Here is a 72,089-nt window from a genome sequence, read left to right as displayed (position 1 = left end):
ATGTTGGTGGCACAAATTCTCTCAATTTTTCCCAGTGTAGAACAGTTTTCATAACACCTGTAGGGGGTGCTGAGGGCTAATAATGTGGCCCCGGTTGTACTCTGAAGCTCCTTTAGTCCCGCCAATGCAGTGGTACCTCACTAGTTGGTACGCCCAATGCTGGTCAATTAGAGGAAAGGACCTGGTGTTGGCCAGTTCCACAAAACAAATAAACAATAACTGACAGACTAATCCCAAAGACTGCGTGTTGAGGGAAGATGCCGCAGTGTAGCACATTTTGTTGGAGGGAGGTAAACTGGGCACTTTGGCCAGCAAAGACAGGAAGGCAACGGAGCACTGTGGTCAGGAGGAGCAGGTGGACTCTTCAGAGTGGCACAGTAAACCTGCCACTTTTATTGAGAAAATGGTGGCCAGGCCTGTTATAGGAATAGAGGTGCACAGGTTGCGGCCGCCATTAAAGAATCAATGGCAGTAATGGCGGTGAGCTTTGAGAGAATCCGTCTCTGTCACCATTAAGGAAGGACTTGCAGAGCACCCTGGCTCTGGGGAAACTGGGCCTGACAACGTGGGGACGGCTTCTGCTCCTAAAGTCACATGAAAATGCTGCCATCTTCATACGGACGGATATGGACTCATTCATTCAGTTCAGCATTCGCAGGACTGACGCACACTCAAGAACGCTTTTGATGGGTGACTGTTGTACACTAGATGAGCCCCATGTTGGGGAGCACGTTTCTTAGCCCTAAGCACCTCGTCAGGGAGGGATGTGTGGATTCCCAAAAGGGAATAGATTTATGATGGTAATGATGACGATAATTCCCACCTCTAATCTCGACCCCTGGTACCCCTGTGAACACTGGTGATTGGGTTGCCCTAACCTCAGATGAGCCATCCACCTCTGGCGTGACAGACCATTTGGGCCAGCCAATGTTCATCCCTTTTGGGTTCATCCACCCTAACTCACCTGACTGGTTTGTCCACGTTGGATAACGGCTTGCAGCAGAAAATGGGGGCTAAGAGCCTTCCATGTCCGGTAGACAGCATATGACGCCTGGCGTGGACCCAAAGTTGTCTGTGTTATTTTATGGTGGGCTGGGATGTCACAAAGGGTGCCAATAAGGCATTGCCCACATTTCATCACAGGCTCCTGAATACTTGTGGCCTGATCCTAAAGATTCTAGACCTGGCAGAGGGGGCTTGCGTCATGATCGGCCCCTGGGACCTGAGGAAATTTCAGGTTGGGCCTGGAGGGTCGTGGACAAGGCAAGAAAGGCTTGTCCTGCCTACCCAGGTCGGTGTATTCTCAATTCCCTTGGAGCACTTTCTGGTGGGGGGCTCGCAAACAGTATTTTCTCAACAATTGGTGTCTGGTGTTGACAGATCCCTGGGTGTTGGATACAGTACAGGATTATCACATACGGTTTCTGGCTTCCCCTTGTTAATCACGGCTGCCAATTCAGTTATGGTGCAATCACGACCAGCAATTTTCAGGCAGGATTGGAATATTACTTGAGAAAACTATGGCGTTCACACGAGTCCAACTTCCTCAGCAACATTTTTCTGGTATGAAAGAAAGATCGATTGTTTGACACAGTGTTTTTACTTACAGGTGTTAAATGCTTTTGTTTTTTACCACCACTTCAAGATGGAGATGATTGCATTGATAGGTGATGTGTTGAGACCATGTGCCTGGTTGGCACAGCTGGATCACAAGGATGCCTACATGACCAAACTGCATGGAAACACAGGTGTTTTCTCTGATTCAAATGGGATGGACGGTGGTTCCATTTTTCATCTTTGCCATATGCTTTGCAGCCGACACCTTGGTGTTTCACAAAGTTGCTGCAACCTGTGGTTAGTTTCCTGTATCTACGAGATGTTCGGTTACTCATAAATATCGATGATATTCTTCTTATCACCCATTCTCTGGGTCAACTAAAAGATCATCTTCGGCTGACTATTGAGCTTCTTTTGTCCCTGGGTTTCCTGATCACATGGACGAAAACCGAGGGACGTCCATTACAGCAGCGCTGGTACTTAGGCTTCATGATAGACTGTGTATCTGCCTTTCTGCGTTTGCCTATGGAGAAGGTTTGCAGATTCCAGAGGAAATTGGGTGAGCCATTTAGGCTTCCCAAGTGTCCATCCGACAGATAGACAGTATAGTGGGCCTATTGTCAAGTTCCATCCAGGTGATTTTTTCAGCCACGTTAGACTACATGGCCCTCCGACGTCTGAAGATTCAAAAGCTCTATGACAGCGCAAGTTATGCTGATTTGGTTCAACTTTCACCAGAGGCGCGCCAAGTTGCTTTGGAGGCTCCATAATGACCATAATGTCGACTCATGGCGATTTTCATTACATCTCCTTTCTTGTGTTCACATCCAATCCAAGCCTTGCCGACTGGGGTGCAAACTGTGAGGGCATTGCCACTGGAGTGATGTGGTCTAGGATGGAATCCCAGTGGTATATCAATAAATTAGAAATGCTTGCAGGGTCTTTTGCGGTCCAATGTTTCGCCCAAAACAAATGGTGGTGTTCAATCACCCTACTAATTGACCATCGTGCAGCAGTGCATTAGACCAATCATTTGGGAGGCCCTTGATCCAGGTGTCTTTCAAATCTGGCCAAGAACTATTGGGATTTCTGTCTCCCTCGACAGCTCAAGGTGCACGCAGAAGTTATCACTCTGGTAACCAACATGGTGGCAGATTTGTGGTCCCTCTGTTGGTGAGACCCGTCAGATTGGCGACTATCATCCAGAGGTCAGCTCAGTCTGTGGGCCCCTTGTGTATCCATCTCTTTGCATCTCGGTTCAATACAAAACCTCCCAGGTTCTTCAGCTGGATGCCCAAGCCACAGGCTCTGGCTGCAATGGCATTTTCCTAGCCCTGGGGCAAGGGCACAGCGTATGCTTTCCCACCATTCACACTGATGCCAAGGATACTGGTGCACGTGCAGATCCAGGGAGCATTGATGGTGTTGGTCCCACTTTGGCGGCTGTAGCAAGCCTGGGTCCATTCATTCTCCAGTTACTCATAATGGTACGCTGACATTTATCAACCTTCTCCTACATTCTACTAGGACGAGGGGAGTTGCATTCCACTCAGCCTAGAAGGATCCCTTCCAGCTGGAAGTGTACAGATGACTGAAGAAAAGCTACATTGAAAAAGTATTTACAATTTCTTGGAGCTACACATTTAAATAAAAGTATGGAGAGAACATGCATTTTGCCTACTGACAGTATTGGTTACATTTCTTAATTTTGATACCTTACAACATCTAAGCAAAACTAAAAATAATATAATTTACATGTTCCCTTTCAGTGGTGTCATATGGTTCTGCCATAAAAGCAAGCCGAACGGTTCCCTACTGCAAGAAAAAAATACAAACTGATGATGCCAATTGATAATTAAAATTGTAAAGGAGTTGTTATCCAACGATCCATTTCTAGAGACTTCAAGCATGTACATTAGTGAAATGCATGAATATTACAGTAACGAAGTAAAGTAAAACCCACATAACGGGAACGGCATGGCAGCGCACCCTAGATTGTGCCAGATAAAATGGATAACCGAGCAGATGTAATGGTATTGTCCTCATGAAACATGATGAACGCGCGGACAAGACTACATAACATATTATAATGAAATAAGGCATCCATGGCTATGATGTATTTTGATACACAAAGGTAAGAATTGAACTAATCAACATACGAACACTTTTTGCAATACAAACATCTATATATGTTTTGGTGACACACGAAAATCATAAGACGCAAATATGTAGTTTTATTCAAGAAGAGGAAGAGAGTTGGGGATTTGTGAAACTATTGAATATTGGGTAATCAAATGGGATGTCCACCAAAAATAGAAAAGTTGTCACCGAAATGCTAAAGAAATATATTGATCACATTCTATCTCAATCTCCTATATAACCAGGAAGATCAATACAAAATAAACATAATCATACACAGTGTCATACCTGTCGTTTGAACTGATGCTGTGCAAGATGAATACACCCGTTCCTCTTCTGTATCATAGCCATTGTAATAAAAAGGTACAAATAGCAATTCTTTGCTTAGAGTTTTTTTGTGTTGTAATATATTCTACTTTGAAGGCACAAAACTGCAAGTGAGGATTAGTTCAATTGACAGCAAATAATTTTAAATCAGTGAAAAAAGTAAAAGTATAGCTTCTGCCAATGAAGCCATATACACTTCTATAGACATAATTATTATTATATATAACACACTGACCCTGCCGCAGTCCTGAAGTAAAGCTAAGTCATACAGAATGGAGATCATAACTGACTCTGAGCCCATTAATGGTCTAAAACCTGATTGAAAAGGGTGTAACAGGTGATTAGCTTCAAGAAAACAAGAGAGTAAAATAACTTCCAACATTTTCATAAGAATAGGAATTAGGGATATTTTTGGGACAAAGCCCCAGGTAGGTTTGTGGGCTACTAGGAGTTTGCGGATTCAGAACTCATGGAAGGCCCATCAGCTTCCCCCCCAAAAGGAACGCAGGCCAAGGGAGACAGCAAGTTCAAACTGCGGTTTATTACAGCCAAAACTAACAGGGATCAGTACCAGGACAGAAGAAATCTGCGGACATCTCAGTGTTCCCTTTCTCGCAGGCTAGTTTTGTGGGCACATTGTGTCATGCTGATGTCACAACCTGGGCCCCTCTCCAGCAAACCTATTGTGCGACTGGATTGGGCGTTGAGGTGTAGTCCACCTATAGGGGACCCTATACATGTTAGACCACTGGCTCTCGCATGTCAGGTGGCTGGCCTGGCCCATCCTCAATTATCCAACTCTATTATCTAAATGAATGGAATGCCGTCCGTATCGAGTGGCCTTGGCAGCAGGCCCGGTCTCACACATTTCCTTCTCTGTGAAGCCTGAATTCAGCTCAGCTCAGGTTGCGCCGAAGGTCTGTGGCCTGCTGTAATTTCCTAACCATATAATGTCTTCAGTATGTTCGTACTATTCTATATCCTCCGTCTGTTAGTCGTACATGGCTCTGTCAAATCCCAGAGGTGCTCCTGCAGCTACATTGGGTTAATTGCGTATAAGCATCTGCAAGCTTGCTGAGGATCTCTTGCTTCTTGTTGTTTCCTCATTGCTACGTTTAAGCTAATGTCAAAATAATAAAGCAATGACAGTATGCAGGTGTGCTGTCCTCTAATTATAGAGCTGCGCATCCGTGTTCTTCGTGTAATCGAGTGTGTGTGTTTTTCATTGTGCGGATGGCATGAGTGCTTCCTGTCTAACGCTGCTAAGTTGTGGTGTCTCTAACGACGTCAGTGGCTTTGGCTTCTTGGCACTTTAGTCAATACTGTCAATTGAAGTCTCCTTAGTCGCCACCTGAGGGTGTTCATCCACTCTGGGTAGGGTTTGTACCACCCCTGGTCTGTACGTTTGGCTGAGTGGGTACTTCTCGACTTACTTGTCAATGATTGGAGCACTATGGATTGATGAGAAATAGTATGGACGTCCACAATATCTTTGGTTCCTCTTCTGCATCATATACTTCATTGGTGGGGGAAGAGGGGGTGATTTTGCCCATCCCTCTTCAATATGGGTCAATAGTTAGCTAAAATAGAAGGATTCACATTGGACCTTTTTAAGAGTGGGGTGACTACATCATGTTTTAGACGGGCTGCTATCTTACCATTAGTAAAAGAAAAATGAAGTACCACAGTGAAAAAAGAAATACTTTCCTGAGGGCAAGACTGAAGGAGATGAAGAGGAATAGGATCAAAGAGAGATGAGGATTTGAGTCTTTGAAGAGCAGAAGCGACAGTAATTGGTTCAAACCTGAAAGGATCCTGAATGCTGCCAACAGTTGGAATCCCCAAAAGCTGGATGGAGGTTGGAGATCTAAAACCAGTAGACACAATAGAATGACACATCTTTTGAATCTTCTCAACAAAGTAAGAGCTAATGGAGTCGCACAAGGATTGAGTGTAGGAAGGGTCAATCATCGGAGTTTGGGGAAAGGACAGTTCCTTGGTGACTCTAAAACGTTTGCATGAAGAACAAGATGCAGATGTGATACGATTGGCATAGTAATGGGATTTAGCTAATGTGATGGCTGTGTGACCACATTATAGAGCTTGCTTATAGTCCTCTTTGGAATCCAAATTATAGCGTGTGCCACATTTACATTCTGCACGCCATCATGCTTGCTTAAGTTTTCTATGGTCAGAGGAGAACCATGGGGAAGAAGGTTTAATGCGACTAGAGCCAATCTTGACTGGAGCAAGTGAATTGGCAACATGTGTCATGGCGGAATCCAAATGATCTTTGTCAGTGAAGCAAGACATGCTAGCCAGTAAATGATCTGCCACCAAAGCCGGGTGGCCCTTTATTGCAATAACGCACAGGGTGAAGGACCTTAGATATTGAATGAAGGGAACATGGAATAAAATAATGGGTCCTGCTGTGATTAATGGGAAACAGTGGATGGGGGATTAATATCTGTCTTTTTGGTAGCAAAGGGGTGGGGTGCTCACGATGGAAACCCCTTATTGAAGCGGGGGCACAACAGCTTGCACAGTACAGGAGACTATTTTATCCTACCCCGGGTGTGAGGAGTACCCTGCCTAGGTGATCATACTGTGGGTATTTCTAGAGAGAGCAAATGGGATTGATAATACGGTGGCTAAGTGATGCATAGGTGAGGGGAGGGAATGCATCAATTATGAAGGTATTCACTGTGTGCTTGATGTCGGTGATGGCATGATTTGTTTCTCAGATAAGAAGCAAAGCCTGGATAAAAGAGCCCAGTTTACATTTGCGGTATGTTTGCTGTAAAATTGGCACGTATTAGTTGGGTAAGAGGGACTGCTGGAGGCAGAGGATCGATCAGAGCTCTAGCTGGTGATGGACGGGATAGGGTGTTGTCCCGGGACAGGGGGAAATGGGGAGGTACATCCTCGTGTCTTGGCAATGGATTGTGGACTGCGACTGGGAGGCCCATACTTTGCTAGAGCCTATCTGCTGAAGTTGATTGTATGAGCGTCAGGCCATTCTAAAAAAAACATAGTAGGCACCTCTTAAAGGCCAGTGCACGGTGATTGAGATGGAGTGGAGATGAAAGGGAGTCACGGGGGCAAAGGGGGAAGGAGGAAGGAGGGACTATGGCTGAAGTAGAGATCACCTGATATCCTCTGATGCCTACCGGCACCTTCTAGTGGGCCATGATGGGAAGGCTCACCAACAGAAGTCTGCTTTTGTCCAGCCGTGGAAATTCCAGGGCCTGTACCACCAGTCGAAGGTCGGATTCTGGAATGCACTTTTTTGGTATGTTCTTCATTAGTCACAGCTGGCCGGCAATACTGAATTCATGATCAACTCAGTGGTCTTGAGACACAGGTACTGAACTGTGATCTAGAATCGCATGGAGGCTAGAGGATGTTTTTTTTATTAAAAGCAAGAGTAAAAAAAAGTGTCATTTATGATAAGGCCAGTGTGGCACAGCATCATTCCGATTTGCTGGTAACCTGACTTGCCAGTAGGCGACCCTTTAACCCCACTGCTTCTGGCTTCTTTTTGCAGGGGCATTTGGTCCTGGTTCACGGGACATTCCCTCCTCTACAGACTCTGTGTGGTGAATAATCTGTTTTCAAATGCACTGAAGTCCAATATAGCCCCTGACACACACCCCAAAATGCTTTCACTGAAGGTAAATTAACAAAAACAGTCAACGAATTTCTAATTCCTGAATTCCTAATGGAATGTTGTCATTATACAAATCATTCCTGTTATAAAACCCCAAAACACCTTTTTGCCAAACACGCTAGACAGGATACCATTCACTCCTCATATGTACATTAACAAAACCAGTCAACAAACAATTAGGTGGAGAATATAGTGGTGTCTTGGTAGACCCAGGCCAGGCACACAATGTTCCTTAGTGACGAACGAGAGGTATGAGACGTGTGGCACCGACCTACAACTCGCCACAATGAGCACATTCGCCTGGCGCTGGAACGTAGGAACATAATGCCCCCCCCCCCCCCCAGTTTGAGAGGATTCTTATCCCCCAACTTTCTGAATATGGGACTCCCAGCGTCCAAGGTAAACTAGATAAAGTGACATTTTCTAATTCGCCTTTTGAAATGCAACATCTGCTGCTCTGCCTCTCAACACACATTCATAGTTCTGTGAAAGGCCACGAGGGCGTGGGGCATAGGAAGGGCATTTTTGGAGCTACAAACAGGTCCTGCGGTAGGCATGGGCAGAAAGTGTGGTCACCCAGTGCCCTGTGCAGATGGAGGCCCTGAATGCACAAACACCTGTATACCTCAAGGGTACATTCTGGAGAGGGTGCGTTATGGCATGAGGCCATTCGTCCTCTCTGCGAGGCTGGGCCCCCTTTCCATTCCACCCTCCATTAGGTCCTGGAGACAAATCCTTCCCCCTCCTCCAACAGGAGACATTTGCCTGACAGGTCCAATTGGGGCCTTGCTAATGCTTAACTACTCAGCAGACTCTTGCTTATGGCAGTGAACCGGAACGGAAAGCTCTGCATTACTGATGGTTCCCCATTGTTTTTGACAAGACCTTAATAGGTTTTCATGTTTCAATGATACGAACTTATATAGGTGCATTTAACTTGGGAAAGCCCACACAAAGCTCCAGTTAGCTGCCAAAATGTGTACCTTCTTTCAAGACAATTAAAATGTTCGACACAAAAAAAATACATTTTTAAAGTTATCTCCCATATTTTCATGGTTGTCTGACACACAAAAAAGTATCTGTTTTTTGTGAAGTTCACATTGTATCTGAAGCCTTTCTGTTCCAAAAATGACTACAACCAGGTAACCTTATCACAATGTACCTTTGCTTGTGCTTCTTTAAGTCTTTCAAGTACATTTACAAATACAAAAGGCTACTTCGTAGCCTCATGCTGAATCACATTCTCGTATTTGTAGTCTTCCATTCAAGTTGGGGGGAAATAACATAAACAGTTTATTTTCCTTAACATATTTCTTTAAAGCAGGGAACTGCAACCTGTGGCTCTCTAGATGTTTTAGACTACTTCTCCCATCAGCCCATGCCACGTTAGTCAATGGTAGGGGATCATGGGAGTTGTAGTCGAAAACAACTGTACAGCCACAGATTGCACCTCCCTCCACCGCTAAAATGATATATGATGTTTATTTGTCAGATGGGTTTATTATGTCTTGTGAACTTTTCAAGTCATCTTTACAAAACAAAGTAAGTATTCTTGAAAGTCACACACATATTTTTGCCAAGCACTGCCAGAAAGATATTTGGTGAAGTGGCCAAGTTGTAGACTTGGTTAAAACCCTGGCTTCTCTTCTTAACTAAAGTGTCTGATTTTGGGGCAAATTAATTTATCTCACTTTGCCTTATCTGCCAAAATTGCAAGTCTCTAGAAGTGGTTCAATTCCCACTGTCGACTACTCAAAAAATCCACACCCATGGCATTGCTCCATATTTTTATTGATATTATTATTATTATTATATACTATATATTTCCACCCCTTCACACACCCCCCTCCAATCATCACCAGGGATCCTTGTCTCGTGTACAGTCACTGGGGTATTCACAACCACACCCCAACTGTTTATTCCTGTTTTCCCTGCCTTTTGTGCTCCTTCATGCCTGCGTCTAAACCGCGCTTCCCGACGACTGTTGTTCTCCCTGCAACAATGCTAGCCTTATCTAGCCTCCTTTGACTGACCTGTCCTATACCTTTAACGTTGCGCTCTGGAACTATCACACCCTCAACAATGAGGCCACCTCTGTTCTAGACCTTTTTTCTCATCTCTATCTACACTTCCTGTGCCTCACAGTAACCTCTCTGTCTCCTTCCAACACTGCTATTCCTGCTGCGCTTTCTCCTGCCCAGTTCTTCTTCTCAAATACCACCCACGCTTCTGGGCATGATGGTGGTGTTGGCATGCTCTCCTCTGTGTCTGCAGCTTCTTCTACCCTTCTCATGGACTCCCCTCACTTCTCATCCTTTGAACACCAGAACTTTTCCTTTTCTTGCCCCCTTTGACTTCCATTGCCATTTATCGTCCCGCTGGCTCTGGGTCCACTTTTGCAACAATCATGACCAGCGTCTTTCTACACTCCCGCCCTCTATTACCCCTCTCTTCCTCCTGGGTGACTTTAGTCTCCATCTCTCTAGTACCCATGCTACCTTACCATTCCTCTCCATTCTATATTCTTACTCACAAGTTCCCACTCCGCCTTCTCATATGTCAGAGTCCTCCCTTGACCTTATTTTCCTGACTATTCCTATCTCTGCTGCAGTTACTGCTCTCCCACTTGACTGCTCTGATCACTCACTTTTTTTATTCTCTTTTTGTCTCCCTTCTTCCCCCTCTCTATTCTCTCTATTCTCCTCTACTTTCCATCACCCCTTTGATATTCCCTTTTTCTATTCTGCTATTGTCTCTACTCTTCCCTCCCTTTCTACTTTTTCCTCTATGACTTCTCTTGACTCTGACACCATAACAGCATTGATTTTGCGTTTGCCCGTTGTAATAATTGCACGTCCACAGACGATGTGATTATGATGTCGTAGTTGCCAACCCCGTGCCTAATAACTATACACAATGAAAACAATTATTTGTTCAGCAAGCCTTCTGTCAAATGTGAGCCAGTGCAGTGCAAGAATCACATGAGTCATAAAGATTACAAATAAGGTCATTTTTGCTGTCTTGCATGTGATCTTCACGAACAACATTACACCCACACCCCTCTTCCTTACTTGCATTTCACCCTAAAACCCCCATAAAACAATTAATTGGCAACTTAACTAATATGATTAAACAAAATGTAACTATTCCATTTTGTTTTAAGATTTCAATGTACCATCCACATTTTAACAGTAGCTTCCTAATTGCTAGTAGAATGCAGCTGTATAAAAAAAATGGATAACATATACTTTTACTGTCATTCGCTTTTCAACATACAGCGGCTTTAGAGGCAAGTTCCCGGTGTTGCCAGGTTGCTGGAAGATAGGGGCGGGGCCACTGTGAAGGACCATCACTAATCAAGAGAAGCGCTCGCAACTGCCATTCCTCCTGCACAAGCTTGACAATGAGGGGACCCCACGTCAGAATGAGCGCAGTGGAAATGTACACCTGAACATTGGCTTTACATAGTTGAAAATCATGACCGAGTAAACCACCTTTCACACGAAACAATGTAGAACAAGTCATTATGTTTACTGTACTGTTGCTTTACTATTTGGTTTGCCCTCTTTTTAACATATCTATTCCAATATTATTGTCTCAAAGTGTTATCCCTTCAATTATAGTTTTACATTATAGACCATTGCCTGTAGTTGCAATACTTTCCTTTACATTCTTACCTGAAAAGACCAAAGATGAGTGTTTAAACCTCCATCATGGTACATAGAGTACTTTCCAAAATGGTTAAATGTTTTTAATAGTTTTGTGGAAATCCATGCACATTATAACTGTGATGCCTTCTCATATTGTTGAACATAAAGGACCCTTCAGGGGTATTTTGTTTTGTAGCAAACCAATGCTAGTGATAACTGAAAACATCCATTGATGCAGACAAGGGAAGCACCAATACAACTAATTGTAACACAAAAAAACACCATGTGCACAGGTTGGGACACTAGAATTGTGATTGATCCTAGGATAAGATGGACAGAGGCTAATATTATGCACACTCTCTTTTCTTGCTGCTCTAGCTAGAGATAAGTATTGTGTCTGGACTGCATGGAGGTTGTCGCACGTTTTTTGTGTTCACATCCGCATGGCATCATGTTGGTGGCACAAATTCTCTCAATTTTTCCCAGTGTAGAACAGTTTTCATAACACCTGTAGGGGGTGCTGAGGGCTAATAATGTGGCCCCGGTTGTACTCTGAAGCTCCTTTAGTCCCGCCAATGCAGTGGTACCTCACTAGTTGGTACGCCCAATGCTGGTCAATTAGAGGAAAGGACCTGGTGTTGGCCAGTTCCACAAAACAAATAAACAATAAATGACAGACTAATCCCAAAGACTGCGTGTTGAGGGAAGATGCCGCAGTGTAGCACATTTTGTTGGAGGGAGGTAAACTGGGCACTTTGGCCAGCAAAGACAGGAAGGCAATGGAGCACTTTGGTCAGGAGGAGCAGGTGGGCTCTTCAGAGTGGCACAGTAAACCTGCCACTTTTATTGAGAAAATGGTGGCCAGGCCTGTTATAGGAATAGAGGTGCACAGGTTGCGGCCGCCATTAAAGAATCAATGGCAGTAATGGCGGTGAGCTTTGAGAGAATCCGTCTCTGTCACCATTGAGGAAGGACTTGCAGAGCACCCTGGCTCTGGGGAAACTGGGCCTGACAACGTGGAGATGGCTTCTGCTCCTAAAGTCACATGAAAATGCTGCCATCTTGATACGGACGGGTATGGACTCATTCATTCAGTTCAGCATTCGCAGGACTGACGCACACTCAAGAACGCTTTTGATGGGTGACTGTTGTACACTAGATGAGCCCCATGTTGGGGAGCACGTTTCTTAGCCCTAAGCACCTCGTCAGGGAGGGATGTGTGGATTCCCAAAAGGGAATAGATTTATGATGGTAACGATGACGATAATTCCCACCTCTAATCTCGACCCCTGGTACCCCTGTGAACACTGGTGATTGGGTTGCCCTAACCTCAGATGAGCCATCCACCTCTGGCGTGACAGACCATTTGGGCCAGCCAATGTTCATCCCTTTTGGGTTCATCCACCCTAACTCACCTGACTGGTTTGTCCACGTTGGATAACGGCTTGCAGCAGAAAATGGGGGCTAAGAGCCTTCCATGTCCGGTAGACAGCATATGACGCCTGGCGTGGACCCAAAGTTGTCTGTGTTATTTTATGGTGGGCTGGGATGTCACAAAGGGTGCCAATAAGGCATTGCCCACATTTCATCACAGGCTCCTGAATACTTGTGGCCTGATCCTAAAGATTCTAGACCTGGCAGAGGGGGCTTGCGTCATGATCGGCCCCTGGGACCTGAGGAAATTTCAGGTTCGGCCTGGAGGGTCGTGGACAAGGCAAGAAAGGCTTGTCCTGCCTACCCAGGTCGGTGTATTCTCAATTCCCTTGGAGCACCTTCTGGTGGGGGGCTCGCAAACAGTATTTTCTCAACAATTGGTGTCTGGTGTTCACAGATCCCTGGGTGTTGGATACAGTGCAGGATTACTACATACGGTTTCTGGCTTCCCCTTGTTAATCACGGCTGCCAATTCAGTTATGGTGCAATCACGACCAGCAATTTTCAGGCAGGATTGGAATATTACTTGAGAAAACTCTGGCGTTCACACGAGTCCAACTTCCTCAGCAACATTTTTCTGGTATGAAAGAAAGATCGATTGTTTGACACAGTGTTTTTACTTACAGGTGTTAAATGCTTTTGTTTTTTACCACCACTTCAAGATGGAGATGATTGCATTGATAGGTGATGTGTTGAGACCATGTGCCTGGTTGGCACAGCTGGATCACAAGGATGCCTACATGACCAAACTGCATGGAAACACAGGTGTTTTCTCTGATTCAAATGGGATGGACGGTGGTTCCATTTTTCATCTTTGCCATATGCTTTGCAGCCGACACCTTGGTGTTTCACAAAGTTGCTGCAACCTGTGGTTAGTTTCCTGTATCTACGAGATGTTCGGTTACTCATAAATATCGATGATATTCTTCTTATCACCCATTCTCTGGGTCAACTAAAAGATCATCTTCGGCTGACTATTGAGCTTCTTTTGTCCCTGGGTTTCCTGATCACATGGACGAAAACCGAGGGACGTCCATTACAGCAGCGCTGGTACTTAGGCTTCATGATAGACTGTGTATCTGCCCTTCTGCGTTTGCCTATGGAGAAGGTTTGCAGATTCCAGAGGAAATTGGGTGAGCCATTTAGGCTTCCCAAGTGTCCATCCGACAGATAGACAGTATAGTGGGCCTATTGTCAAGTTCCATCCAGGTGATTTTTTCAGCCACGTTAGACTACATGGCCCTCCGACGTCTGAAGATTCAAAAGCTCTATGACAGCGCAAGTTATGCTGATTTGGTTCAACTTTCACCAGAGGCGCGCCAAGTTGCTTTGGAGGCTCCATAATGACCATAATGTCGACTCATGGCGATTTTCATTACATCTCCTTTCTTGTGTTCACATCCAATCCAAGCCTTGCCGACTGGGGTGCAAACTGTGAGGGCATTGCCACTGGAGTGATGTGGTCTAGGATGGAATCCCAGTGGTATATCAATAAATTAGAAATGCTTGCAGGGTCTTTTGCGGTCCAATGTTTCGCCCAAAACAAATGGTGGTGTTCAATCACCCTACTAATTGACCATCGTGCAGCAGTGCATTAGACCAATCATTTGGGAGGCCCTTGATCCAGGTGTCTTTCAAATCTGGCCAAGAACTATTGGGATTTCTGTCTCCCTCGACAGCTCAAGGTGCACGCAGAAGTTATCACTCTGGTAACCAACATGGTGGCAGATTTGTGGTCCCTCTGTTGGTGAGACCCGTCAGATTGGCGACTATCATCCAGAGGTCAGCTCAGTCTGTGGGCCCCTTGTGTATCCATCTCTTTGCATCTCGGTTCAATACAAAACCTCCCAGGTTCTTCAGCTGGATGCCCAAGCCACAGGCTCTGGCTGCAATGGCATTTTCCTAGCCCTGGGGCAAGGGCACAGCGTATGCTTTCCCACCATTCACACTGATGCCAAGGATACTGGTGCACGTGCAGATCCAGGGAGCATTGATGGTGTTGGTCCCACTTTGGCGGCTGTAGCAAGCCTGGGTCCATTCATTCTCCAGTTACTCATAATGGTACGCTGACATTTATCAACCTTCTCCTACATTCTACTAGGACGAGGGGAGTTGCATTCCACTCAGCCTAGAAGGATCCCTTCCAGCTGGAAGTGTACAGATGACTGAAGAAAAGCTACATTGAAAAAGTATTTACAATTTCTTGGAGCTACACATTTAAATAAAAGTATGGAGAGAACATTCATTTTGCCTACTGACAGTATTGGTTACATTTCTTAATTTTGATACCTTACAACATCTAAGCAAAACTAAAAATAATATAATTTACATGTTCCCTTTCAGTGGTGTCATATGGTTCTGCCATAAAAGCAAGCCGAACGGTTCCCTACTGCAAGAAAAAAATACAAACTGATGATGCCAATTGATAATTAAAATTGTAAAGGAGTTGTTATCCAACGATCCATTTCTAGAGACTTCAAGCATGTACATTAGTGAAATGCATGAATATTACAGTAACGAAGTAAAGTAAAACCCACATAACGGGAACGGCATGGCAGCGCACCCTAGATTGTGCCAGATAAAATGGATAACCGAGCAGATGTAATGGTATTGTCCTCATGAAACATGATGAACGCGCGGACAAGACTACATAACATATTATAATGAAAGAAGGCATCCATGGCTATGATGTATTTTGATACACAAAGGTAAGAATTGAACTAATCAACATATGAACACTTTTTGCAATACAAACATCTATATATGTTTTGGTGACACACGAAAATCATAAGACGCAAATATGTAGTTTTATTCAAGAAGAGGAAGAGAGTTGGGGATTTGTGAAACTATTGAATATTGGGTAATCAAATGGGATGTCCACCAAAAATAGAAAAGTTGTCACCGAAATGCTAAAGAAATATATTGATCACATTCTATCTCAATCTCCTATATAACCAGGAAGATCAATACAAAATAAACATAATCATACACAGTGTCATACCTGTCGTTTGAACTGATGCTGTGCAAGATGAATACACCCGTTCCTCTTCTGTATCATAGCCATTGTAATAAAAAGGTACAAATAGCAATTCTTTGCTTAGAGTTTTTTTGTGTTGTAATATATTCTACTTTGAAGGCACAAAACTGCAAGTGAGGATTAGTTCAATTGACATCAAATAATTTTAAATCAGTGAAAAAAGTAAAAGTATAGCTTCTGCCAATGAAGCCATATACACTTCTATAGACATAATTATTATTATATATAACACACTGACCCTGCCGCAGTCCTGAAGTAAAGCTAAGTCATACAGAATGGAGATCATAACTGACTCTGAGCCCATTAATGGTCTAAAACCTGATTGAAAAGGGTGTAACAGGTGATTAGCTTCAAGAAAACAAGAGAGTAAAATAACTTCCAACATTTTCATAAGAATAGGAATTAGGGATATTTTTGGGACAAAGCCCCAGGTAGGTTTGTGGGCTACTAGGAGTTTGCGGATTCAGAACTCATGGAAGGCCCATCAGCTTCCCCCCCAAAAGGAACGCAGGCCAAGGGAGACAGCAAGTTCAAACTGCGGTTTATTACAGCCAAAACTAACAGGGATCAGTACCAGGACAGAAGAAATCTGCGGACATCTCAGTGTTCCCTTTCTCGCAGGCTAGTTTTGTGGGCACATTGTGTCATGCTGATGTCACAACCTGGGCCCCTCTCCAGCAAACCTATTGTGCGACTGGATTGGGCGTTGAGGTGTAGTCCACCTATAGGGGACCCTATACATGTTAGACCACTGGCTCTCGCATGTCAGGTGGCTGGCCTGGCCCATCCTCAATTATCCAACTCTATTATCTAAATGAATGGAATGCCGTCCGTATCGAGTGGCCTTGGCAGCAGGCCCGGTCTCACACATTTCCTTCTCTGTGAAGCCTGAATTCAGCTCAGCTCAGGTTGCGCCGAAGGTCTGTGGCCTGCTGTAATTTCCTAACCATATAATGTCTTCAGTATGTTCGTACTATTCTATATCCTCCGTCTGTTAGTCGTACATGGCTCTGTCAAATCCCAGAGGTGCTCCTGCAGCTACATTGGGTTAATTGCGTATAAGCATCTGCAAGCTTGCTGAGGATCTCTTGCTTCTTGTTGTTTCCTCATTGCTACGTTTAAGCTAATGTCAAAATAATAAAGCAATGACAGTATGCAGGTGTGCTGTCCTCTAATTATAGAGCTGCGCATCCGTGTTCTTCGTGTAATCGAGTGTGTGTGTTTTTCATTGTGCGGATGGCATGAGTGCTTCCTGTCTAACGCTGCTAAGTTGTGGTGTCTCTAACGACGTCAGTGGCTTTGGCTTCTTGGCACTTTAGTCAATACTGTCAATTGAAGTCTCCTTAGTCGCCACCTGAGGGTGTTCATCCACTCTGGGTAGGGTTTGTACCACCCCTGGTCTGTACGTTTGGCTGAGTGGGTACTTCTCGACGTACTTGTCAATGATTGGAGCACTATGGATTGATGAGAAATAGTATGGACGTCCACAATATCTTTGGTTCCTCTTCTGCATCATATACTTCATTGGTGGGGGAAGAGGGGGTGATTTTGCCCATCCCTCTTCAATATGGGTCAATAGTTAGCTAAAATAGAAGGATTCACATTGGACCTTTTTAAGAGTGGGGTGACTACATCATGTTTTAGACGGGCTGCTATCTTACCATTAGTAAAAGAAAAATGAAGTACCACAGTGAAAAAAGAAATACTTTCCTGAGGGCAAGACTGAAGGAGATGAAGAGGAATAGGATCAAAGAGAGATGAGGATTTGAGTCTTTGAAGAGCAGAAGCGACAGTAATTGGTTCAAACCTGAAAGGATCCTGAATGCTGCCAACAGTTGGAATCCCCAAAAGCTGGATGGAGGTTGGAGATCTAAAACCAGTAGACACAATAGAATGACACATCTTTTGAATCTTCTCAACAAAGTAAGAGCTAATGGAGTCGCACAAGGATTGAGTGTAGGAAGGGTCAATCATCGGAGTTTGGGGAAAGGACAGTTCCTTGGTGACTCTAAAACGTTTGCATGAAGAACAAGATGCAGATGTGATACGATTGGCATAGTAATGGGATTTGGCTAATGTGATGGCTGTGTGACCACATTATAGAGCTTGCTTATAGTCCTCTTTGGAATCCAAATTATAGCGTGTGCCACATTTACATTCTGCACGCCATCATGCTTGCTTAAGTTTTCTATGGTCAGAGGAGAACCATGGGGAAGAAGGTTTAATGCGACTAGAGCCAATCTTGACTGGAGCAAGTGAATTGGCAACATGTGTCATGGCGGAATCCAAATGATCTTTGTCAGTGAAGCAAGACATGCTAGCCAGTAAATGATCTGCCACCAAAGCCAGGTGGCCCTTTATTGCAATAACGCACAGGGTGAAGGACCTTAGATATTGAATGAAGGGAACATGGAATAAAATAATGGGTCCTGCTGTGATTAATGGGAAACAGTGGATGGGGGATTAATATCTGTCTTTTTGGTAGCAAAGGGGTGGGGTGCTCACGATGGAAACCCCTTATTGAAGCGGGGGCACAACAGCTTGCACAGTACAGGAGACTATTTTATCCTACCCCGGGTGTGAGGAGTACCCTGCCTAGGTGATCATACTGTGGGTATTTCTAGAGAGAGCAAATGGGATTGATAATACGGTGGCTAAGTGATGCATAGGTGAGGGGAGGGAATGCATCAATTATGAAGGTATTCACTGTGTGCTTGATGTCGGTGATGGCATGATTTGTTTCTCAGATAAGAAGCAAAGCCTGGATAAAAGAGCCCAGTTTACATTTGCGGTATGTTTGCTGTAAAATTGGCACGTATTAGTTGGGTAAGAGGGACTGCTGGAGGCAGAGGATCGATCAGAGCTCTAGCTGGTGATGGACGGGATAGGGTGTTGTCCCGGGACAGGGGGAAATGGGGAGGTACATCCTCGTGTCTTGGCAATGGATTGTGGACTGCGACTGGGAGGCCCATACTTTGCTAGAGCCTATCTGCTGAAGTTGATTGTATGAGCGTCAGGCCATTCTAAAAAAAACATAGTAGGCACCTCTTAAAGGCCAGTGCACGGTGATTGAGATGGAGTGGAGATGAAAGGGAGTCACGGGGGCAAAGGGGGAAGGAGGAAGGAGGGACTATGGCTGAAGTAGAGATCACCTGATATCCTCTGATGCCTACCGGCACCTTCTAGTGGGCCATGATGGGAAGGCTCACCAACAGAAGTCTGCTTTTGTCCAGCCGTGGAAATTCCAGGGCCTGTACCACCAGTCGAAGGTCGGATTCTGGAATGCACTTTTTTGGTATGTTCTTCATTAGTCACAGCTGGCCGGCAATACTGAATTCATGATCAACTCAGTGGTCTTGAGACACAGGTACTGAACTGTGATCTAGAATCGCATGGAGGCTAGAGGATGTTTTTTTTATTAAAAGCAAGAGTAAAAAAAAGTGTCATTTATGATAAGGCCAGTGTGGCACAGCATCATTCCGATTTGCTGGTAACCTGACTTGCCAGTAGGCGACCCTTTAACCCCACTGCTTCTGGCTTCTTTTTGCAGGGGCATTTGGTCCTGGTTCACGGGACATTCCCTCCTCTACAGACTCTGTGTGGTGAATAATCTGTTTTCAAATGCACTGAAGTCCAATATAGCCCCTGACACACACCCCAAAATGCTTTCACTGAAGGTAAATTAACAAAAACAGTCAACGAATTTCTAATTCCTGAATTCCTAATGGAATGTTGTCATTATACAAATCATTCCTGTTATAAAACCCCAAAACACCTTTTTGCCAAACACGCTAGACAGGATACCATTCACTCCTCATATGTACATTAACAAAACCAGTCAACAAACAATTAGGTGGAGAATATAGTGGTGTCTTGGTAGACCCAGGCCAGGCACACAATGTTCCTTAGTGACGAACGAGAGGTATGAGACGTGTGGCACCGACCTACAACTCGCCACAATGAGCACATTCGCCTGGCGCTGGAACGTAGGAACATAATGCCCCCCCCCCCAGTTTGAGAGGATTCTTATCCCCCAACTTTCTGAATATGGGACTCCCAGCGTCCAAGGTAAACTAGATAAAGTGACATTTTCTAATTCGCCTTTTGAAATGCAACATCTGCTGCTCTGCCTCTCAACACACATTCATAGTTCTGTGAAAGGCCACGAGGGCGTGGGGCATAGGAAGGGCATTTTTGGAGCTACAAACAGGTCCTGCGGTAGGCATGGGCAGAAAGTGTGGTCACCCAGTGCCCTGTGCAGATGGAGGCCCTGAATGCACAAACACCTGTATACCTCAAGGGTACATTCTGGAGAGGGTGCGTTATGGCATGAGGCCATTCGTCCTCTCTGCGAGGCTGGGCCCCCTTTCCATTCCACCCTCCATTAGGTCCTGGAGACAAATCCTTCCCCCTCCTCCAACAGGAGACATTTGCCTGACAGGTCCAATTGGGGCCTTGCTAATGCTTAACTACTCAGCAGACTCTTGCTTATGGCAGTGAACCGGAACGGAAAGCTCTGCATTACTGATGGTTCCCCATTGTTTTTGACAAGACCTTAATAGGTTTTCATGTTTCAATGATACGAACTTATATAGGTGCATTTAACTTGGGAAAGCCCACACAAAGCTCCAGTTAGCTGCCAAAATGTGTACCTTCTTTCAAGACAATTAAAATGTTCGACACAAAAAAAATACATTTTTAAAGTTATCTCCCATATTTTCATGGTTGTCTGACACACAAAAAAGTATCTGTTTTTTGTGAAGTTCACATTGTATCTGAAGCCTTTCTGTTCCAAAAATTACTACAACCAGGTAACCTTATCACAATGTACCTTTGCTTGTGCTTCTTTAAGTCTTTCAAGTACATTTACAAATACAAAAGGCTACTTCGTAGCCTCATGCTGAATCACATTCTCGTATTTGTAGTCTTCCATTCAAGTTGGGGGGAAATAACATAAACAGTTTATTTTCCTTAACATATTTCTTTAAAGCAGGGAACTGCAACCTGTGGCTCTCTAGATGTTTTAGACTACTTCTCCCATCAGCCCATGCCACGTTAGTCAATGGTAGGGGATCATGGGAGTTGTAGTCGAAAACAACTGTACAGCCACAGATTGCACCTCCCTCCACCGCTAAAATGATATATGATGTTTATTTGTCAGATGGGTTTATTATGTCTTGTGAACTTTTCAAGTCATCTTTACAAAACAAAGTAAGTATTCTTGAAAGTCACACACATATTTTTGCCAAGCACTGCCAGAAAGATATTTGGTGAAGTGGCCAAGTTGTAGACTTGGTTAAAACCCTGGCTTCTCTTCTTAACTAAAGTGTCTGATTTTGGGGCAAATTAATTTATCTCACTTTGCCTTATCTGCCAAAATTGCAAGTCTCTAGAAGTGGTTCAATTCCCACTGTCGACTACTCAAAAAATCCACACCCATGGCATTGCTCCATATTTTTATTGATATTATTATTATTATTATATACTATATATTTCCACCCCTTCACACACCCCCCTCCAATCATCACCAGGGATCCTTGTCTCGTGTACAGTCACTGGGGTATTCACAACCACACCCCAACTGTTTATTCCTGTTTTCCCTGCCTTTTGTGCTCCTTCATGCCTGCGTCTAAACCGCGCTTCCCGACGACTGTTGTTCTCCCTGCAACAATGCTAGCCTTATCTAGCCTCCTTTGACTGACCTGTCCTATACCTTTAACGTTGCGCTCTGGAACTATCACACCCTCAACAATGAGGCCACCTCTGTTCTAGACCTTTTTTCTCATCTCTATCTACACTTCCTGTGCCTCACAGTAACCTCTCTGTCTCCTTCCAACACTGCTATTCCTGCTGCGCTTTCTCCTGCCCAGTTCTTCTTCTCAAATACCACCCACGCTTCTGGGCATGATGGTGGTGTTGGCATGCTCTCCTCTGTGTCTGCAGCTTCTTCTACCCTTTTCATGGACTCCCCTCACTTCTCATCCTTTGAACACCAGAACTTTTCCTTTTCTTGCCCCCTTTGACTTCCATTGCCATTTATCGTCCCGCTGGCTCTGGGTCCACTTTTGCAACAATCATGACCAGCGTCTTTCTACACTCCCGCCCTCTATTACCCCTCTCTTCCTCCTGGGTGACTTTAGTCTCCATCTCTCTAGTACCCATGCTACCTTACCATTCCTCTCCATTCTATATTCTTACTCACAAGTTCCCACTCCGCCTTCTCATATGTCAGAGTCCTCCCTTGACCTTATTTTCCTGACTATTCCTATCTCTGCTGCAGTTACTGCTCTCCCACTTGACTGCTCTGATCACTCACTTTTTTTATTCTCTTTTTGTCTCCCTTCTTCCCCCTCTCTATTCTCTCTATTCTCCTCTACTTTCCATCACCCCTTTGATATTCCCTTTTTCTATTCTGCTATTGTCTCTACTCTTCCCTCCCTTTCTACTTTTTCCTCTATGACTTCTCTTGACTCTGACACCATAACAGCATTGATTTTGCGTTTGCCCGTTGTAATAATTGCACGTCCACAGACGATGTGATTATGATGTCGTAGTTGCCAACCCCGTGCCTAATAACTATACACAATGAAAACAATTATTTGTTCAGCAAGCCTTCTGTCAAATGTGAGCCAGTGCAGTGCAAGAATCACATGAGTCATAAAGATTACAAATAAGGTCATTTTTGCTGTCTTGCATGTGATCTTCACGAACAACATTACACCCACACCCCTCTTCCTTACTTGCATTTCACCCTAAAACCCCCATAAAACAATTAATTGGCAACTTAACTAATATGATTAAACAAAATGTAACTATTCCATTTTGTTTTAAGATTTCAATGTACCATCCACATTTTAACAGTAGCTTCCTAATTGCTAGTAGAATGCAGCTGTATAAAAAAAATGGATAACATATACTTTTACTGTCATTCGCTTTTCAACATACAGCGGCTTTAGAGGCAAGTTCCCGGTGTTGCCAGGTTGCTGGAAGATAGGGGCGGGGCCACTGTGAAGGACCATCACTAATCAAGAGAAGCGCTCGCAACTGCCATTCCTCCTGCACAAGCTTGACAATGAGGGGACCCCACGTCAGAATGAGCGCAGTGGAAATGTACACCTGAACATTGGCTTTACATAGTTGAAAATCATGACCGAGTAAACCACCTTTCACACGAAACAATGTAGAACAAGTCATTATGTTTACTGTACTGTTGCTTTACTATTTGGTTTGCCCTCTTTTTAACATATCTATTCCAATATTATTGTCTCAAAGTGTTATCCCTTCAATTATAGTTTTACATTATAGACCATTGCCTGTAGTTGCAATACTTTCCTTTACATTCTTACCTGAAAAGACCAAAGATGAGTGTTTAAACCTCCATCATGGTAGATAGAGTACTTTCCAAAATGGTTAAATGTTTTTAATAGTTTTGTGGAAATCCATGCACATTATAACTGTGATGCCTTCTCATATTGTTGAACATAAAGGACCCTTCAGGGGTATTTTGTTTTGTAGCAAACCAATGCTAGTGATAACTGAAAACATCCATTGATGCAGACAAGGGAAGCACCAATACAACTAATTGTAACACAAAAAAACACCATGTGCACAGGTTGGGACACTAGAATTGTGATTGATCCTAGGATAAGATGGACAGAGGCTAATATTATGCACACTCTCTTTTCTTGCTGCTCTAGCTAGAGATAAGTATTGTGTCTGGACTGCATGGAGGTTGTCGCGCGTTTTTTGTGTTCACATCCGCATGGCATCATGTTGGTGGCACAAATTCTCTCAATTTTTCCCAGTGTAGAACAGTTTTCATAACACCTGTAGGGGGTGCTGAGGGCTAATAATGTGGCCCCGGTTGTACTCTGAAGCTCCTTTAGTCCCGCCAATGCAGTGGTACCTCACTAGTTGGTACGCCCAATGCTGGTCAATTAGAGGAAAGGACCTTGTGTTGGCCAGTTCCACAAAACAAATAAACAATAAATGACAGACTAATCCCAAAGACTGCGTGTTGAGGGAAGATGCCGCAGTGTAGCACATTTTGTTGGAGGGAGGTAAACTGGGCACTTTGGCCAGCAAAGACAGGAAGGCAATGGAGCACTGTGGTCAGGAGGAGCAGGTGGGCTCTTCAGAGTGGCACAGTAAACCTGCCACTTTTATTGAGAAAATGGTGGCCAGGCCTGTTATAGGAATAGAGGTGCACAGGTTGCGGCCGCCATTAAAGAATCAATGGCAGTAATGGCGGTGAGCTTTGAGAGAATCCGTCTCTGTCACCATTCAGGAAGGACTTGCAGAGCACCCTGGCTCTGGGGAAACTGGGCCTGACAACGTGGAGATGGCTTCTGCTCCTAAAGTCACATGAAAATGCTGCCATCTTGATACGGACGGGTATGGACTCATTCATTCAGTTCAGCATTCGCAGGACTGACGCACACTCAAGAACGCTTTTGATGGGTGACTGTTGTACACTAGATGAGCCCCATGTTGGGGAGCACGTTTCTTAGCCCTAAGCACCTCGTCAGGGAGGGATGTGTGGATTCCCAAAAGGGAATAGATTTATGATGGTAACGATGACGATAATTCCCACCTCTAATCTCGACCCCTGGTACCCCTGTGAACACTGGTGATTGGGTTGCCCTAACCTCAGATGAGCCATCCACCTCTGGCGTGACAGACCATTTGGGCCAGCCAATGTTCATCCCTTTTGGGTTCATCCACCCTAACTCACCTGACTGGTTTGTCCACGTTGGATAACGGCTTGCAGCAGAAAATGGGGGCTAAGAGCCTTCCATGTCCGGTAGACAGCATATGACGCCTGGCGTGGACCCAAAGTTGTCTGTGTTATTTTATGGTGGGCTGGGATGTCACAAAGGGTGCCAATAAGGCACTGCCCACATTTCATCACAGGCTCCTGAATACTTGTGGCCTGATCCTAAAGATTCTAGACCTGGCAGAGGGGGCTTGCGTCATGATCGGCCCCTGGGACCTGAGGAAATTTCAGGTTGGGCCTGGAGGGTCGTGGACAAGGCAAGAAAGGCTTGTCCTGCCTACCCAGGTCGGTGTATTCTCAATTCCCTTGGAGCACCTTCTGGTGGGGGGCTCGCAAACAGTATTTTCTCAACAATTGGTGTCTGGTGTTCACAGATCCCTGGGTGTTGGATACAGTGCAGGATTACTACATACGGTTTCTGGCTTCCCCTTGTTAATCACGGCTGCCAATTCAGTTATGGTGCAATCACGACCAGCAATTTTCAGGCAGGATTGGAATATTACTTGAGAAAACTCTGGCGTTCACACGAGTCCAACTTCCTCAGCAACATTTTTCTGGTATGAAAGAAAGATCGATTGTTTGACACAGTGTTTTTACTTACAGGTGTTAAATGCTTTTGTTTTTTACCACCACTTCAAGATGGAGATGATTGCATTGATAGGTGATGTGTTGAGACCATGTGCCTGGTTGGCACAGCTGGATCACAAGGATGCCTACATGACCAAACTGCATGGAAACACAGGTGTTTTCTCTGATTCAAATGGGATGGACCGTGGTTCCATTTTTCATCTTTGCCATATGCTTTGCAGCCGACACCTTGGTGTTTCACAAAGTTGCTGCAACCTGTGGTTAGTTTCCTGTATCTACGAGATGTTCGGTTACTCATAAATATCGATGATATTCTTCTTATCACCCATTCTCTGGGTCAACTAAAAGATCATCTTCGGCTGACTATTGAGCTTCTTTTGTCCCTGGGTTTCCTGATCACATGGACGAAAACCGAGGGACGTCCATTACAGCAGCGCTGGTACTTAGGCTTCATGATAGACTGTGTATCTGCCCTTCTGCGTTTGCCTATGGAGAAGGTTTGCAGATTCCAGAGGAAATTGGGTGAGCCATTTAGGCTTCCCAAGTGTCCATCCGACAGATAGACAGTATAGTGGGCCTATTGTCAAGTTCCATCCAGGTGATTTTTTCAGCCACGTTAGACTACATGGCCCTCCGACGTCTGAAGATTCAAAAGCTCTATGACAGCGCAAGTTATGCTGATTTGGTTCAACTTTCACCAGAGGCGCGCCAAGTTGCTTTGGAGGCTCCATAATGACCATAATGTCGACTCATGGCGATTTTCATTACATCTCCTTTCTTGTGTTCACATCCAATCCAAGCCTTGCCGACTGGGGTGCAAACTGTGAGGGCATTGCCACTGGAGTGATGTGGTCTAGGATGGAATCCCAGTGGTATATCAATAAATTAGAAATGCTTGCAGGGTCTTTTGCGGTCCAATGTTTCGCCCAAAACAAATGGTGGTGTGCAATCACCCTACTAATTGACCATCGTGCAGCAGTGCATTAGACCAATCATTTGGGAGGCCCTTGATCCAGGTGTCTTTCAAATCTGGCCAAGAACTATTGGGATTTCTGTCTCCCTCGACAGCTCAAGGTGCACGCAGAAGTTATCACTCTGGTAACCAACATGGTGGCAGATTTGTGGTCCCTCTGTTGGTGAGACCCGTCAGATTGGCGACTATCATCCAGAGGTCAGCTCAGTCTGTGGGCCCCTTGTGTATCCATCTCTTTGCATCTCGGTTCAATACAAAACCTCCCAGGTTCTTCAGCTGGATGCCCAAGCCACAGGCTCTGGCTGCAATGGCATTTTCCTAGCCCTGGGGCAAGGGCACAGCGTATGCTTTCCCACCATTCACACTGATGCCAAGGATACTGGTGCACGTGCAGATCCAGGGAGCATTGATGGTGTTGGTCCCACTTTGGCGGCTGTAGCAAGCCTGGGTCCATTCATTCTCCAGTTACTCATAATGGTACGCTGACATTTATCAACCTTCTCCTACATTCTACTAGGACGAGGGGAGTTGCATTCCACTCAGCCTAGAAGGATCCCTTCCAGCTGGAAGTGTACAGATGACTGAAGAAAAGCTACATTGAAAAAGTATTTACAATTTCTTGGAGCTACACATTTAAATAAAAGTATGGAGAGAACATGCATTTTGCCTACTGACAGTATTGGTTACATTTCTTAATTTTGATACCTTACAACATCTAAGCAAAACTAAAAATAATATAATTTACATGTTCCCTTTCAGTGGTGTCATATGGTTCTGCCATAAAAGCAAGCCGAACGGTTCCCTACTGCAAGAAAAAAATACAAACTGATGATGCCAATTGATAATTAAAATTGTAAAGGAGTTGTTATCCAACGATCCATTTCTAGAGACTTCAAGCATGTACATTAGTGAAATGCATGAATATTACAGTAACGAAGTAAAGTAAAACCCACATAACGGGAACGGCATGGCAGCGCACCCTAGATTGTGCCAGATAAAATGGATAACCGAGCAGATGTAATGGTATTGTCCTCATGAAACATGATGAACGCGCGGACAAGACTACATAACATATTATAATGAAATAAGGCATCCATGGCTATGATGTATTTTGATACACAAAGGTAAGAATTGAACTAATCAACATATGAACACTTTTTGCAATACAAACATCTATATATGTTTTGGTGACACACGAAAATCATAAGACGCAAATATGTAGTTTTATTCAAGAAGAGGAAGAGAGTTGGGGATTTGTGAAACTATTGAATATTGGGTAATCAAATGGGATGTCCACCAAAAATAGAAAAGTTGTCACCGAAATGCTAAAGAAATATATTGATCACATTCTATTTCAATCTCCTATATAACCAGGAAGATCAATACAAAATAAACATAATCATACACAGTGTCATACCTGTCGTTTGAACTGATGCTGTGCAAGATGAATACACCCGTTCCTCTTCTGTATCATAGCCATTGTAATAAAAAGGTACAAATAGCAATTCTTTGCTTAGAGTTTTTTTGTGTTGTAATATATTCTACTTTGAAGGCACAAAACTGCAAGTGAGGATTAGTTCAATTGACATCAAATAATTTTAAATCAGTGAAAAAAGTAAAAGTATAGCTTCTGCCAATGAAGCCATATACACTTCTATAGACATAATTATTATTATATATAACACACTGACCCTGCCGCAGTCCTGAAGTAAAGCTAAGTCATACAGAATGGAGATCATAACTGACTCTGAGCCCATTAATGGTCTAAAACCTGATTGAAAAGGGTGTAACAGGTGATTAGCTTCAAGAAAACAAGAGAGTAAAATAACTTCCAACATTTTCATAAGAATAGGAATTAGGGATATTTTTGGGACAAAGCCCCAGGTAGGTTTGTGGGCTACTAGGAGTTTGCGGATTCAGAACTCATGGAAGGCCCATCAGCTTCCCCCCCAAAAGGAACGCAGGCCAAGGGAGACAGCAAGTTCAAACTGCGGTTTATTACAGCCAAAACTAACAGGGATCAGTACCAGGACAGAAGAAATCTGCGGACATCTCAGTGTTCCCTTTCTCGCAGGCTAGTTTTGTGGGCACATTGTGTCATGCTGATGTCACAACCTGGGCCCCTCTCCAGCAAACCTATTGTGCGACTGGATTGGGCGTTGAGGTGTAGTCCACCTATAGGGGACCCTATACATGTTAGACCACTGGCTCTCGCATGTCAGGTGGCTGGCCTGGCCCATCCTCAATTATCCAACTCTATTATCTAAATGAATGGAATGCCGTCCGTATCGAGTGGCCTTGGCAGCAGGCCCGGTCTCACACATTTCCTTCTCTGTGAAGCCTGAATTCAGCTCAGCTCAGGTTGCGCCGAAGGTCTGTGGCCTGCTGTAATTTCCTAACCATATAATGTCTTCAGTATGTTCGTACTATTCTATATCCTCCGTCTGTTAGTCGTACATGGCTCTGTCAAATCCCAGAGGTGCTCCTGCAGCTACATTGGGTTAATTGCGTATAAGCATCTGCAAGCTTGCTGAGGATCTCTTGCTTCTTGTTGTTTCCTCATTGCTACGTTTAAGCTAATGTCAAAATAATAAAGCAATGACAGTATGCAGGTGTGCTGTCCTCTAATTATAGAGCTGCGCATCCGTGTTCTTCGTGTAATCGAGTGTGTGTGTTTTTCATTGTGCGGATGGCATGAGTGCTTCCTGTCTAACGCTGCTAAGTTGTGGTGTCTCTAACGACGTCAGTGGCTTTGGCTTCTTGGCACTTTAGTCAATACTGTCAATTGAAGTCTCCTTAGTCGCCACCTGAGGGTGTTCATCCACTCTGGGTAGGGTTTGTACCACCCCTGGTCTGTACGTTTGGCTGAGTGGGTACTTCTCGACGTACTTGTCAATGATTGGAGCACTATGGATTGATGAGAAATAGTATGGACGTCCACAATATCTTTGGTTCCTCTTCTGCATCATATACTTCATTGGTGGGGGAAGAGGGGGTGATTTTGCCCATCCCTCTTCAATATGGGTCAATAGTTAGCTAAAATAGAAGGATTCACATTGGACCTTTTTAAGAGTGGGGTGACTACATCATGTTTTAGACGGGCTGCTATCTTACCATTAGTAAAAGAAAAATGAAGTACCACAGTGAAAAAAGAAATACTTTCCTGAGGGCAAGACTGAAGGAGATGAAGAGGAATAGGATCAAAGAGAGATGAGGATTTGAGTCTTTGAAGAGCAGAAGCGACAGTAATTGGTTCAAACCTGAAAGGATCCTGAATGCTGCCAACAGTTGGAATCCCCAAAAGCTGGATGGAGGTTGGAGATCTAAAACCAGTAGACACAATAGAATGACACATCTTTTGAATCTTCTCAACAAAGTAAGAGCTAATGGAGTCGCACAAGGATTGAGTGTAGGAAGGGTCAATCATCGGAGTTTGGGGAAAGGACAGTTCCTTGGTGACTCTAAAACGTTTGCATGAAGAACAAGATGCAGATGTGATACGATTGGCATAGTAATGGGATTTGGCTAATGTGATGGCTGTGTGACCACATTATAGAGCTTGCTTATAGTCCTCTTTGGAATCCAAATTATAGCGTGTGCCACATTTACATTCTGCACGCCATCATGCTTGCTTAAGTTTTCTATGGTCAGAGGAGAACCATGGGGAAGAAGGTTTAATGCGACTAGAGCCAATCTTGACTGGAGCAAGTGAATTGGCAACATGTGTCATGGCGGAATCCAAATGATCTTTGTCAGTGAAGCAAGACATGCTAGCCAGTAAATGATCTGCCACCAAAGCCGGGTGGCCCTTTATTGCAATAACGCACAGGGTGAAGGACCTTAGATATTGAATGAAGGGAACATGGAATAAAATAATGGGTCCTGCTGTGATTAATGGGAAACAGTGGATGGGGGATTAATATCTGTCTTTTTGGTAGCAAAGGGGTGGGGTGCTCACGATGGAAACCCCTTATTGAAGCGGGGGCACAACAGCTTGCACAGTACAGGAGACTATTTTATCCTACCCCGGGTGTGAGGAGTACCCTGCCTAGGTGATCATACTGTGGGTATTTCTAGAGAGAGCAAATGGGATTGATAATACGGTGGCTAAGTGATGCATAGGTGAGGGGAGGGAATGCATCAATTATGAAGGTATTCACTGTGTGCTTGATGTCGGTGATGGCATGATTTGTTTCTCAGATAAGAAGCAAAGCCTGGATAAAAGAGCCCAGTTTACATTTGCGGTATGTTTGCTGTAAAATTGGCACGTATTAGTTGGGTAAGAGGGACTGCTGGAGGCAGAGGATCGATCAGAGCTCTAGCTGGTGATGGACGGGATAGGGTGTTGTCCCGGGACAGGGGGAAATGGGGAGGTACATCCTCGTGTCTTGGCAATGGATTGTGGACTGCGACTGGGAGGCCCATACTTTGCTAGAGCCTATCTGCTGAAGTTGATTGTATGAGCGTCAGGCCATTCTAAAAAAAACATAGTAGGCACCTCTTAAAGGCCAGTGCACGGTGATTGAGATGGAGTGGAGATGAAAGGGAGTCACGGGGGCAAAGGGGGAAGGAGGAAGGAGGGACTATGGCTGAAGTAGAGATCACCTGATATCCTCTGATGCCTACCGGCACCTTCTAGTGGGCCATGATGGGAAGGCTCACCAACAGAAGTCTGCTTTTGTCCAGCCGTGGAAATTCCAGGGCCTGTACCACCAGTCGAAGGTCGGATTCTGGAATGCACTTTTTTGGTATGTTCTTCATTAGTCACAGCTGGCCGGCAATACTGAATTCATGATCAACTCAGTGGTCTTGAGACACAGGTACTGAACTGTGATCTAGAATCGCATGGAGGCTAGAGGATGTTTTTTTTATTAAAAGCAAGAGTAAAAAAAAGTGTCATTTATGATAAGGCCAGTGTGGCACAGCATCATTCCGATTTGCTGGTAACCTGACTTGCCAGTAGGCGACCCTTTAACCCCACTGCTTCTGGCTTCTTTTTGCAGGGGCATTTGGTCCTGGTTCACGGGACATTCCCTCCTCTACAGACTCTGTGTGGTGAATAATCTGTTTTCAAATGCACTGAAGTCCAATATAGCCCCTGACACACACCCCAAAATGCTTTCACTGAAGGTAAATTAACAAAAACAGTCAACGAATTTCTAATTCCTGAATTCCTAATGGAATGTTGTCATTATACAAATCATTCCTGTTATAAAACCCCAAAACACCTTTTTGCCAAACACGCTAGACAGGATACCATTCACTCCTCATATGTACATTAACAAAACCAGTCAACAAACAATTAGGTGGAGAATATAGTGGTGTCTTGGTAGACCCAGGCCAGGCACACAATGTTCCTTAGTGACGAACGAGAGGTATGAGACGTGTGGCACCGACCTACAACTCGCCACAATGAGCACATTCGCCTGGCGCTGGAACGTAGGAACATAATGCCCCCCCCCCAGTTTGAGAGGATTCTTATCCCCCAACTTTCTGAATATGGGACTCCCAGCGTCCAAGGTAAACTAGATAAAGTGACATTTTCTAATTCGCCTTTTGAAATGCAACATCTGCTGCTCTGCCTCTCAACACACATTCATAGTTCTGTGAAAGGCCACGAGGGCGTGGGGCATAGGAAGGGCATTTTTGGAGCTACAAACAGGTCCTGCGGTAGGCATGGGCAGAAAGTGTGGTCACCCAGTGCCCTGTGCAGATGGAGGCCCTGAATGCACAAACACCTGTATACCTCAAGGGTACATTCTGGAGAGGGTGCGTTATGGCATGAGGCCATTCGTCCTCTCTGCGAGGCTGGGCCCCCTTTCCATTCCACCCTCCATTAGGTCCTGGAGACAAATCCTTCCCCCTCCTCCAACAGGAGACATTTGCCTGACAGGTCCAATTGGGGCCTTGCTAATGCTTAACTACTCAGCAGACTCTTGCTTATGGCAGTGAACCGGAACGGAAAGCTCTGCATTACTGATGGTTCCCCATTGTTTTTGACAAGACCTTAATAGGTTTTCATGTTTCAATGATACGAACTTATATAGGTGCATTTAACTTGGGAAAGCCCACACAAAGCTCCAGTTAGCTGCCAAAATGTGTACCTTCTTTCAAGACAATTAAAATGTTCGACACAAAAAAAATACATTTTTAAAGTTATCTCCCATATTTTCATGGTTGTCTGACACACAAAAAAGTATCTGTTTTTTGTGAAGTTCACATTGTATCTGAAGCCTTTCTGTTCCAAAAATGACTACAACCAGGTAACCTTATCACAATGTACCTTTGCTTGTGCTTCTTTAAGTCTTTCAAGTACATTTACAAATACAAAAGGCTACTTCGTAGCCTCATGCTGAATCACATTCTCGTATTTGTAGTCTTCCATTCAAGTTGGGGGGAAATAACATAAACAGTTTATTTTCCTTAACATATTTCTTTAAAGCAGGGAACTGCAACCTGTGGCTCTCTAGATGTTTTAGACTACTTCTCCCATCAGCCCATGCCACGTTAGTCAATGGTAGGGGATCATGGGAGTTGTAGTCGAAAACAACTGTACAGCCACAGATTGCACCTCCCTCCACCGCTAAAATGATATATGATGTTTATTTGTCAGATGGGTTTATTATGTCTTGTGAACTTTTCAAGTCATCTTTACAAAACAAAGTAAGTATTCTTGAAAGTCACACACATATTTTTGCCAAGCACTGCCAGAAAGATATTTGGTGAAGTGGCCAAGTTGTAGACTTGGTTAAAACCCTGGCTTCTCTTCTTAACTAAAGTGTCTGATTTTGGGGCAAATTAATTTATCTCACTTTGCCTTATCTGCCAAAATTGCAAGTCTCTAGAAGTGGTTCAATTCCCACTGTCGACTACTCAAAAAATCCACACCCATGGCATTGCTCCATATTTTTATTGATATTATTATTATTATTATATACTATATATTTCCACCCCTTCACACACCCCCCTCCAATCATCACCAGGGATCCTTGTCTCGTGTACAGTCACTGGGGTATTCACAACCACACCCCAACTGTTTATTCCTGTTTTCCCTGCCTTTTGTGCTCCTTCATGCCTGCGTCTAAACCGCGCTTCCCGACGACTGTTGTTCTCCCTGCAACAATGCTAGCCTTATCTAGCCTCCTTTGACTGACCTGTCCTATACCTTTAACGTTGCGCTCTGGAACAATCACACCCTCAACAATGAGGCCACCTCTGTTCTAGACCTTTTTTCTCATCTCTATCTACACTTCCTGTGCCTCACAGTAACCTCTCTGTCTCCTTCCAACACTGCTATTCCTGCTGCGCTTTCTCCTGCCCAGTTCTTCTTCTCAAATACCACCCACGCTTCTGGGCATGATGGTGGTGTTGGCATGCTCTCCTCTGTGTCTGCAGCTTCTTCTACCCTTCTCATGGACTCCCCTCACTTCTCATCCTTTGAACACCAGAACTTTTCCTTTTCTTGCCCCCTTTGACTTCCATTGCCATTTATCGTCCCGCTGGCTGTGGGTCCACTTTTGCAACAATCATGACCAGCGTCTTTCTACACTCCCGCCCTCTATTACCCCTCTCTTCCTCCTGGGTGACTTTAGTCTCCATCTCTCTAGTACCCATGCTACCTTACCATTCCTCTCCATTCTATATTCTTACTCACAAGTTCCCACTCCGCCTTCTCATATGTCAGAGTCCTCCCTTGACCTTATTTTCCTGACTATTCCTATCTCTGCTGCAGTTACTGCTCTCCCACTTGACTGCTCTGATCACTCACTTTTTTATTCTCTTTTTGTCTCCATTCTTCCCCCTCTCTATTCTCCTCTACTTTCCATCACCCCTTTGATATTCCCTTTTTCTATTCTGCTATTGTCTCTACTCTTCCCTCCCTTTCTACTTTTTCCTCTATGACTTCTCTTGACTCTGACACCCTGACTGACTCTCTTGACCTTCTTTACCCCTCTGTTTCTTTTAACTCATCTAATAAGCCTTCTCAGCCTTGGATGTCACTGACCTTTTCGGTCCACTTGCTGCTCGCTGCTACTTGCTGAGCAGCATTGGTGTAAGTCCGGGGCAGCAACTGACTTGTCCCTTCCATCTTCTCTCCACTCTACCTAACACTCTCTGCTCTTCTTTGCCAAGCAACATATTTCCACTCCCTCTTCACCTCACTTTCCTCTCCCATCCTTGTTGTTATATTCAGAATCTAAACCACATTCTTTCCCCTGCTCTGCCTGATCCTGCATCATCTTCTCCTCTCTCCGCATCTGACTTTGCCAACTACTTTCCTTCTTAAATCTTCCTACTTCAGTCTTCTATTCCCCTTACCAACTCTCCTCCTTTCTTTTTCCCAAGCTGTTCTTTTTCTCCCTCTTCGGTGATGTCCACATTCCTCTCATTGATGTGGACATTTCCCCTGCCCCAGCGAGAGCACATCCCGCCGCCCATGATGATCCTCTTCCTTACCTCCTAATCCGACTGGTTTATTCAACACCTTTTTCCTATCTTACTGCCCTCTTCAACACATCTCTCTCCTCTTCCACTGTTCCTTCCCACTTCAAGCATGGCTCAATCCTTCCAATTCCAAAAAAGCCTACACTCAATCCCTCCTTGCCTTCTAATGTCCGCCCCATTTCTCTTCTCCCTTTTCTCTCAAAGAATCTACAGCATATTGTTTATTCCCAATTTTCCTCTTTTATTAATCTGTACTCTCTCTTATCTCCCTTCCAGTCTGGATTTAGGCCATGCCACTCCACCAAAACTGCTCTCCTGTCTGTCAATAACCCATTTCTCGCTAGTGTATACTTTTCTCTCTTCTTGTTCTTCTAGATGTTTCGGAGGCATTTGACACGGTTGACCATGCTATCCTTCTCTCTTCTCTTGCTGAACTTGGGTTTCTTGACTCGGTGCTCAACTGGTTTCATTCTTACCTCACAGGATGCACCTTCTCTGTTTCCTCGCCTGGTCACTCTTCCTTCATTTTTTCCCTCTGACATGGTGTTCCCCAAGGCTCAGGCCTTGTGCCTCTTCTTTTTGGTCTCTCCTCTCTAGTTTTCTCCAAACTATTCTACTGCTCCACTCTTCTCGTTGGTCTCCTGGCGTCTCACCTTGCTCCTCTGGGTACTCTGCACTCTCCACCCCCCCCCGCAACTCTATTACATCCGCTCTACACTCTTTACACTGGCTCTTCTTTGAAACTTGTTTACTCTTTAACTTCGTTTATATTGTTTTTAAGTTTCTTTATGGCTGTGCCCCTCCCTATCACACTTCTTACATCTCTTTCTATTCCCGAGCCTTTTCGCTCAGTTCCTAATCCAGGTTTCTTTTCATTGTCCCCTGTTCCCTCTGTGTGCCATTCTGTTTCTGCTCCTTTGCTCTGCTCATGCCCAAATATTGGAGCTCTCTCACTTCTCGCTATGTTCCATATCTTCTTTTCCCCTTTTTAAGACCCTCCTTAAATATCATCTTCTCTCTCACTGATATGTTGGTTTTGTTTCTTTGATATGTTCATTTTTATTGTACCATTATTTACTCTGTTCAGTACTGTTGGAGGTATTTTGGTGGTATTTTTGGTTGGTGGTATTTTTGGTATGTTGTGGTACAGTGGTATGGTGGTGAGCCTGACTTTAGAGTACAGCCTGATAATTGTTCTTATACTGAGGTCACTAGCGGTAAGCAAAATCTGGACTTAGTACACTCTAGATAATGATCCTTTCCCCTTGCAGTATTTTATCCACAATACCACAATATCCCCTTTTGGCAGTATTTCAGAATGCATTTAGCATAACACGAAATGTTCACATTCGCACACACACACACACTACGTGTACAATAACATGTTTGTTTGTTGTATAATCACTTTATTTTTAAATGTTTTTATTGGCATTTGTGAATGTACATACATAAGAATAGAATATCTGTTAAGCAACTTCACTGGGTCATATCGTCTGATGCATATGTTGTGGGCCAATTAGTCTAATAAAGGTGCAACAACAAATAAACAAACAAATAAAACAACAACGTTGCCTGTCCCACCGTGTATTAAGGGCTCGTATTCCTCATTTCTAGGTTAGGGGCACGGGTCTGGAGCCAGTTCTCTGTATTTGTCCACTCAGGGCGGGGACAAAGTTGGATAGTTAGGTTTGATGGGCCATTTTCTGCTGGCTGTCGTCTTCTGGGGTTCGGGGGGGGGGCAGACTCAGGGAGGTTTATAGGTTGTTGAAAAGATCATGTTTCTGAGGAGGGCCCTCCAAGCCTCTAGTGTGTTGCTCACGTCATCACCTCCCCGTCTGTTCCCCTCCTCCCAGGCCCCGGTCTCAGCCGTGGTCCACCTCTCCATCTCTTTGATCCAGGGCTCATATCTGGGGCCTGCTGGGGATTTCCAGGCCATGGCAATTGTCCTCTTGATTAGCACGCAGGCCATATCCATGATCTTTGTTAGGTGTTTGATTTTAGATTGTCTTGGGTAAGTGCCCAGTAGGCATTCCTTGGGTGTCCACTCGTATGTCTCTAGGCCACCTTTCCTGCAGGTTTGTTCGGCGGCTTGCCATAGTTTCTGAGATTTGGGGCAGGCCCAGAACATGTGGATCATGTCTGCCGGGTCTGAGGAGCACCAGGGACATTTTGGGTCGGCTATGTTGTTGAACGTGGATATCCTGTGCGGGGTCATGTATGTTCTGTAGAGTATGTTCAGTTGGATCAGTCTAAACCTGGCATTCCTAGATACCTCCTTTGGGTATATCAGGGCTCTTGACCACTCGGTCTCCGTGATTTCAGTTCCCAGGTCTGTCTCCCATTTTTCTTTCAGCTTTGTGCTCTTTGGGTTGGGTCTGTTGTTTATTTGGGTGTACAGCCTGGATGTCGGTCTCCATCCATCACTAAGTTCGTATATTTCTCTCAGGAGGGGGTGTGTCTCTGGCTCCTCGGGCCATTCGTCCCAGTTCTCTTTGGCTGCATGTTTCACTCTTTGGTACCAGAGGAATTGGCCTGGTGGAAGCCCCTCCCTTTCTTGGAGTGAATCAAAGTCCCTGAATAGTCCCTCGTGGAACATGTCTCCCCATGTGTAAAGGCCATAGCTCTCCCATCTTCTCATCGTAGCTAGGTCACTGGAGGTTTTACAGGTGTCCGCCAGCAAGGGAATGTCGGGTGTGTATGAGTGATGTAGTCCGACTATGGATTTCACCTTGCTCCATACCTGTCTCCCCACCTCCAGTATCCTGGGTGGATTGGGCGGCCCTGCTCGAGTGTTCCAAATTAGCTCTTTGGGGTGTAGTGGTGAGGAGAATTGGGATATCAGATTTAGCTCTGCTGTGGGTTCATCCGATAGCCATTTTGCTAGGTGTGTCGATTGAGCCGCCAGGAAGTACCTTTGGAAATCAGGGAGTTGGACACCGCCTTCGGCATAGGCGAGTGTGAGGACATTTAGGGTGAGTCTGTGCCTGGCTCGTCCCCAAAGAAAGTCTCTCATCATGGATTCTAGCTTCTTGAAGAAAGGTGGGGGGATGTAGTATATCACGTTGATGAAGCAGTAGAGGAACCTGGGGAGAATTATCATTTTGGATATTGCAGCTCGGCCCATCATGGAGAGCGGGAGCTTCGACCAGAATTGCATGGATCTACGGACTCCAGTCATTGTCGCCTCGGTGTTGTACTTGTGGGTGGCTATTGGTGTGTGCGTGATATCGAGGCCTAGGTATCGAAAGGTGTCGACCTGCCAACGGATCCCGATCTCTGGAAGCTCTTCCACAGGTTTATCCTTTAGCCTTGCAAGTGGGAACGAGCATGACTTCTGTCTACTGAATCTGATCCCCAAATATTTTGCGAAGTTGTCCAAAACATTCAGTACTATCGGGGCATTTTCGAGGGGGTCACGCAGGTATAGAAGGACGTCATCTGCGTATAGGGAGATAATGTTGTCCGACCCACCAATGCTGATGCCAGCGTCGAAGAACTGTTTCCTAAAGTATATTGCCACTGGTTCCAGTCCTAGGATATACAGCATTGGTGAGAGCGGGCATCCCTGCCTGGTGCCCCTTTGGATGGGCCAGGCCCTAGATACCATTGCACCTGTTTTGACTCTTGCTACTGGGTCGGTGTAAAGGACCCTGATCCAACGGATGAAGTGCTCTCCGAGTCCAAATTCCCTCAGGGTCTCTATCAGCCATTCCCAATAAATAGAATCGAAGGCTTTTATGGCATCCAGTGAAAGTACTGCTAGGTCCTCCTCTCTTTCGGTCGTGTGTGCTATTATGTGTTGGAGCCTCCTAAGGTTGGCAGTGGTGTTTCGTCCTGGAACAAAGCCATTCTGGTCCTCGTGCACCAGAGATCCAATCACCCTCGAGAGCCTCTTAGCCAATATGGTTGTCAATATTTTGGCGTCATAGTTTAGGAGCGCCAGTGGGCGATACGAATCGCACCTGTCAGCTGGTTTGCCTGGCTTAAGCATTGGGGCGATAAGAGTTTCTCTCATGGTGTTGGGGAGAGTGCCCAACTCATATGCCTCCATGTATACTGCATGCAGTACAGGGGACAAGGTCTCCTCGTAGGCCTTGTAGAATTCTGGGATGAGGCCATCTGTTCCGGGGGCCTTGCCTGTGGATAGGGATCTGATCGCATCCGTGACGTCCTCAATCGTGATGGCTTCTCCCAGTTTGTCCCGTTGTTCTTGGTTCAATCTGGGTAGTCCTACTTCAGCTAGGGTGTCTCTTATGTCTGCCTCAGGAATCTCTATCTTGTGAGCGTACAGGTCATTATAGAAATCCGTGAAGGTGTCGTTGATCTCTTGTTGTGTCCTGCGGGTCACATCCATGCTGTCTTTGATCTCCTTGAGGGCTTGTCTCGGGTGTTCCTTTCTACACAACCATGCGAGTATTCTGCCTGGCTTATCCGCCTCCCTGTGGGCCTTCAGGGTGCGGACAGAAAAGTCAAACTTTGAGAGTCTCTCCCATGCTTCTCTGCAGTCTTCCCTGATCATTTTCAGTTCCGATTCCTTTTCAGTAGTCAGTGGACCATCCCCTTCGAGTTGTTTAATTTTCTCCTCCACTGCCTCTAGATCCCTGCGTAGTTGTCTCCTGATCCCGCCAGCTTCGGCAATTATCTCTCCCCTTGTCACCACTTTCATCACCTCCCAGAGTGTGCTCCACTTCTCAACTGAGCCATTGTTTATCAGTAAGTATTCTTCCAACTTTTCTCCTAGGGTGTCCTTGAACGCTGGGTCGGTCAGGGCATCTACTGGCATGCGCCACATCGGGATGGGTGGGCGAGGGCCCTTGAGGCGGAGCTGTAGCAGTAGGGGGGAGTGGTCCGATATTGATCTGCCCATGTATTCCACGAGTTCTACTTGTGGGGTTAGCTCATTGGCGATGAAGAAATAGTCTAGCCTGGTGTGGAGGTTATGGGGAGCCGAATAGAATGAGTATGATCTGTCATAGGGGTGGAGGTCCCTCCAAATATCTGTTAAGTGTAGGTCTGCCACCATCTTGGAGAGGGGCCCTGGGGAAGGGCTGTTGGGTGTGCGTGGGGTTATTGATCTATCTAGTTCAGGATTCATGACGGAGTTGAAGTCCCCCCCCCATATGAACGTGTATTCTCTGTAGTGCAGCAGTCTGGCGCATAGTTCCTTGATGTGAGAGGGTATGCTGTGATGAGGAAAGTACGAGTTTACTATGCATAGGGGGGAGTTCTCGAGCATGCCCCACACTATTGCATACCTTCCTTCCTTGTCCAGTTCAACCCCCATTTGTTGAAAAGGTATTTCCGGACTCACCCACGTGTAGACTCCTCTTGCGTATTTTGAGAAGGATGAGCCGTTGCCCTGGCCCCCCCAGTAGTCCGCCATCTTGTCTGTGTCCTCCTTGGTTAGGTGCGTTTCTTGAAGGAGGGCCAGGGATATTCTTTTCCTCTTTAGGTAGGAGTATATTCGGTTTCTCCGTATGTATGTTCCCATCCCTCTGACGTTCCATGTGATTAACTTGAGTTTTGCTGCTATTGCATGAGTGGGTTCCTCATTATGGGGAGCACTTCCCCTTCCTCATTTGTCGGATGTGGTGCATCGTGGGATGCATGTTGCCTCGCTTGTGTGGGTTGGGTGGAGCTAGCCCCTGGATCGGGGTCCAGACCAGGCCAGTCATTGTTCATCTGAGGTAGGACAGTCGAAACGATAATAACTTGAAAAAAGTAACTGTAACTGACGCGCCCAGCTTCTGTCACCGGAGTGCAGTGCTCGGGAGCTCTCGCGCTGTCTGACCTAATCCGGGTCTCTGGCGCGAGTGGGTGCGTGCAGGCAACTGGCCTGCACTGGTCATCGGTGGGTGCGCGGTCTGTGTCCATGGATGAGAGGCCAGGCAAGTCCCGCAGTCCTTCAGCATTCTCGCTTGGTAGTTTTGCTTCAGTGGTAGTGTAGCTTCGTTCTGGGTTAGGGTGCGATGTGTGGGGCTTGAGTGCCCCGGCCGTGGTAGTAAGCGATCAACCCTGGGTGCTTTCTTTGTGATTCTCAGGTACGGATTCTGTAGGAATCTCAGCCAGGTAGTTGTGTTCCATCCACATGGTAGCCGCCTCTGGTGATTCTAAGAATATCGCACGCCCTTTATGGATTACTTTTAGTCGTGAGGGGTATAGGAGCATATATTTCAGGTTTAGTTTCCTAAGCCTGGCCTTGATCGGAACAAAGGAATTCCTTGCTCTCTGTACTGATTGGGTGTAGTCGGGGTATATGGTGATCTTTGAATTGCCCCGCTCTATTTCTCCTCCGTCTCTTGAGAATTTCAAGATCACCTCACGATCGCGGAAGTTGAGGACCTTAGCGATGATGGGGCGGGGATAGGATCCGGGAGGAGGCCTCTTCTGAAGTGATCTGTGGGCTCTCTCTATGGCAAAACCCTGTGAGAGGTTCGATGCCCCTATTTCCTGCTGTATTAGGGCTTCTATGTAGGCTGTCGGGTCGATGTTTTCTGTCCCTTCCGGTATGCCCAGGATCCTGATATTATTTCGTCTGGCCCGCCCTTCTGCTTCCTCGGACCTTGCCTCCAGGAAGCTCACTTTGCGTTTTAGGTCTGCAACCTCTTTCTGTAACGACGATGTCCCGTCTGAGATGTCTTTCTGGGAAGATTCAATGATGGTTACGCGCTCTGTTAAGTTGCGGGCATCTTGCCTTATGAGTTGGATATCAGCCTTAACCTCCCCTATTTTCGTGTCGATGAATGTTCTCAGGGCTGCGATCGCCTCGAGCAGTTGGTTATGCCTGGCCTCCTCTTCTGGGCCATCGCGATTTGTTGGGTTCTTTGGGGTGGATTGGGCAGTGGGGAGAGGCTTGGGTGTCATGAAGGGGTCTAGTGTGGCGTTCTTGGCTTTGTTCCTGGCAGCGGCCATCTCTTTTTAGCTTGGTCTCAGCAAGTGAGCAGCGTATCTGTAGTTCCCCTTGAGGGAAATATCTTGTGTAGGCACTCAGAGGCTGTCTCAGCCCAGTGTACCTGTGTGGTTCCGCCGCTCACCTTGATATTCTGGGCCTCAGGGAGTGGTAGCGTCTCTTGGGACCATGGGGTGGTCTATGATGTGATAGGGCCTCTGAGGGGGCTCCTGAGATGGCACCGTTTAAGTGGTGTGGTATGTGGCTGGAGCGGTAGGGGAGGCTTCCCCAGAGCGAATCGACAGAGTTCGATTGATTGATTCGTCCAGTGTGGTGTGGCCGTAGGTGAGGAAGGTTGGGTCGCCAGCCCCAGGAGGGGGTTTTCCGTGAGCACCACGGATGGGCTACAATGTAGGGTCGCGGGGCCGGGTGGTTGGGCGATGACCCGGTCCCCGTCGGCGAGGCAGGATCCGCTTCGGGGAGCAGGGGGGTCGGCCCCCCTATGTCGAGGTGGCTGTCCGGGAGTCCGGAATTATGCTGCTGTGGGTTGGGGAGCCGGACAGCAGGCCCCCGATGTTGGAGTGTCCGTTGGGTGGCGGGGTAAGCGGCCCCGGCGGGGTCCGTCGGCACACCTCCCCGGAATGGAGTGCAGTGCCCCTCCAGCGGGCACAGCAGGCCCGACGATCGGTGAGAACACTCACCAGACGGGCCGGTAGGCGCAGCTCCTCTGGCGTGGGTCGGCGCCACTCCGCGTCGTGCAGCTCCTCTGAATTGGGCCCTAGGCACCACCGGCTCCAACGCCTCCAGGCGTCCCCGTCACACAGAGATCTTGCGTGGCGCCGGTCCTTGGCGGTCGCCCGGGGCACCCAAGCCGTGGGGGGAGGGGGCACCACCGGTCCTTGATGGGGATTTAGCGGGCTCTGGCTGTCAGGCCGTGGGTTCGCTCTGTGCCCCCAGGGAGGGACATCAGCAGGGGGGGGGGCACTCGCGAGCAGCCCGGGTCCACCTGGGTCCGCGCCCGCCAGTCCCCGGCCCCGATGCGCGCGGCGGGTCCGTCAGCTCGAGGCGGTCGCCATCTTGTGCGCCTCGCACGGGGAGGAGGGGGAGCCGGGCCGAGTCGTGGCAGAGGCTTCTCGGGGTCCGATTTTCGTCGGAGTAAGGCGGAAAGCAGAGTTCTTCGCCTTGTTTGTTGGTGGGTCTCTGTGTCTGTAATGTCTGTGGGCCAAGGCACCCAGCAAAGGATCTGACTGCCGTGGGTTAGCCGGAGCTCAGGGAGCCTGCGTCCTCACTCCTCGGACATCAGGCCACGCCCCCTTGTTGTATAATCACATGTGGCAAAGTGAATTACCACAGGTGGTAATACAAGCTCACCATTGGTTATCCCCAATACCCTGGGTTACCATCACAGATCAAAACACGTAATCAATATTCTGAAATTATTCAACTTTTGAAATGTTATTATTTATCAGACGTTAGAAATAAGCAAGATGCACAGACTTAATATGCAATGCAAAATGTTCACATGGCCCTCACATGAGTGATTTAGGAATCGAAAATAAACATTTCTAAGTGCAATTCACTTGTGGTTATTTTTCTCTGCAATGAAAGGGCCTTGTTGAGATAGATTTTAAGGTGTCCTTCTTTGCGATAAAATGAGCCTTGCTGACAATGAGCTTCAAAACAGTGTATTCTGGTAATTAGACAGCGCCCTGTGGAAACAGACCTTGAGCTTCTAACCAATCTTGGCAGAAACTTCTATTATGTTTGAATTTTATTGCATGAATAAAAAAAATATAAACATGGTTATGCATGTTTAAGATTTCAATGTACAGCACAAAAAAAGATTTATCCAAATTTGACAAGTTTATAATATTTACCACCCTACACTATCTAATACTAACCATCCACTCATTAGCTCGCTCCTCAATTAACTGAATTTACCAAAAATAATGTTTAATTGTGTGTGTGTGTCCTGAACTGCCAACGGCCCCCGCTAGCTGCCGGACACTCCCTTCTTCGCTTGGGTTCACAATCCTTAGAAGAGCTGCGTAGTCTCGAGCAACCTCAGCTATGAATGACCCTGCATCACTGATCCCCGGCCTAAGATCTGCTCCCATTGGGTCAGGGGACGGCAGCCGCTACCTAATTCTGACCCTGGGGGTGGTATTATGAGGGAGGATCACATGGGGGTGATGTGGTGACCCCATCAGGGGAGATGCAGTTTTTTCCCTTGTCTGTGAAGAAGACCCTATAATTCCTAAATTCCTAATGGAATGTTGTCATTATACAAATCATTCCTGTTATAAAACCCCAAAACACCTTCTTGCCAAACACGCTAGACAGGATACCATTCACTCCTCATATGTACATTAACAAAACCAGTCAACGAACAATTAGGTGGAGAATATAGTGGTGTCTTGGTAGACCCAGGCCAGGCACACAATGTTCCTTAGTGACGAACGAGAGGTATGAGACGTGTGGCACCGACCTACAACTCGCCACAATGAGCAAATTCGCCTGGCGCTGGAACGTAGGAACATAATGCCCCCCCCTACCAGTTTTTGAGGATTCCTATCCCCCAACTTTCTGAATATGGGACTCCCAGCGTCCAAGGTAAACTAGATAAAGTGACATTTTCTAATTCGCCTTTTGAAATGCAACATCTGCTGCTCTGCCTCTCAACACACATTCATAGTTCTGTGAAAGGCCACGAGCGCGTGGGGCATAGGAAGGGCATTTTTGGAGCTACAAACAGGTCCTGCGGTAGGCATGGGCAGAAAGTGTGGTCACCCAGTGCCCTGTGCAGATGGAGGCCCTGAAACCTCCTGTTTCTGATCATTTTGTTTTAAACAATAATCCTATGGATTCCAGCTCCCATAAAACCTCAAGTATTGGGATGAGGAAGGGGAAGAAAGAGTTAATGCGGATTAGAAGAAACATCAAGCTAAACATGCAGATTAGTTGTGATGGAAATCAGCTGTGCAGGACATTTAAAAATGGTGTTCCTCTTCAAGTTAAAAGCGAAGGTGGAGACGAGAGATGCTGAGTGCGTGAAGTGGGAAGCAGAACCAAAGGCAGACACCCAAGAGCAGACTGTGCTAAAGGAGAAAGGCACTTCCTACAGGAAAGGCAAGAGACTAGAAGAAGCACAGTGGGTACCTTAGGACCGCTGGGGAGTTGACAGCAGCAGAGAGGCTGTCAGGGATGCTGGCGCATTGAAGAGCAGCAGTTCAACCAGTGGGTGAATGAGAAGCTGGTGGGAGAACTGCAAAAGGGTCTGCAGAGTGGGAAAGGCTTTCCTGAAGCAAGAACTTTGCTGCAGTCATAACTCACTGGTCTGAAAAACCAGCAAACATTGGTGAGTCTGCTCAGAAGTATTGGGAATCCCGGGGCGTACCGACAGGCGTATAGACAATTGGATTTTTTGGGGGAATATCAACCAAGTAATATAGAAAGATAGAATGTACACAATTCTCCATATATGTGATGCTGATATGGGGAAAACTGGAGTAAAAGTTGTCATAAGCAATTGAACACTAATGAAGAAGTTGAAGGGCAAGATTTGTACAAGTCTTCATATATGAGATGTCAAAATGGGGAAGATTGAAAAAAGTATTGCCACAAGCCAATGAATACTAACAACGAAGTTAAAAAACAAAACTCAAACAAGTCTCCATATATGAAATGTCAGTATGGGAGAAGTTGGAACAAGTAATTCCTGGAAAAGGTTATAAGAAGACCTGGTGAAATAAGTACATGAGGCGGTGAGCCTTTGGGGGAAAGATACCTCAAAGGATAGTATACAAGGGGATCCACTAAGCCTAGAGAGGGATTTCTGGCAGTGGAGTATACAGGTAATCCATTGAGTATATGTGAAAGGAAAAGACATTGTGAAAAGGTTCCTGGCAGGAGAGCATACCAGGGACCATCTTTAAAAAGTTGCTGTGTAGAAGAGACACTTTTGCCAACCATTCAAACACCATTGCTTTGAAAAGAAATTTTTCATCATTCTTAAGAAAGTGTTGCATAATAGAGACATTTCTACTACTTTTAAGAAACCATTGTTTGGAAAACACTTTTCTCTCATCATCCTAAAGAAAGTGTTAAAACACCATTACTTAAGTTGCTGCGTAGAAGAGATGACTTTGCCATCCTTTCGAACACCAATGCTTGTAAAAGACACTTTTCATCATCGTTAAGAAAGTGTTATGTAAAGAAGACATTTCTATAATTTACGGAACTATTGTTTGGAAAAGACATTTTTCTCATCAGCCTTAAGAAAGAGTAAAACGCCATTACTTAAGTTGTTGTACAGAAGAGACAATTATGCCATCCTTTCAGATACATTTTTCATCATCCTTAAGCAAGTGGTATGTAAAAGAGTTATTTCTACTAATCTTAAGGAATTATTGTTTGAACAGAACATTTTCAATATTCTACCTCAGACAGTTCAGGGGAAGGGAATCATCCCCTGGATGAAAGGATTGCTTTGTTGGATTTTCATAATGAGTTTTTGCACACTTTTTGCTGAATCTAAAGCAGAGACATTTACCTTGCACCTTTTGTTGTTAATTTTTAGTGTGAGGGGCAGATTTGTTTCGGACATAAATACAGTTTACCTAATTTTGACGACGAGACACAGACTGATCTTTGGGTTTTGATTTCCTAGGCAGGGAAACTCTCTATAGGATAGGGATAAAAAGGTCTTTATACAAACCCTTTTATTTTAATAAAATGTCTGCTGTTGAAAACATTATGACTTTGTTTCCACCTCTCATTTCTGACCCCTCTCACATAGTAGTTATTATTGTTATTATCAATATTATTATTATTTTTTTAAATGTATATTATTAGTCATATTGGTGTTATTTAACAGTGATAAATCTTACATTGTACATCACAAAAGTGTATTTGGCCCTTGGCATAGTTATTCAATTTCTTGTACTGTAATCTCCCATTATCCTCTTGAGTGTCAAAGTCTGATATTGCTTCATTTGACATGATTTTTTGTGATGTGACTGTGATGTCAATAGAAATACAAATGTAGGGGACCCACACATCGTCTGCCACACAGGGCCTTGCAAATCATAGTACCGCCCCTGGCTGCCAATGTTTGCAGATTGTCTTGCCCACCATGTACCTTTGAATTGTTGTTTCTAGACCTAGCCTTTGGATAGCCTCTCACCAGAGAACCACTTCCATTATTTTTTGCCTGCTTGAAGAGTAATGCAATGTATTTTGTGCTGTCTCGGGTAAATAAATACCAAGAAGAAACAAGCAAAATTGCATGTAGTCATCTTTGCAAATTGCACAATAGAGGACCACACTACAACTCAGAGTTTAATAGTGTCTTTAAAACTGAAATTAGTTGGTGTTTATATCATTATAATACATGAAAGCCTACAAACCCGTCTAAAAACCTATAATCAATGTTCTTATTACAGGTGGGTTGTGACATTACAACTATCCTCTAATAAGAAAATGACATCACAACTTCTCCATAAGTAGTGATTACGCTTTAGTTCTGACGTGACAATGCCTGCTGCTTGAGCCAGCAATGGTCAGAATTCCAGCTGTCAGACCAGCAGTTATTTAACGCCATTGCACGTTTTTTCAATGTCTTGCTTGGTACATAGTTTTCTCTGACACTTTACAGCAATGAATTGCCAAGGAACTGTTTATCGTAGAATGTTAAATCAGTGAACTACTGAAGTTTAACACATATGTGCAAGAAGCTTTATGTTATTATCTATTTTAAGTTCAAAATCAAAAATTTTTCTATGCATTTCATTCAAATGTTTACATTGTTTTTCCGCAAAACATTCTGCGCTGCATATTAGCTTTTTAAAATCTAAACAAATTCTCTGTTGATTATATGGATCAGCAAATGAAAGATCTTTTACATTACATTAAGCAACAAGAGGCTAGGTATTGAAGCTGGTAACAGTGTGTGGCCATATATAATAAGTGCCCAAATACCCCCTACCGTATGTAACAAGGATTTCGCAAGTCACCTCAGAGTTCCCTTCCTTTATTTGGTCACAGCATTCCTCAGTGAATTGCAATCTCCTTATACATACGGTAGGGGGTACTTTATCCCATAATTAACAAAATAACATAGGCTAAGCTCCACCCACCTTCTTAGCCCTGCCTCTTCGTTTCTGCTCTTAGCTCTTAGATCAAGAGAGTCTCTTGCCCGGGCGACCAAAGTGAAGGGCAGATGAAGAAAAAGGCAATTCCTGTTTGGACCTATGAATACTGGGAGGACCCATGCCCCAAACCCCTGCTCAGACAACAGGTAAGCATGTGCTGACATGTCTTTTCTCTCTGTGTCCCCACAGTCAATCCTGGCCATCACCAGGCAATGCCAACGTCAACGACATTGCCCCTCCTCTAAGGCATGGACTCCACAATGCAGCAACCTCACTCACATCAGCCTCAAGCCCATCAGCAACTCCTCACCATCCACAACACGGAAGTTGATGCTCGCCAAGGTCCGCTCAGCTATCACCCATGCAGCTGACATTGCCGACCTCATCACTACACAAAACCTTGGCACCATCTTCATCAAAGAGACCTGGCTGATACCCACCCCCACCCACATCCTAGACGTCCTTGTCCCCGACGGCTACAGCATGCAACACAGAGACCAGCCGAACAAGACAGGAAGAGGCCTTGCAATCATACACAAGACCTTGTGGGCCTGCACCAATTTCACGTCGACAACATTGGCTCCTTCAAAGTCCTCTTCTGCCACGTCCTGCTCTCCCCAACGGACACAGTCATATTCCATCTCACCTACAGATCACCCAAACCCAACACCGACTTCATCAGAGACTTCACCGACCTGACCACCACCATGTCCCTCATGCACGACAAAAAAATCTTCCTCTGCAACTTCAACCTCTGAGGCAACAAGGCCATCAATCCGATTAAGGAAGCTCTCCTCTGCCTCCTCGACACACTCAGACTCACACAGCACAAGAAAGACCCAACACACGAGAAAGGTACCATTCTCGACCTAATCATGACTTCACTGCCTTGCCTCCACTACAGCTCTCCTCTCCTGCTTGACTGGTCTGACCACCTGGCCGTTCCTTTCGTCATCCTGCACACCACCCCAGTCAAGCACTCCCAGCAGAAACAATCAGACAAATCTTCAGGTCCTTCAAGAACTTCCAGAAGGAAGCCCTCACAGAATAACTTGCTAACCTCCACTTCACATGGACCGAACACCCCCAACTGAACTGAAACTCTCTACTGGAAGCACTCAACACTACCCTATCAGCCTCCATCGAACGACACGCACCTCTGAAATAACACACCTGCAAACCGAAACTGTCAGTGCCCTGGTACACGCAAGAATTCAACCTCAGCAAAAGTGTCATCAGGAAATAGGAGAAAACATTGCGCTGCTCCAACACCGAATCTGACCTGGCACTCCTCAAGGAAGTCCGAGCAACCTGCCAACAACTAATAAACACAGCCTATGCCTCCTAATATCAGAACACTGTAGCAGAAACTGACAACAAAAGTGGAGCCCTCTTCAAGGCAGCCAAGCACTGCATCAACCTGCTACGCGACCCTGCCATATCACACTCCATTGAAAAATCCACCGCCATCAACACCTTCTTCATCGACAAAATCAGTAAGATTCGCCAGCACATAGACATCCGCTCTTCATCCATAGACCCACCTCACGTCCCTTCTCTCAAAATCTCCACACCCTGGACAACATTCAAGACACTCTCTACAGAGCACCTGGTAGAAACCCTGAATGGCATCAAAGCCACATCGTATACAGACAACATACTCCCAGAATCCATCATCAAGACCCTCCATGCAGAAGCTCGCCTTCCCTGCCTGGAGATCAACAACAGCTCCCTAAATCAAAGCATCTTCCCATCGACGTTAAAGACAGGACAAATCTGCCCTCTACTAAAGAAACCCACTCTGGATCCTGACAACCTAGGTAACTATCGCCCCGTCACCAATCTTCCCTTCCTAGGTTAGATCATTGAGAAAGTGGTAGCCGTGCAGCTGCAGCAACACATCGACACCAGCAATCTCCTCCAGACCTACCAATCCGGGTAAAGACCCAGATGCAGCATGGAGATGGCAACCATATAGGTGGTCGATGACTCCCTCAACATCCTTGACGACAGCCACCCCTGCCTCTACTCAACCTCTCGGCCACTTTCGACATAGTAGATTACCAGGTGCTTACGGACACTACTATGTAGGAGATTTTGTCTTTGGGGCTAATTCCTGATTTGACGGTAATTTAGTATTGTGGTATTTTGTCGGTAAATGGGTCTTACTATTGGTGGCAGTTCAGTATTACCCTATTTTGATAGTAGTTCAGAACTATCCTGGTGGTAATTTTTTGTGGTATCTTATTTTTATGGTATAGTGGTAATTTTACCTTTCATCATACAGCCCAACAATAAGACAAACCTTCCCTCTTTATAATTATGACCCACCTTTGGCTGACAATAAAGATCCTTTGGACCTGGTACACTTTTAGGGAACCCAGTAGAATTATACAGAAAGCCACTTATTGCATGTAGCTCATGTTACTGATTTATTTACATCAGTAACCTACGTGCCTTAGAGGGCACCGCTTTCTCTTCAGCATGCAAAGAAAGCCCATTCACACACACACAACTTTCTATTTTACATGTACATATATTCTTCCTGATTTCCTAAATTTACCTTTGGCAGTAACCAAAAGTGGTAAATGTTTTACCACCGTGGTGTAAACATAAAAATCTCCCAGATATTCTTTCCCCTTTGAAACAGTGACCCACAGACGCATGAAAGGAGTCACACAAATAAACAGCCCAGTCTTATTTCGGTAATTTCAAATACTGTTATTATTTACCTTACATTCTGGATTACACAACCAAAAATATTAATATGACATTACATGATATTACCATTACATGCTCTTACCAACAGTGGATACAGCTCCGTGCCTCTAAAAGATAAGATAAAACAAACACATCGCAACATGGAAAATATTTTGAACGTGGTGTGCAGCTCTTTTTACCCAGTGCAGAAATGCAGAGAAAAAAAAATATTACTTTTATTTTCAAGCCTAACTCGCTACACTGTCTGCTAGTAAATATAATGCAATCCATATATTCTCACGCTTCTCACTTAAGACCTAACTCACCAGAGTATGCGAGGTCTAAATCTCGTGCTGTAGGATCTTATCTGTGCGAGCCCCACACAGTTCACGGACATAGCCTATGGAATTTCATTCACTCCGAAGCCAGGACAACACTCTCTCTCTCTCTCTCTCTGCCCTGTCTCCAGGCTTTCTTCCAATTGCAGCCTCCGGACACACCATCCCACAGTGTGCTGACAGGAACAGAATTTCAGACTGACTGAATGCACCGCGCTTTTCAGCTGCTTAAATTTCCTCTGCCTTCCGTCATAAATTAACTCAGCCTTCCCTGACGTGGTTCTAACACCCCCAGACTTCTACCAATCACATTACAAGAGCCTTCCTGTAACAACTTATTTCCTGCTAGAACAAAGGAAGCTTTCGCTTTCAGTTGCACAAAGACAGCCCTCCTGTTTTTTTTATTTTTTATTATTACTGTGCATGTTTCCTTCTTCCATGGAAAAACACTAACAGGATGAATTTCAATCTGTGTTAAACAAACTGCATTACAATGTTAATTGGGAAAGTTAATTGGTTAGTAGAAGAGTTAGTTGGTTATATATTTCCCAATGCAGTTCCACACAGATAGATGAGGTGTAGGAATTCAGTATTGGAAGGGTTGAGCTTCAAGTATGTACTGGAAATCCAAGACTGGATCAGCAAGAGGCAGGATTTGAGCCTGTGGATGTCCTTGATGGAGTCGATCTTGAGGTATAGCTGTGTGTCATTAACATATTGGTGAATGTGGATGTTGTGTGTGGCATGATGGGCTCCCAGTGGGTCCATTTATAGACTGAAGATCACTAGGGAGAGGATGGAACCCTGCAGGACTCTAGAGGTGATGGGTAGCATTGGCGTTCTAGAGGACTCCATCTGAACAAACTGCTGGCGGTTGGAGAAGGACTTGAACCATCATAGGGCAAGATTGCAGATCTCCATGTGCCGATGTAGGGTGGGTAGGGATATTTGGGTGCTGATTCATGCAAATAACAGCACATGTGTACAGATTCCAAGGGAAGCAAAATGGGTGTTCATAGCAGTGTTTAAAAGCAGCAATTTAGAAATGGGTGCAAATGACAGCTTTTCTCAGATGCAGCCAGTAAAATGGATATTCATTTTAAAAGCACTCAGAAAAACGTGGTCATTTGAAAATACATGTGGGAACAATGTATGGGTACAGATTAGTAGGGTAATGGGGTTAACCCGAAGGTAGGAAAGAGATGGGAAGTTATATGAAGCAGGTAAAATGACACATTAGGCTTTACATAAAAAGAAAACAGAATGCAGAAAAGACATTGGGCCTCATTACGAGTATGGAGGCTCCCTTCCAATACTGAATTCCTACACCTCACCAACAACACTGAGCATCCAGACATACAGACCTGGCTATCAACCAGAAACCCTGAGGGCTTCACATCCGAGTTCATCTCCTCTGCAAAGCCCCTTGGGTTGCACATCGACAAACACCTCTACTTCACGACACAAATAGCTATAAAACTCAGACAGTTTGGTATGAGCTCTCTGTGCTGCAGAAAGTCAAGCCCTTCCTCCCTCCAGACTGCTTTGGATCCACTGTTCAAGCACTGGTCCTATTCCACCTGGACGGGGCAATGCCCTCCTCGAAAAAGGCTCCTGCTGTCCTCCCTTGTGCCTCTGAGAAGTGTCCTACACGTGGCTGCACGCCTCATCAAGGGTCTATGCAGATACGACCACATCACCCCAGCCCTCATCGACCATCACTGGCTCCCTCTGCATGCATGAATCACCTTCAAGTCTTGCTGCATCATCTATAAGGCCATCACCCTCAAGTCAATGAGCTACCTCGCAGAGAAACTCAGCATTTCCAGCGGACAGTGCACCACCAGAAGCCAGGACACGTGCATTCTTAAAGTCCACCGCTGCAAAAAGGAAAGGACCAGAAAACAAGCCTTCTCTGCCTAATCCCCAAGATTATGGATCCTCCTCCACGTCAGCATCAGACTTGCACCCATGCTCTTACAATTCCGAAAAGAACTCCAGACCCACCTCTTCAAGGAATCTCTCCACCTCAATAACTAGGCAATCACGTTGCACCCCCAAGCCACCTGACTTGCTAGACACCATCTGCCTACTGCCCTGTACAGCTGTACCTCTCCTCTGTGCCCCTCTGTCTCCTACCCCTGCTGTTTATCTGTTCTGTTGTTACCTCTGAAGAAGCACTCCATTATGCATCTGTAGTGTTGTATACCACTGTAAAGCACCCCTTTGTGTATCAGTATTGTTGTATACCTCTGTGAAGCACTTTGTTGCTTCGCGAAGCAAGGTCCATGCTCCATAATACAATAATAATAATAATAATAATAATAATAATATTAATAATAATTAAAGATAAATGTGTATTGGGGCCTAAAGGCTGTCACTCTCAGACCTTTCAAAGTTTGAGTGTGGGTAGTATGTGTCATTAGCATGGTCCCTGAGCTTCTCCTGGCACTGTGTCCAGCCCTACGGAATGTTTTTGTCCCTGACACTCCATTCCGGGTACTTCTGAAAGACTGTGGCTGAGTGGACCAGGCAGATCATGGCATGCAAGACTGATCTTGTGCTACCAGTCACGACATGGCACCGATCGAAATGTCACATTTTCCCAATAGGTTAAGAGAATAGAAGGGTTCCCATTAACTCCAACCAATACATAGGCAAAATACAATAGGAATATATATGTTGCCAGTGGCGTGTGAATTTTGAAGGTAAGTTTAAAGTAAACTCATTATGGTCTGAAGAGGGAAAATGGGACGATCCCTTCCCCCGATTCTCATCCAGACAATGGCCTATGACGTCACAACCTAAACACCCGCCACGGGATGAGTTCGACCCGCTCACTGTTGCCCAGGAAGTCAACATCTACCGTGGCCACGCCCCACAGGCCTACTGCACGCCATCCAAAGCATGTGGTGGGACCTCAGGTGGAGCCGAGACCGACCTTATGGACCAACTCAATTAGATGTCACCCACTCATATCACTATCGTTAGAGATGACATGACGACATAGCCAAAGGACAAGAACACACGTGCCACCAAGCACATGGATCAGACACACACCAACCCACACGAAGAACATACTCAGTGCTATGACACAGAGGACCGCGCACACCCACAGACATGCATTGTTGTTATTTTTCACATAGGCTAACTACTGCACCGCAGAAACGCAAGACGCCAGAAGAGCTTGTGTATATGCTTGCAGACACTTTGCTACTAAAACCCTGAGGATGTCACCCTATAGATGAACTAATGTATAAGGACCCAAGTCGCGGCTCGCGACCCCCGTGCTATGGACTATAAGCTATCACACAGAGACTAGGCCAAGGTAGGCCGCAAACCAGAGTCCCCAGGCCCGGAGCAGCTCAGACGGAGCTGCAAGGTGCTGATCATGCAGAACAAACCCTGGCGGAAGGCGCCCAGCCAAGGCCACGAAGTTGCAATCTACACGCCGCGCTCTCAGCGCCAAGGTTACACCTGCCACCGCTAGACACTCTCCTGCGCAGAAATACAAATCAAATCCCTGTAATTCTGTCTCAGCCATGGTCTCTCAACACGTGACCAGGCCGACCTGATACAATGCCAAGTTCCAAAGGCAAGAGAAGCTCTGGGGTCCCACTTCTGGGACCCGGACTGCAACAACGAAGTTACAAGTTGGACACTTGCAGCAGTGGGAAAGGAGCGCCCAACAGCCAGTAGTAAGACCTGTCCATTGTCCGCAACTGACACATAGTCATGCATTGTTGCCAGCACCAGGTACATCGCGAGCTGGGAACAGCGATGGTCCCAGGCTTGGGGGCTCGCAGATGAACCAATCAGAATACAGGGGGCTAACCACTGACGACACTATAGTCAACCAATCACTAACTTTCCCCTTGTAACAATTCTCATGTAGCAACTATTAGGGATGACCCAGCGTACCACCTGACCCCTTCTCTACCAATAACCCTTCTATCTATATGGGTCTATACTGACCCTGCCACTGGGAGAGCCAACCCGAGATACCGTTAGGTTGAGGAGCTAGTTTACCCAGGTGATGCACATAGTTGCATCACCCGGCTAGAAAAAGGGCCTGCGAGCCCACCACTGATGAGATGTTTTTTAGATACTTAAGCTCCGAGAACCTGTCCCTGTCTGTTTTGTGCAATAAACAGCAGTAACTATTTGCTCTTGCATGTGTCTCATACTTCTTGGGGACGCGGGAGGAGTTGGGGCCTCCCCGACACCGAAGGTCCGCAGATAGCCCTGCCGACCCCTGGGAAATTACCCCGACAGGTCAATACTTAAGAACATTACATCAGTAGGATAATTTCAAATATAGTTAATTGGAGCAAACACTTGTGTCAAAATGTATACAAATTCACAGACTAGGTACCAAAATCCTAGAAATGTATATGACAGCCACGTTCACTTGTCACTGTACCATTTACTATTAAGTACAATTCAAAAATACAATTACTAGAAAGAATCACTCAGGTTGTTAAGTATGAAATAAGCATTGGCAAAGTCAATAGTTTTGGTGTTTGCAGTTGTTTTTTGCCAAACAAATGGCCATAGCTTCAATTGCTACATCCAATCCCTTGTGCAACAATCTATGAAATAACAAGAAATGGCAAAGCCAGTGCTTTCGGTCATTGCAGATTAAAGCATGGGTTATGGACACTGTAAGGTCATGGGATTATGTGTTTGCTTTATCATTGGCAGCCTTCCTCGGGACAGAGACCTCCTAGGTTGTGGAGCCTACACTTGTGACAAGAGATGCACACCTGATTTAGGTGATTTATAATTTCAGTGTGAGCTTGTGCACCACATCGAAAAGCATTTGTCTTGTCATCATCAAGTTTCAGTATTTCCAGTGGGCCTGTAATCATTGTGTTTTGAATTCATCTAGTGCTCAAAAGGGCTGCAAAACAAAAACGGGTTGATATCGGGTGCTGCTTATAATTGGAGTGCTTGAAAGTAGGAGGATGTGGGTGATGTGTCAATGAATGAAGAGCTTTGATAAGTGCAGTGTGTGGTCCAACTTTCATGTGTGACAGGAAATGCCCGTGATTGGCACTTCACGTGTGTCCTCCTACTTTGAAGTAGTCCAAGCAGGAACACCAAGTCGCTTCGAGTAGATGGCATCTAAAGGCCCCTTTTCTCATGGGATAATTTGAAATGCTGAGAATTACGGTCCAAGGGAAGTAAATGAACTAAATGATGGCAACACATCGACTTCTGAACTCAGTGCACATGGGTACGCTGCGGTTACCAGACATTTGGTCGGAAAAAAATGGTCGAAAACCAAATGGTCGAATAATTTTTTTTTTTGTATTTTCACTTTTTTTTTTTTTTGGGGGGTCACCCCCAACCCTCTTTTTTTTCTAAAAAACCCTTTTTTTCCCTAAACGAAAACCTAAAAAATATATATATGAATAAAAAAAAGAATTCGACCATTTGGCTTTCGACCAAATGGTGTCGACCATTTGTCCTGTCGACCTTTTTTTTCGACCAAATGTCCGGACACCGTACGCTGCAATACGTTGTGTACCTGGTTGGCACTGTTTCCTCCTGCCTAATGCACATTGACCATCTTGGTGAGACCCCACTTGTAACAGGTGTAGAATCCACAACCCAGTAAGTTCTTTTTTGACTTTCCAGCCATGATGAATGCTTTCAATAATAAATGATAGAGCCAAAACACACTCGTCCATCACCAGACTCTAGAAGATGGCATGCTATGCATGTATTCGAAACCCATACTTCATTATCTTTAAAGATTCACATACAAACTGTGGTCATATATACATTATTTTTGTATCAATTCTGTTTGTAGTTCTATATATAATCATTGTTTTCTTTACCGTCTATATATACCTTTTTGATATTGTTGCCAAGCATTGCCTTCTGTAAAATATTTTTAGAATTGTTATTATTGTGAAAATATATGAAATAATACAAATGATTATAAAATAAAGTTGATAACATCTTCACTTTATTACAAAAAAGCCCGATAGTTATTAATGATCTCATTAATATAATGCATTTAATTATGGAAAGAATTAGAGCCTACCTTAACATTGCCTCCTAAATTGACACCCTACAGATACACTCAAGGGAACAATTAGACTGAGACTTCAGGGGGGCTAAAACTTCAAATGGGTGGGGGGCTACATTCAGAGACATTCTGTGGGTAGGGCAAACTTACTTTTATGAGGACCCTTCCCGTTCTGTGAGAACTAGTGTCAAATTAGCAGCAAATGATGCAATTTAAAGCACATTGGACCAGTGATATTTTCCAAAATCATGCTAGGGTTCAAAGACAAAGCACACATTTTTAATGGTACCTGCCAGCATCCTAATGCTGTGTTTGTGATGTGGAGCGTGATGGGCTTGGTGATAATTCATGCTGCATGTCCAGCTGCATTTTACCATAAACCAATGTAAGACTGAGCGGTGCTTCAATTGGAATGTCTCTGAGGTGTCATTGGGTAAAATCCGGGGAATTCACCCCATCCTGCCAAGGGGGAACCACCCCATTTGGGACTAGGTAAGTGAGCCCACTATTTTTTACATCCTCTAGGTTACAGGGCAAGCAGGATCCAACTGGGGACAAGGAATCCCCAAGAAGGGATTATAGTCAACCTCCTTCCTCTAAAGAATCCCATGAGTTTGTTGGGTATCTGGGGGTTGAGCAGAGCAGTGAGGTGCAGGGCCCTTTAAAAGTGACTCGAGTAATTTATGGCTGTAGCTGGTTGTCATTCTGGCATGGGGATAATGGACCAATGGGTTGCTTTGATTCGATGCACAGAAGAATGTACAGATACGGAACTCCAGACACAAAGGGGAAGCCGAAAAGAGCGAGACGATCAGCTCCTGTGTAACTCAGCAGAGGGATCATCCCTTGCAGAGGCAGAGCCAGTGCGCAGCACCACGCAGATGGTGTGGAGAGTGGACGAGCATGAGAGTCCATGGAACACTGCTGCCTGAAGCCACTGCGAGAGCTGGAGGAGCTTCAGCCCACAGAATAGCAAAGAGAAACAACCGACCCCAAAGTTGTTGACCACCGCTTGTGGAAATCAGCACCAAAGTCCTGTTGCATGCCGACAGGAGGAACCGACACCAGGAAACCAACACTGCAATCCACAAGAAACCACGTGTAGTGGTTCTAGGCCAATGAAACAGACCATCTGCCCCAATGACACCTACACCCAAGAACAAGGCATGCAGCACAACATGGGAACACAGAGGAGGGCAGCAAAGTCTGGGGGTGACCGAAGAAGGGGTCAGATATCAGATAAGCAAAAAAGGGGTGAAAACCCCAGAGTCACAGAACGGGGCAAGATACCAAGACAGGGTGAGAAACACAGACGCCCAGAATGGGGCTAGATACAGAGAAGGGGTGAGAAAACCAAAAGCCCATACCAGGGTAAGCTAACAGACAAGCTACGAAGGCACAAGTTACACACTATCCTCAGACTGGATGAACGTCAATATAGCACCAGGCAGCGTGTGAGAAGCAGGGGCACAAGGCAGGGTGCTAATCTCAAGCCTCCCAGGCAGGCAGAATGAAGAGCAGCCCTAGGCAAGGGAGGGGGAGACTGTCATACAGAACCAAATAATTATAGGCAGTCCCAAGGGACCAGAGACTGCCATCCCAGGTGGCAAGAAAGAAAAACAAAACATTGGGTAACCCTAAGACTTAAACTGTCCCACTAGGTCGACGGCCTGGAAGAGGATACAAAGACAGTGGGCCTCATTACACGGACGGCGGTAAGGGTTAACGGTCACCGTTAATGGCAACGGTGACCGTTAACCCTTACCGCCGTACTACGAGGTCCCTTTGCGGGTTGGAGGAATTAACGCCTGCTTCTTGCAGGCGTTAAGTACCAACCCGCTAAGGGACCTCGGAGCTAATTACGGCACCGCAAAATTGCGGTGCCGTAATTAGCGCCTTCCCCATTCCCATAGAGCCCTATGGGGCAGAAATGGGAATGGGGAAGGGCAATGGCGGAAGGGGGATTTACCGCCCCTCCAACCTTGGAATGGGGCGGTAAATCCCCTTTCCGCCAAGGCGGTGCCGGTAATTTACCGGCATGGTCCAGGGTGCTAATAGCACCCTGGATTACCGCCTTCCGTGTAATGAGGCCCATTTTGTGGAGATCAAGCATCAGCAGGAAAGAGAAATGCTAGAACAAAGACACTTTGAAGTAAGAAATCAGGCACATGGCCTGAGAGAATCCCGAGAGATATTGGGAAGGGGGTCAGAAACCAGCCACCATTGCCAGGCCCTTCTAGACGGTTCTGGCTCAAGTTTATGTTAACCTTTTGTAACCGTGGAAGGGGCAGACCATAAGTAGATTAGGGTTTTGGGCAGAGGACTGTTTTTTTTGTAAGACATCACAATGAGCACCCTCTTATTATTGTCCATAGCAAACTCAAAGAATCATTGTAGGATTAGGGATAGGATGCCCCTTATTCGTTTAATAAAAACTGTAAGTTGCAAACATGACCGCTTGTCTGTCTCCTGAGTCAAGCTTACCACAGTGGTCACAAAGGAGGTCCTAGGCTGCTGACTGGAAACTGTGGGCCATGACCTATCATCGCCTAGCCCATCATCACATGCTACGGAATAATAAGGCACACAAGCTAGAGAAAGAATGTTTTGCATGATTATAAACAAATAAATGCAACCAACTCTGATATTTTCAAAGGGAGAGCAGTTGTCACCACTATTTTTTGGGTGGTCGGCTGGGTATGGTTTGGTAACGATAACCTCCTCAAAATAATTCTGATTCCCACCCTAACCAACAACACATCTCGACACATATTTGCAGCACCGAAATACATTTTACACAATGGTACATAAACCACACAAAGAACTGTGTCTACACTAAATGTCCCTAAATACCATACTATCCCATCACAAATACACCAATTCAACTACCACACACCTTAAACACAACTTTGACAGACACCACAGACAACCACACAATTTAGTTTAACAACATGGAGCGTACATCAAGCACTGCTACAGACAATTCACGAAATACCTAAAAAGTATACACTGCAGAGATGCCTATGGGGAGCCCGAGAGCCCCAAATGGGAAAGCAGATTCAGGCAGAAACACTGCGGTTGTTTTGGAAAACGCTGCGGTTTTTCTTTCTGAGTTTCTCAGGCTCCTCCGAGCCGGAGGAGCCTGAGAAACTTGGAAAGAAAAACTGCAGCGTTTTCCAACACAATAACGTTGTATTTATGTTTGCGGTCGCTTCAAAAGCGACCGCAAACATAAATACAACGTTTTTAAAGCAGCGGTTTTATATCTAAGTTTTCCGGGCTCCTCCAGCCGGAAAACTTAGAAAAAAAACCGCAGCTAGTGCATATTTTAAAAAAAAAAATAAATAGCACTTACCGAGATTCAGCTGCAGCTTTCCTGCTCTGCTCCGGTCCCCGTCCTCTGCGTACAGCACTAATGAAGGGAAAGCCACCCAGCGGTAGCTTTTGTTTACTACAGCTGGCTGGCTTTTCCTTCATTAGTGCCGCAAAAGCAAAAGCCAGCACAGACGGGCATCCATTTCACAAAATGGATGCGCCCATGTGCTTGCTTTTGCGAATTTTGAGCTTGAAAAGCTCAAAATTTTACATAGGAAGTTTTAAAAAAGAGAATGCTAGTATTGTTTTTTATGTTGCCTATCTATTTTTTAAATAAAAATGTTTACTAGACCATGCCTTTAATTCGGCATAGAGTTTAAACTAACGATTAGCACAGACATCAAACAATCTCAACAAAGAGAAAACAATGTGGAAACTGATACACAATTCGATATGGTCATACATGACATTTTAATGAAATATTAGTGTTGAACCTGGGTGAACCTAGTGGTGGTCTACATGCACCTTGTTGCTGCACTCCTCATAACCACGTCAAAAAGACATCTACACACAAAGATAGTACTTGTGATTCATTGCAATAAGCAACACAGAACAGACGAATAGAACAAAACTCAAAAATAATCTTCAGATAATAATAAGGTAATGCTTGTTCCGGTACACAATCGTTGAAAATCAAACTTACATTATATTCACCATTTCCATTCTCTTGGCGTAAGTCAGACCATAAGGCTCACTGCGCTCACACCAAAGATTCTTCATAAACTGAATTTACATGTTCCTTGCACACTTTTGGAATGCATAACCTTATCAAATCTTCATTATTACAAACCTCCTCTCATTGCATTCCTTACAGAATGCGGTCCCTTTCTCTCAAGGTCAAAAAACAATTGAACCTTATACTGTGTGTCCCATGCGTGGGCTTCCTTAGCTCGCAACCAAAAATTCAAAGCTGGTGACCTTCACTCAGAATCAAAATACATTCTCACTTTGCAACAACTTGCTCACCGCATCCATGACAACTGTTATTCTCATACACATGCAAGGCCGCTCTTTGCATCAGACACTGCACGTGGCTGCCTCAGATGCCAGACTATAGGGGGCGCCAGTCTGACTCCATTATTATTTTGATTACATTTTAACACAGACACATTAGTCCTTTATTTGCCGCGCTCTGCTTGTACCACTAGCACATCAATTTATAAACATCAAGCGTTTTAATTAAGAGTGTAAAATAACCCGAAATTGCTTCTATTTAATATTAATAAATATTCAGCAACCAATATAAACAATATAGAGTAACGGGCATTCGGAATGTAGTATTACTCTGTAATACCACAAGATAAAGTTGAGGTTGCAGACTACAGAAGCAACAATCTATATTTACAAGTCCACAATTCCATGATTATACATCTCCATCCCTTGAATGCCAAAATGCAATCTCTTTTGCCTGTACTTTAGGCACATTATATTGTGGAACAACTCCAAATGTACCGTGTGACTTTCGTGATAAAAGACAAAAAACACCTGTTTTTTGCTACTTGCAGCCACATCCCATCCCATCCTCATCAACCCTCACCTCCCCAGAGATTATTTGATAAGTTTAACAAGTGCAATGTTGTGTTTTTTAATATGTTTTTGCCGCGATGTCCACGGACACCAAAACACGGATCCAAGGCGGCGAGCACATCGGAACAATCTGACACACTTCACGCTCTTCAGCATCCAATCAGCGAACGCATCGCATGTCCACGGACATGACGCAAGCCAATCAACCAATCAGTGTCTTGTCCGCGGAGCAAACAGGGAAGTGCGTCGCGGGGCAGACATAGATATCACTAATTTTTTTAGACCTACTTTTTGATCGTTTAAAAACAAAAGACTGGACAGATTTTCACCAAATTTACAAAAGCACGCTTTCGGGACCAAGCCGCAGCTCCTGCCGCAAATTTTGTGAAAATCCGTCCTGAGGTTTGGGCTGTAGGCGTGCTCAAAGTTTTTTTCCCCATTCACTCTATGGGAAAAAAATACATTTTGGGACCCCCCTCTATAACTTTTCCCCCCCTGGACCAAACCTCACCTAACTTCCCATATAAAATCAGAGTGGGCCATATACTTCTTTTGCAAACTTTGGTGAGGATTCGTCCAGGGAGAGCAATGTTATAAGCCGCCCAAAAAGTGCTCTTCCCATGGGATTAGCAACTTAACCAGAACTACACAGCCACTATTGTGGCTGTGTAATGTGCGCACATCTACAGTGCCACAAAGCAACCTTGCCCTGCTGCTACGTTCGACCCTCCATATCACCTCTTGCAGATCCTGCAGCTCTGAGAAACCATGAAATTGGCATGAGGGGTTTTGGATAGGATTTAAATAAACAGCATAATAGCAGGGCACAGCCAAGAGTTCAACTCATTCTTCTCTGGGGAATTACTCTCAATGGCACAAGTAGCCTTACTGACTTGTAGCAATAGGGAGGGATTTGCTGTTGGTTTTGCTGCAGTCAGTCCACTATACTAGAATCTCTGGAGCACTGAATGGCTGTGTTACTATATATCTGCCTGTCAGATAATGAGGGTGGGCCAGTGCAACAGTAACACAGTTCTAGTTTGGGGGCTACTAACGCAGGAGCCCGTAAAATCATCGATTTTGACACATAGTAAGAATGTTTTCTAATAGTCTGACCTTAATCACTTACATGGACTCCAATGTTTGCAGGTGAGCAAAAGTGAGGTTAAATCGTTCGCCCAGGATCACGCATTTTGGCTAAGTAGAAAAGCCATGATTTTAAACCACTCTGAAATGTATGCACTTTACCACAAACATTCTGTGCTCTACTTTGCACAAATATTTAGTTTTTGGCTTTTAAGGACGACAATAATACTGTTTTATAGAGTTTACTTACACAAATCACATAGTAGAGCAGCCTGAAAGTATGCAAATCCCTATAGAAACACGTTGAGCACCCCCGGCCCCACAAATAAACATGGCTTTATTTTCAACACCGCAAATGGAAAACTTCAAGTCCCAGAATTAAAATAGTGGAAGCCCAAAGAAGCTCCTTTTTTTTCCTTTTTAACACCACAACACTTTAAAACTCACACTAATAAAATTGTGCAATTAGGTCACCTCGGTATGGATATTGTCACAACCTTTCATCTTGCTGATATGCATGGTATAAAGAAAATGTTTACTATCCACGTGAAAGCAAACTGTTTGCACATCAAACTAGTAGACATCATTAATATATACTAATAGTTAAAAGGAAGCTTTATAGTGTTTGGGCCTCATTAGGACCCTGGCGGAGTGGGTTTCCGCCAGCGCTAATCGCGGCGGACCCGTCCGCCGTACTACGAGTTCCCGTAGCGCCATGGCGCCGTTTTCCGCCTGGTTTACCAGGCGGAGAAAACCATGGCGCTACGGGACCTCGTTGTTAATTACGCCACCGTATTTTACGGTGGCGTAATTAACTCCTTCCCCACTCCCATTATACCCTATGGGGCAAGAATGGGAATGGGGAAGGGCAGAATGGGGATTGGGGATTTACCGCTCCGCCAAGGTCGGCATGGGGTGGTAAATCCGCCAACCCCCATGGCGCTATCGACGGCTTTCCGCCGTGCTTCGCGGTGCATTTAGCACCGCGAAATCCGCCAGGGTCCTAATGAGGCCCTTTGTCTTAAAAGCATACACAGATTTAGTAGGTCTCAGGAGCTGTGGAGGTGTTTTCATTTGGAAATGTCCCATCGAAGTGCCAAATTGCCTAAACATTCACACGTGAAAAAGGTGTGCTGAAAACAAATAACAATGTGTTGACAAAAGTAATTGCAAGGCGATTGCTGGCTGCGCAGCCCCAGGGATGTTAATCATCGGCATTCTGTTGTGCGCATGACCGCTCTGAAGGTGAGCGAGCACATAAAGTCCCGTTAGCCCAATGGCGTTGCGCGCCTGGCGGCACTTTGTTTTTTTCTGTTGAAATGCTCCAATCAGTCAAACTGCCTCTGGCCATGTGAGGCTAGGCTTTCCTCCGGATGCACAGTAAGAGCAGTATCAGCCTTCTCAGTTTCCGGAGGTCCCAGCTTGTCTGGAAATTTACCAGTTACTTACTGCGCAGACCATTTCACACTATGTGTAAAGGCCAGAACTGCCAATAAAAAGCAACGTGACAGGTGGGGCTGATGCAAAAAATTAGAAGAGGGAGGTTTTAGCCTGTGCGCATCTTCTTAAATCCAGGTGTTTCCATGCAGAAGGCAACGTCCTCGTCTCAGTTTACAAAATTAGACGAGTGCCTGTGAGAATGTGCCTTCATTTGGGCGCCATTGCTCGGATAGGTGATTTTCAAGTCCAGTACACACGTGTTGACCTCAGACTTGAATTTTAGGCTTGAACTATGGTTCGAGTGATTGATTTTCAGGTTGCCGTGTCACTGAGTTACATGACTGACTACCGGAGCCGGCTCAAGGGCGATCAAGTGGTGCGGTGGCGCAGGGGCAGATGCCGTCAGTTCACACAGGTCACTTAACATGTGTGAGCTGCCGCCCTTTATCTGCAGCGCCCCCATGTAAGGTGTTAGTCAATGACTTTCTATTAGTGAGTCACTCACTAATACTTCACATGTCAGTGAGTGACAGAGGCGAGGAACCAGCACCTATTCAATAATCACGCCACATCGCGCCTCTGCATTCTGGTATTTGTTGGGGGGGGGGGGCGTGGGGGGAGAGGCACACAAAAAATCACACACAGGGCGCTGGTAGACCTGGGGCCGGTACTGATAACTACAGCAGTTGTCAAAAGGTGAAATGTAATGAGGAGCCATGTTGTGCCCACGCCTGGCAGGGCCAGCTTTAGGTGCCATATTAGCCCTGCAGCCACACCAGCTCCGGGGAGTCTTTCAAGGACTGTGCCGCGAGCTGGCCTTGTGAAGGCGCCCTATTGAAATGAAAAGCGCCCCACTCTCATGCTGACACCCAGCCGCTCAAGCATGGGAGTGGGCACTTTTGATTTGAATGGAGTGCCACTGCTACACCAGCATGGGCCAGCCTTTCACGGCCCCATGCTGGTGTAGCAGCGCAACCCCACAATTGGTGACCTTGCGCCTTGACGCAGGGGTGGGGGGGTGCCACATTTAGTTTCGCGCTGGCTACTGGCAGGGCGTTGCCAGAGCTAAGGCTGGCCCTGTCTCCAGGTGTAGCCCGCTGACTCTTGTGCCTAGAGAGCTTTGTGAATGGGCGAGACTTGACACTTAGGTAGTTGACCACAAAATGACTCAGTGTCGCTGCACTTATAGTGCCAAGCACTTAGGCAAATGTATGCATTTTGACAGCACTAGTCTTTGTTAACACTGGGTGAATGAACCCATTGGATGGAAGCCACTGGCGTCGATGCTGCATAAAAGTAACACCCAAGCCTGGACAGCTGTGTCTAGAGGCATGAGGTGCCCTTTACCCCTGAAGCCGTCAGACCTATTTTTCAGTGCTCTTTGGGGCAGGCAACCAGAAGGAACCACGTTTCTCTGGTAGATACACTTGTGTTGACTTGAGTTTTAGCAAGCATCGCAAGTACTGCTTCTAGCTATGGGTGCTTTCAATGGCTCATCTTTCGTCCTTAGCTCGTTGGCAGTGTGATGACCCTATCACAGAATAATGTGAGCATAAGCAGTGGAACCATTCCCCCATTGCCACAAGATCCAGAGAAATCAGCGATTTTCCTGAAATCGGATTTCCCTTTCCAAAATAACACACGATTTTACTGTGATAGAGCAGGGGTGGGAGTGGAAAAAAAAGAACTAGTGGTACTCCAGCTGCATTCAAAAAGGAGGGAGTGGGATGGCCGCACAGATTGGGGTCTGCGGTGGTGAGGGGGGAGGGAGTGTGGGTAGGGGGCACCAGGATCACAAACCTTGGCTGAACAGTGAAGCAGGGGTTTGAAATCCACTCTGCAAATGTGACCACATACCTTCCAAGCTTTACACTGTACAAATAGTTGAGATTGCAAAGCCTACAGTAATAATGTCTTGTAGAGTTTACTTACAAAAAACACACATTGCAAAATAAAGCCACATGAAAACATATACATTCATATGTTAAGCCAAAATAATATCATTGTGGCTTTTATTTTCACCCCCTTAAAGGGTAAACTACAAGTCCCAGAATGCAAGATAATGCCAACCTGAAAAATCTATCTAACCCCTCTGTACTCTCAGTGATTTAAGACATGCAATAAACAACGTTGTGTAATAAACTCAGATAGATATGGTGCTTCTTTGTCACAAACCTCAAGCACATTGTTATTCATGATGTTGAAAACATTTGATTAAGGACATAAAGCAACTTTATTGTTTGCATGTCAAGATAGTAGTCATCATGCATGTAAACACATCTTTCAATGTGTGCTTTGTGTTGCTCACTTTTAACTATCACAGATTTCCATGGTAACAAGTGCTTTGCGACCTCCTTTGAGTTGGAAATGTTCCATCATGTATATGAAAGGTTCTGCCACTGATAAAAGAACGACCTGCAGAACCACGGGTGCTGTGTGTGTGTGTGTGTGTGTGTGTCTGCCTAGCTGAGACCTGGGAAACTGCCAGTGCTTGAATGTCTGGCCTGAGCCGATCTATATTTGGCTCCTGTTTCTTGAGCCTTTGAACTAAAGATACGCTCTGCAAAAAACAAACGAACAAGTGGTATGGCATAGCAATGATTTATATTACAATTTCATCTCAGTGATAGAGGCACTTTTTATTCAAGCTTGCTTCCAAGATAGGCCATTAACAGTGCTTAATATCCTTTTTGCTGACCAGTGATATGCCTTACACTGATTATCTGCTTCTTTGGCATGGGATTGTTGCTCTGGGACCATCAAGTGTAAATCGATGGCACGGGTTCCTGAACAAAAGGGACAATGCCAGGTCACGGGAGCGTTGGCTGTGTGAAGGCACCTTGCCACAATTGCATGGGATAATACCAGACGTGATAACATGGCATGGCAAAGAGGCCTTATTATGCATCACCCCTTCTTTCATTTGAAAACAGCAGTAACAAATAAACAAGCATTGGCAATGCCAACAGTTTGGGCTTTTGTGTAGGCATTGGACAGGCGCTTGCCAGGCACTGCGTAGTGGTATTAACTAGCTATTGATGGCAGCAGATGCAAAATGATGCGAGTACCGGGGCATTTTATGACAGTGCCTGGCAAATGCCTAATACTTATTAACAAGCCAAAACGGTTGGCTTTTCAAATGCTTGTCTTTCACAGGACTTCAGTGAAGGACACTCATTGTGCTTATGAAGGCTGAAGGCAGACCAGGTTAAGACAATTGTATTACACCCATAGCACATTTACAGTAAAGTCATTGGGCCTCATTCCGAGTATGGCGGTAAGGGATAGCGGCCACCGCTAACGAGAGCGGTGGTGGTAATCCCTTACCGCCATACTCCGAGTTCCCTTTGCGCCATGGAGGTTTTAACACCTGCTTTTAGCAGGTGTTAAAAACCATGGCGCTAAGGGACCTTGATGTTAATTACGCCACCGTAATTTACGGTGGCGTAATTAACGCCTTCCCCACTCCCATTATGCCCTATGGGGCAAGAATGGGAATGGGGAAGGGTAAATGGGGATTGGGGAATTACCACCCCGCCAACCTTGGAATGGGGCGGTAATTCCGCCATCCACCAAGGCGCTGCCGGTCCGGGTACGGCGTCAACCAAGGCGTTAATAGCGCCATTGGTTAGCGCCGTACTCGGAATGAGGCCCATTAACTCTTAGAAGATTGCCTTGAGAAAAAACTGGCAGTCACTTAGAGTGCAAAGCTTCATGGTACGGCTTGATTAAAGCAAGTTCAAAGAGTTACGTTGAGGAGATGTTTTGGGGGGAGGCACAGGAACTGTGTGGGAATGGCCATATTAATTAGCAAAGCCGTGGGCAGTCAATGGGCGGGCAAATATCCAAACAACAACTACAAGCTTTGAGTCCTTCCTCATTTGCCAATTTCCCCTATCTTTACTCTTATGCAAGAGATTATGGCTTTTAAGGGGCGTGGTGAGCAGCCATGGAGTAAGCAGTAATCCCCCTGAGCTCCTGCCAGATCCAGAATAGAAAAGCCTCAAAAAAGAGAAAAAATACATGCCTGAGACAGGGAAAAGCACACATCGACATAGGAAAGCGGCCTGAGTGCACTGAAATGGCAGCACTTCAAAAACGGAAAAAAACAACCGCAAACACGTCCGTGAAGAGCTCCGGACATGGGCTGGTAAGATGGCAGCGACCGCTTAGGAAGCCACAACTGAGCCCCACTTAAGCAGTGGATCACCACGACAGAGACGCCCAGCGAGGAGACCCTCCCTCTGCAGACTGCCGGCACCTGCGGGATGAAGCGAGCAAAGCGGGTGATGGGAGAAACCCCACTGAGGTGGTGGTGGGCGTAGCTGCGCCGAGGCGAGAAGCGGCATCACCGAAGAGGTGAAGGCAGCAGTGGATCCGTGAGGTGCAGCTGAAGAATGTGAAGCCTCCCGGCCCCATAAAGAAAAGGGCTGTGCTGCAGCTGACGGCCCGGGATCCCAACCTCTACTGAGAGGTGAGCCATCTGGATCTCCGCATTTCCCCGGCTGCAGCTGTGCCACTATTGGTGGATAGCGGCACAGGCAGTCGGACTGCGGTTGAACTGAGGCGTGGAAGGAAGGGACCCCATGACATACGTGGAGAATATGCTGCTGCAGGAAGTCCGAGTGGGTAGCCTGTCGCAGGGCTTCACGGTGGAACGGGCCTCCACTTCTCGGCAAGGAGATCGCCCCCTGGAGCGCCACCAAGGCCCTTAATCACAAAGTTCCTGAACTACCAGGACAATCCTGGCATTCTCTAAGCAGGGAGGACTAATAGAGGGGGGATCGGCCAAGATAGCAGTGTACCCTTGAAAGTACAGAAACAAAGAGCAGCTTTTGGTCCCACTAAAGAAAGTCTATGACAGGCGAACATGATGTACATGCTGATATTCCCGGCCAAGCTAAAAGTACTTCACAATGGCACCTCACACTTTTTTGACAGCACTAGCAGGGCACAGGCGTGGATGGATTCGGTCGGAGTGCCCCCGCTAAGCAGGAGACAAGAAGCCGCTACCTGAGGAGGGAGGAAGGACCTGAGCACATGAGAAAATGACAAGGAGTACGATGGAGGTTTCTACCGGACTATGAGACACTTGGGGACCCTAGCTAGCAGACGACAGGATTGCGGAGTAAGACTGGAGCTTCGCTCATCCCAGCCGACCCTGGAGGACCCCTGTTGGAGTGCGCCTGTAAGCACTCCACCGCTACACGTGGAACTGGTGAGAGTGGGGACTACACTGGTCGGGGTGAGAAGTGGCAGAGCCTGAACAGACATGGCACCGTTCGGCACTTGTTAATTTTGGGGAGTTAGGGGGAGTTTTATGTAATGTTGAATTGCATGCTGGGCCCCTCTACCAGGGGTGGGATTAGGGAAGGGTGGGAAGAAAATGCCCAATTAGAGCGACTGTGGGATGATGTCATGGAGCACGCACTGCCGGGAGAGGATGCACAGGGATAAAAAAGGGAGAGGGGGAGGAAGCAGGAGGGTGAGTGGGACCGCCTGGAAAATAGACCCCAGAGTGGAAAAATGGGTGCCATTAAAATGGCCTCCTGGAACATAAGGGCTTAATAGCTACATCAAGAGGAACAGGGTCCACACTTATCTGGTCAACAAAGGGGTGCAAGTTGCACTTCTACAGGAGATGCATCTAACTGCTGACAGGCAATCCATAATTGTGAAGAAATGGTGAGGGTTAGTCAAGTGCACGACATACTCGACATACGCGAGGGGCTCTCTTATATGGGTCGCCGCCACGGTCCCCTTTAACCTATTGGACTGTAAGTGCAACAGCGAGGGATGGATGACGGTTTTGCTTGGGCTTCTGGAACAGAGAGAAGCCTGTATAATGAATACATACTTGCCCAACCACGACACCACCAACTTCTTTAAGTCTCATGGCCGGCTGCTAGCACCAGACAGAGGAGCGTTGTGGCTATGGGGGAGAGACTTCAACTGCACCCTGGACCCACTGCTAGATAGATCAGTCATGAAACATAGGAAAAGGCCACCTGCCTCTAAAGTGCTAGGGAAGCTGATGAGCTAAAGCTGAAGGAGGTATGGGGGCAACTGAATGGGGACAGGAGAGGGTCCTCCTGCTACTCTAGCCCACACACAGTACATAAGCGCATCGACTACATGCTCACCGGCACTGAAGCATTGGGGGAATTTGTGGCAGTGGAATATAAAGCCAGTGCCCTCTCAGACCCCGCGCTACTGATAGTAACATGGTAGAACACAGCACACAAAGCCCCTATCCCAACATGGTGACTAAGAGCAGAGGCACTATCAGACGAGCACTACAGAGAGCACCTGGGAAGGAAGATAGAGGAATTCTTTACGATTAATAAGGGAAGCGTTAGTAGCGTGGGTACCCTGTGGGAATCATTCAAAGTGGTGATTAGAGGGGAGACAATCAGGAAGGCGAGTGGAATTCGGAAGGATCTACTGAACACAATATCCAATAAAGAGGGACAAATGGAAGTGTGGATGGAGGGAAAGGAGCTGCAGGGAGATGGAGAAGGGGCGCACACGGAACTGAGACAGACATGCAAAGCTGCATGGGAGACACTAGGCAGGCACGACTACAGCAAATATGTGGAGAGACTCCACGAGGGAGGAGGCAAACCTGGCAAATTGTTGGCTTGGCTATGTAGGGCTGACAAGAACAGGGAGATGATCAGCGCCATTAAAGATGAATGCGGCGAGGAGTGGAGGGCCCAAGGTGAGATCAACCACGTTTTTAGGGGATTTTACCAGAGTCTTTATGAGTCGTACGGGAAGGATAGAGCAGAGGATATTGGGGAAGCATGGGGGGAGATAGAGCTGCCCTGGCTGGAAAGAGAGCAGGTGGACATGCTGAACACACTGCTCACAGAAGAGGAACTATGACAGACCTTAAGTACATTATCTGCGAGCAAGACGCCGGGGACAGATGGGCTCCTGTCCGAATTTTATAGGGAATACGCAGCAGAACTCACGCCTCACCTCTTGCAGATGCTGGAGGAGGCATTCAAGGAGAGCTCACTCCCAGCCAGCCTGCGGGAGTCAGTAATAATCCCAATACTGGAGCATGGGAAACTTCTGCTAGAATGCGGGTCATACAGGCCACTCTCGATGATAAACCAGGACTGTAAAATGTTGGCAGCACTATTGGCAGCCAGTCTGAAAAGAGTGATTGGTACACTGGTGCTCCCGGACCAGGTGGGATATGTCTCAGGCAGGATCACATCTTGGAACCTGTGTAGATTGCACAGTGTTATAGAACGGACGAAGGGTGTGGACGCTGAATATGCGGTTGCCTTCCTAGATGCGATAAAGGCGTTTGACTCTTTTAGGTGGGACTGGTTACAAGCGACACTGAGGCGCCTTGGAGTGGGCCTGCGTTTCGCGCGGTGGGTGCAGCTGCTATATACCCAAACTTTGGCCAGAGTCAAAACAGAAAGAAATGTCTTGGAGCAGTGGGAGCTAGGAAAGGGCATCAAACAGTGGTGCTCCCTCTCCCCTATGCTGTTCATACCAGCGCTTGAGCCACTCGCGGTCTATCTTAGGACGGAATGCAAGGAGGCAGGCATCCTGGTAGGAGGAGAAACACACGTAGTCTCGCTATATGCGGACAACATGGTGTTGTATGTGCAGAACTCTGAGGAAAACATGCTGCATAGTCTGGCAGTACTGGACAACTTCACAAGGCTATCAGGAATCATGATAAACAACGTAAAATCGTGCTTGTTTCTTCCGGCAGGCCTGGCAGAGTTGGAGCTTAGGCAGCCGCCAAACTTGGGTTTGCGCTGGATAGTGGACACTTTCAGATACTTGGGGGTGAATATACGCCATGACCCAAAGGCGTTGAAGGCGCTCCAAGGAGTAGAGAGATCTGCAGCATTCTGGCAGAAACTACCCCTTTCATTGAGGGCTTTGGTGATGCTCCTTAAAATGGTGGTGTTACC

This window comes from Ambystoma mexicanum, chromosome 3p (genome assembly GCF_040938575.1).
Source record: "Ambystoma mexicanum isolate Mex_15411 chromosome 3p, UKY_AmexF1_1, whole genome shotgun sequence".
Lineage (NCBI taxonomy): Eukaryota > Metazoa > Chordata > Amphibia > Caudata > Ambystomatidae > Ambystoma > Ambystoma mexicanum.
The sequence above is the reverse complement of the archived record's forward strand: the minus strand, read 5'-3'. Positions refer to the sequence as shown.